Source organism: Eptesicus fuscus, chromosome 2 (assembly GCF_027574615.1).
Source record: "Eptesicus fuscus isolate TK198812 chromosome 2, DD_ASM_mEF_20220401, whole genome shotgun sequence".
NCBI classification, from domain to species: Eukaryota; Metazoa; Chordata; class Mammalia; order Chiroptera; family Vespertilionidae; genus Eptesicus; species Eptesicus fuscus.
The window spans coordinates 59,200,762-59,258,979 of record NC_072474.1 but is presented as its reverse complement, the minus strand read 5'-3'; the positions used below and the strand labels follow the sequence as shown (position 1 = coordinate 59,258,979).

Here is a 58,218-nt window from a genome sequence, read left to right as displayed (position 1 = left end):
GGGGGTGAATACGGGGCGGGGGGGGGGGAGGGGGAATGAGAGATATCTGTAATACTATCAACAACAAAAAATATTTTTTAAAAAGCATTATGCAACATGAAGGGGGGAAAAAAGGAAAACACAAAGCCTGCGTACGTTTTATTACATTTGTAAGGATTTCTAGAAAAGGCAAAAAACTAGATTGCCAGGAGCCGCGTCGTGACGGAAGGACTCCCCGGCACAGTTCTCCCTTTCCCTTTCATCCCCAAGTTTAGTTTTTTTATAACAACACAGTTTGGGAAACTGTGCAAGTCCGGCCGTGTCAAGGCTCCTCCTAGGGAAACCGCAGTGTTTCTCCGACGGCCGTTTGGTCCAGCCGCCTGGGGACACTTCCTCCGTCCGGCCCGCCACCCTCAACGCGGGCCATCGCCCCGTGAACTTCGGAGCGACAGTCCAGAATCGTTTCAGTTTCCCTTTCTTTTCCGTTTCGATTCTGCGCCCTTAGAAATACTTCCTTTCGCTTCTCGCCGGACCGTCGGGCCCCGCCCCCAAACAGAGCATTGGTTTCGGCGTCAGCGCTGGGGCGGGGGCGCGGCCGGGGATCCTCGACGCCGCCCAGCGGTCCGCTCGCCGGCTCCGCTCGCAGATCGCGCTCAGGCTCTGGTGGCTTCGCGGTCTCCTCTGACCTCTCCGCCGGCTGGATTTCCTTCTCCTCCGAAGGCCGGTCCGGGCAGCGGAGGCACGGGCTGTGGAGCCCGGGAAAGCGGCGATGGAACAGAGGCCCCCGAGGAGGTCGCGGGGCGGCGCGCGCCCGGCATCCCGGCCGCCCACCGAGTCCCGGCCGCCCGCACAGTCCCGGCCGCCCGCGAAGTCCCGGGCCCCGACGGAGCCGCAGGGCTCGGCGCTGTGGCTCTTCCCCGGCGCCCCTGACCTCCGCAGCGCGCTGTCCCGCAGGGCCGAGGCGACGCGCCAGGTGTGCTGCGCGCGGGGGCGCCTGGCGGTGCTGGAGCGCGGCGGGGCCGGCGTGCAGGTGCACCAGCTGCCGGCGGGGAGCGACGGCGCCAAGAAGCCGAGTGAGTGGGGCCGGGCCACGCCAGCTCGGCCCTCCGTCTCGGGCAGCGGGTGTGAGGGTGGGCAGCCCGGGGCCCGCGCCGGCGCTCAGGCTTTTCGCCGGAGCGGCCCGAGTTGTGGGCGCGCGTTCCTTCTCGAAACGGGGAGGAAGGCTCCCCAAGCGGACCCGGCGCCGCAGGGGTCCGCGGTGGCCGCAGAGGAACGCGCCGGGCCCCGGTGGGTTTTCGGGTTTCGCGCCTGCGGCGTCGCTCAGCTCCCCAAGATCCTGCGCCCAATTGGCGCCGAGTTTGCGGGGTGGGGAGCGAGCGCTGGGTCGTCCTCTCCGCAGGTTGGCGCGCGGCGCGAGGGCGCACACGGGCGGCATCTTCACTCTGGCCGGTCTGCCTTTACCGGCGGTTTCTGTTCAGAGTTCTCCCTTTGCCCCTTTTGGAACAGAGCCGCTCCGGGTCTGTGAGCCTTTGGAGAACGCAGCTGTCTTGTTCTTGAGGGTAACTGTAAGCAGTATCTCCCCACGGAAGCCGTTTAAAGAGTGCTGTTCCGTGGCACGCCTCCGCGGGGGTGGTCTCCGTGGAGATTAGGCCCGGCACCCCGACTCCGACTGTGCAGGTCGGGGGTTAAAGCAAATGGCCACACGCCTCCTCTTAACATCTTGGCTCCTTTGTTGACTGAAGAAAACGGTCTTCTGGTGTTCGTTTTGCTTTGAACTTGAGCGAGGTGGAACATCATTTTGCATTCCTTGTTGGTGACCTTCCTGCTCTTGTACTTGCCCGGCTTTTTAAAAAATCGAGCTTTTTCTTACTAGTTTGAAAGAGTTGTCCGAGTGGATGTTAAGTAAGAATAGCCCTTTGTCGGTCACCTAGGCGGTAACGTTTTTCTCCACTTGCATTTAGTTGGGGTTATTTTAGAGTCTGCGTCATCATCCTTACAGAAATGTTAAGCTTTCATATTTAAAATGACACTTTTTTGATAGGCTTGGCTATCATTCTGATTTAAGAAGTGAAGTGAGGGATATAGATTTGTTTGTTTGTTTTCCGCCGAAAGCCCCAGTACAGTTTTTGGTTTTCTTAAATAACCTTTCTTTTTTTTTTTTCAACCGATTTGAAATGCTGAGTCTCTCAAAATCGTTAAGTCTGTTAGGCCATTTCTTCTTTATTACCAAACTGTTGTCATTTGTAATGTAAAGTGATATGTGCTTTGATATTTTACATGAGTAGGTACTATTTTCCCAAATCTGTATCCTACTTTTAATTTTTGTGATAAAAACTAAGTAAGATAAGAGTAAATGGTAACTAGTGAACAATTTCAAATCTCTTTTAGAAAGGGAAAAATATACACTAATACTAATTAAAAATTTTTAAGAGCATCCTCTTTTAAAATAGTTCCTCAAACAATTTCAAGAATATAGGCCTTAGCTTATCTGTGAAGCAGTCAAGGAGGGTTATTATTGTTATTTCAGAATACAAAATATATTTGCTTCTACAATGAGTTTTGTTGTCCAAAAATTATTATATTTTCTTATAGACTTTTTCATTGCTGTCACTTCAAATTTAGTTTCTCTATCGATTTATTAAGCAGGAATCGATTATCAAATTTTAATTCACTGTTTTAAAGATATATTCAACATAAAACAACGTACGAATCAGTGCTTTCCCAAATTTAAAAAATTCATTGTCAAGACAACAGTCATTGCTAATTTGTCGTCTTTCTGCACTTGAATTTTCTTTAAAAACTAGTTTATGTTAAGTCAAAGGTTGTCTAGTTGAAATCTTTTTCCAGGTGTTTTAAGTGTATTATAATAAAGTCAGCAATAAAAGTGGGTACTAACCAGAGTGATGATAGTTCCTGGTTGGATTTGCTCTGCAGAGTGCATTAAGTTAGGAAAAAAAATGAAGATACATTCCGTGGACCAAGGAGCAGAGCACATGCTGATTCTATCCTCAGATGGAAAACCATTTGAGTACAACTATAGCATAGAACATGAAAGGTAGGGAACTTTTTTTAATTAAAAATTATTTCAATTTTACTTAAAAGGCAATTATAATTTTTATAGCAAAATATTACTTTATGTGATCCTTGTCCCCTGCTTTATATAGTGGCATTTTAAGTAAACAATGAATTCTGAACTGACCAGTGAATTCCATGAGTAAATTACAAACCAATTTATGTCAACTAGGGCACTTACCATGTGTTGCTTTGACAGTTAAAGACAATGATCGGTTAGTCTGCCTAGTCCCAAATTGGACTTTCACATTCACTAATTCGTAATAATCTTATAAATGAGATTTCTAGAATAAAATCTAATAAACCTAGAATAAAAGTATTCAATCAAGAAAAAATACTTTATCATGGAATGATTTGTGACACTCTTAATAGGTCATAAGAATTAGAACTTATTTTCGTCTTGTATTACTCCTGCATCATAAAATTATTTTGTAAAAGTCTTAGAATCATCTTATTACAATTATATAATGCATATTATTTTCCTTTTACTAGTAAACCACTCGTTAAAATATTTTTGTAATTGCATTTTTATAATTTAGATGTACTGAATTTGAAGCAGTAAATTATAAATTTTTTTCTTAAGCTTCACTACTAATTAAATACAGTTAATAATTCTAACATTGATGTTGTGACTTCCATTTATACAGTGATTGGTATAAAATATATTTTCTTTCATCAGGCTTCAATGCATTTTACAAGAAAAAACTATAATTCAGATCACATGTGGAGATTATCATTCCCTTGCACTCTCAAAAGGTACTTTTTTGAAATGTTAATTGTTTTTTTTTTAGAGGGAGCAAATATGTGTATATGTAGAACTAATAGAATGTGTATGCTTTACCTTGTAACAGGACAAAAATAGGGTTTTTAATTTTATATGGTTCAGAACACTATTCTTAAAGGAGAGATATAAAAGGAGAGAATTCTTGGACCTATAAAATCTTCAGATTTCCATAATTACAATTCCTATATTTTATTCTGTCAGAAGACAAAATTAAAACAATTTAGTAATGAGTTTGATGTCCTTTATTCAAGAGGAAAGTGATCCATGAATTGGGGAGTGAAGTGCCTCACAAGCACAACGGAGCCTTCTTCCAGTGGATTTTGGGCCGGAGCAAGTTTTATAGAGCGTTAGAAGATCAAACTTGGAAACGGTGTGATTGCCTGGGGTTGCAAATCTCACATTATTTAGAACGATCGCTGTGCACGAGCGCTGGGCTGGGCTGGGGAGGAACAGGGCCATAGCCGGGTCGGCTTTATGTTTGGGGATTGGCTGAGTGGATACACTGTGTTTCTGGTCAAGTGGAGCATTTAGAGAAACACAAAAATTTGATTGACATGGCATGCCAGGCAGGGGTGACTCCATCTTGGTCCTAGAGATTTATTTCAACAGCTTCATGTTTTTATTTTTCAAATATGAAACAATGAAAATATTCTGAATAGTCAAAATCATTCTCTCTGGAATCAGGACCATCATGGGCCACCCTTTTCTAGAACCTTCTTCCCTTTTCTTAGTGCTCTTCCAGCGCCCATGGTAGGAACTTAGAATCTTTGGCTCTGCTTCTGTGGCCAATTTGCAGCCCCTGATGTGTTTTAACATTACCTTTTGAATTAGGGATTCTCTCTAAGCTCGTTATTTCCTATTTCTTATCAGACACCGAAATGAATTCTTTCCTAAAGAAACTTGACCATGGAGAAATAATTAAGACAGGAGAGTGATAGGAATTCAGAATCGAACATTTTTATTAATGTATAGGATAGACATAAACTGAATGGAAGCTGGGAATCAAGGGAAGTAAATAATCAAGACTTTGACCTGTCCTGAAGGCCCTATGAAAGTTTGAGGGTATGAACTTGTATTGGGAAAAAAAGGCCTGATTGTTTTACTTCATCCATTCATGAAGAAACACGTGATTTTTAGTATCCATCATGTTTAGGTTATTAAGACAAGCAGACACACTGCACCTTCGAGAACCCCAGGGTCTAGTGGTGTGCGGGGAAAGAGATGTTCAGGATTTATGACCGGTAAATCACATGTAGGAAAAAGGAAAGTTGAGGAAACAAGAAATGGAATTACATGCTCATCATTATATTCCTGGAGGCGGAAAGGCCCACGATAATTAAGTTTGAAGGAAAGTCTTTGCCTCCAGATCTTGCACAGTATATTGCAGAAGGTTTCAGTAAGTGTTAATTCTCTGATATATTTTTTCAGACTCCATTAGATATTGTCAACTCCATTAGATAGCATCTAATAACTTTTCTTGAAAAATACAATTAATGGAAGAAGATGCTAGTTCTTTAAAGATATTATGCTGCAATTGCCAATGTATTTTTTTAAAGTTGTTTATTTAAGACTAGAGGCCCGGTGCATGAAATTTGTGCACTTGGGAGGTGTGTGGGGATCCCTCAGCCAGGCATGTGCCCTCTCGCAGTCCGGAAGCCCTTGGGGATGTCCAACTGATGGCTTAGGCCCACTCCCCTGGCAATCCCCCTGGGCCTAAGCCAGGGGTCCTCAAACTATGGCCCGTGGGCCACATGCGGCCCGCCGAGGACATTTATCCGCCCCGCCGGGTGTTTTTGCCCCTGCTGCCTGTCCTGCTTAGCAGCCGACTCGTCCCGGGCCCGCAGTGCGCATGTGTGGGATGTGCGCCGCACTCTCCGACTCCCCTCCTTCTCTCTGAGGGACAGTGAACTGGCCCCCTGTTTAAAAAGTTTGAGGACCCCTGGCCTAAGCCATCAGTTGGACATCCTTAGTGCTGCTGTGGAGGCAGGAGAGGCTCCCACCACCGCCACGGCACTCGCCAGCCATGAGCCTGGCTTCTGGCTGAACAGTGCTCCCCCTGTGGGAGTGCACTGACCACCAGGGGGCAGCTCCTGCATTGAGCGGGATCAGGCTGAAACAGGCTCTCTGACATCCCCGGATGGATCCCTGATTGTTAGAGGGCGCAGGCCAGACAGAAGGACCTCACCAGTGCACAGTCGCTGTGCACGAGCGCTGGGCTGGGGAGGGACGGGGGAGGTTGGCCAGCCAGGGAGGGAACGCAGGAAGGCTTCAGGGCATGTCCAACTGGTCTCACTCAGTCCCAATTGGCCAGACCCCAGCAGCAAACTAACCTACCAGTCGGAGTGTCTGCCTCCTGGTGGTCAGTGCACATCATAGCAAGTGGTTGAGCGGCCTTAGCATATCATTAGCATATTTCACTTTGATTGGTTGAATGGATGACCAGACACTTAGCATATTAGGCTTTTATTATATAGGATCTGTAGGCACATTAAGGGGGGGGGGGGAACGCAGAAAGAAAAGAATGGTTTTTATCCAGATGTACAATGTTTTTGTTTTTCATGGATTTATCCTGTGGGTTTTTAAAAATATTTTTTAACTTAATTATAGTATGTTCAGAAAACTTCATTCTACTTGTTTTTGTCTGTTTGGGCTTCTGTAACAAAAATACCACAAATTGGGTGGCTTCAACAACAAAAACGTCTCACAGTTCTTGAGGCTGGAAGTCCAGTTCAGGATGCCAACAGATTTGGTGTCTGGTGAGGAAAGGGTAAGAGAGCTCTCTGGGGCTCTTTTATAAGGGCACTAATCCCATTCCTGAGGGCTCCACCCTCATGATCTCATCTAATTCCAATAATTTTCCAAAGGCCCCACCCCCTAATATCATCACATGGAAGATTAGGATTTCAATATATGAATTAGGGGAAGGATACAGTCAGCCCATAACACTACCAACTGTTCCTGCTAAAAAGAAGATTTCTTCTAGTTTTCTGATTCAGACATATGGGATCTGAGAAGTCCTGTCAGTTTAAATGAAAAAGAGACTGTGATAATATAATATGGATTGCATAGATAATGCCGTAGGGTAATGTCTCCTGCATTTTAAACTCAATAAGACAGCATTTTCTTTGTTTATGTCCAGGTGGCGAGCTTTTTGCTTGGGGACAGAACTTATATGGCCAACTTGGACTCGGGAGAATACTTGACTCAACCCCCACACCTCAGCTTGTGGAGCACCTCTCAGGAATCCCCTTGGCTCAGATTTCTGCAGGAAAAGCCCACAGCATGGCTTTATCCATGTCTGGAAACATTTACTCATGGGGAAGAAATGATTTTGGACAACTAGGCCTGGGCCACACTGACAGTATGGAAACACATTTGGAAGTTCATATTATCAGCAGATCTATTTGTTAGATGCGTGATGAAATTAACACAGATCTCCCTCACTTTTCTTGCCACTGTTCTTCCTGGTTATCTCTTCGTCTTCAGGACAGAATCGGTTTAAAAGTCATGCATAGGGTGGAAGTCCTCCCTATAATTGAGACACATGTCAGGGGCATGTGGAAAACGGGTAGGAGTATCAGACTGGGGATTGGAACACCTGGATTATGATTCCCACCTCACAGTTAACTGCAGGGCCTTAGCCAGTCCCTTAGCAAGCTTTTCTCTAGGCCTTATTTTCACTTCCTGTGAAGTGATGAGCTTGGATGAAATGATCTTCAAACTCCATGTGCTCTTAAGTGTCTATTAACATAATTATATTATGACAAAAGGATACTAAAACTCGTAGTAACTGATCCTAATCATATTCTAAAAGCTATTAATTACATCTATACATACACACATGCGTGTGTGCACTATAAAACACGTACAGTAATTTCCATTATTGAACTACCGCCACAAAGCAGATGGCAGAATTTCTTATTGACCCAAACACCTTGTTAGAGTTTTCAGGTGTAGCAGAATCCATTGTTTTATCAGCTCTGGTAATATTCACGTTATCTCCTGAGTTACTGGTCAAACACTGCATTTCTTCTTGACATGGTCCCATGCTAATTCCTCAGGAGAACCCATAAGTCAAAGTTAGAAAAATATTTAGAAAAGAGGCAAAGAAATAAAGGGCAGTTAAACTATTTTTGCTGAATCTCTAAGTCAGTGGTCGGCAAACTCATTAGTCAACAGAGCCAAATATCAACAGTACAATGATTGGAATTTCTTTTGAGAGCCAAATTTTTTAAACTAAACTATATAGGTAGGTACATTGTTATTAACTTAATTAGGGTACTCCTAAGCTGGCCTTTGCTAAAAACTCCAGGGGCCAAAGAGCCGCATGTGGCTCGCGAGCCGCAGTTTGCCGACCACTGCTCTAAGTGACAAGAAAATAATCGTGAAATAAAGGAGAGATAGAGTGAGGCAAGGACACTATAGTAGAGAACTGAAAAGAAAATGTTTATTAAAAAGTATAATTCTCAATGGGAATTGGAAATATCAGATATCCTGCAATTAATCAGGCCAGGTTAAAAAGAGAATAGGCCTGGGAAGTGGCTTGATACTTTCACAGGTGAGTCCTTGGACCATTGCCCCAGGCCCACCTTTAAGCCTAAATACACCAACATAGAGCCTTTCTGGTCGGAATGTGTTGGGAATTGTAGTCTGAGAGGAAGTAGTCCAGGAATTTTACCAGTAGCACAGAACTCTAGTGTGAAATTCAGCCTTTCCTTTTGGTCACTTAACTATTCTTTGCCTTGTATAGATGAAGATTTTCCTTCCCTTATTGAAGCACCGGACAATCAGAAAGTTGAATTCCTTGCTTGTGGTGGCTCTCACACTGCCCTGCTCACAAAGGTGTGTGTCCTTTGTCTCCTTGACTGTCATTGCGGAAGAACACTTTGCAGTGGGGGAACAGGAGAACACCCAGGTGTGGGCAGTTAGTATTTCCCAGGGGAGAAAGGTCATCATCTCCCACAAGCAGGATGGCTTCCTGATAATTGTGGGTTTTGCTTTGACTGCTTTTCTTTGTTTTGTTTTGTTAATACTCCCTCGATATTTTTCCCATTGATTTTTAGAGAGAGTGGGAGGGAGGGAGAGAGGGAGAAGGAGAGAGAGAAACATCATCGATGTGAGGGAGACACGTTGATTGGTTGCCTCCCGCACATGCCCCAATCAGGGTGGGGATTGATCCAGGTACATGCCCTTGATCAGGAGTCAAACTCAAGACCTTTCAGTGGGCGAGCTGAGACTCTAACCATTTAGCACACTGGCCAGGCCTGACAGTACTTTTTCATTATTCACTGATGTTGCCTTTGCATCAGTGAATACAACTTCTGTGTCGCATTTCTCTGAAATCTGATAAGAAGTTCCCTTTTCTTAGGATGGGCTCCTGTTTACTTTTGGTGCTGGAAAACATGGGCAGCTTGGTCACAATTCAACACAGAACGAGTTAAAACCCTGTTTGGTGACTGAGCTCGTTGGGAAGAGAGTAACCCAGATAGCATGTGGAAGGTAAGATAAAGTGTTAATGGAAGTTGATAAAATCAATACAGTAAGTTCAAGTAGGTAGTTAAATTTCTGTCGGTTTCATTGATTGAGATAAAAGTATTAAACATTTTCAAATGGAGATGCTTAATTTACACTATTAGATAATCCTAATTTTTCTTTAGTATACATGTTTGTTTTCATTGGTTGTTTTTTAAAATATATTTTTATTGATTTCAGAGAGAAAAGGAAAGGGAGAGATAGAAACATCAATAATGAGAGAGAATCACTGATTGGCTGCCTCCTTCACGTCCCCTACTGGGGATTGAGCCCTGAAACCTGGGCATGTGCCCCAGACCAGAATCGTACCTCGGACCCTTCAGTCTGTAGACCGATGATGCTCTATCCACTGAGCCAAACTGGCTAGGACTGATTTTTTTTTTTTTTTTTTAATGAACAAATACATTCACCTTCCAAAACCCCCTCAGTGAAATACCTTTGTAACTGTTCAAATGCACTTTGTCTTTACGAAAAATGTCATCATTTATTTGGGAAAAATAGAAACAGACTCATAGATAGAGAACAGACTAATAGCTGTCAGAGGGGAGGGGGCTTGCCAGGCTAGGTGAAAAAGGTGAAGGAATTAAGCAAAACACAAACAAAACCAAAAAACCTCATAGAGACACAACAGTATGGTGATTACCAGAGGGAAAGGGGTTTGGGGGGCGGTTATAGGGGGATAAATGGTGATGGAAGGAGACTTGACTTGGGGTGGCAAACATACAGTACAATAAACAGTATCAGTACAAAGATGATATATTATGGAATTGTACACCTGAAAACGACATAATTTTATTAGCCAGTGTCACCCCATAAATTCAATAGAAAAATTAGATAAGCAAACATGAATCACAAGAGATTATTCATTGATAATCACTCAGGGGCCATCATACTTAATTACCATAATTCTTTCAGAGTGATCACAGTCAAGTAGAAGACAAAGTCATTTGAAGCTATCACCACGTTGAGTAAAATATTCTTGAGAAATTTGATTTTCACAGCTTTATTTTTAAACAAAAGTAGAAAAACTTTCTCAAACTCCTTGGTTTACTTAATTATTTTCTCCCTTGAACCTCAATCAATCCACTTCTCATTAGTGAGATGTTGAGTCTTGGGGGTTAAGAAATATTTTCACCCAGATACTTGTATTCTTTTCCTCACTAAACACAAGGAAACTCAGACTGTACCGAATATTGGGTTCCTTTGTTTGTGTACTGAGCCTTTGCTATTAAAAGAAATTGGTGTATGTACTTTTAGAAATAGACTCTATGATCTTGGAGTAAAATTACATAAATGAATATTATGAAGGTAGACCAGATTATTGGGGTGGCATAATTCTCTGCATTCACTAACGTCTGCATTATCCAAAGAAGCTATCACCACGTTGGAATTTTCATAACACACATGCCTTAGGGTAGCATGTGTTACCAGAGGAGTCGTCATGTTAGAGATGTCATAATGCAAACAGGGCAGTACCCCTATTAACATAGAAGAACTCACTGGAAAGGCTCACAGAACTCACTGAAAGCTATTATACTCATGGTCACATTTATTACAAGAGGAAGACACAAATTATAACCAAAGGACAGGATGCATAGGACAGCGTCTAAGAGGGGTCCAAGTGAGGAGCTTCAGGCATCTGCTCCCCTGGACAGGGTTACCTCCTCCCTGCCTGATACATGACCACGTGTAGAGTATTGCCAACCGGGGAAGCTCACCAGAGTTGTTATTGTGGTTTCATTGCTTAGTCGTGATTGATTGAATCATTGTCTAGGTCCCTGGTTCCCAGTGTGGGGCCCCACAGGGGGCAGTTTGATTTTTAAGGGGGGCAATTTGAGAATGAGTTATTAACAGTGGATTTTTTTCCCCATTTATTATGGTTCTAGGGGCCTCGTATATAGTATATAAATATATATTGTGACATACTTATGCATTTCCGTTCTCTGTTATATGTTTTGAAACTTTATTTGCTATTTTTTCATATCACTTCATGTTGTTATTATTTTTTAACAATTTCTTAGTGATTTCTTCCTCAGTACTTAAACTGTCCTTTCGTTCTTTTATTTTTCTCCTTCATGGATGATGCTATGTTCTTTAGAAGCTTGTTTAGACCAAGGTAATGGCCTTTTAGGCTTCCTCCATGTGAATAGGAGTTCGCTTTTTGAATAATAAGAATTATATGTCGCGGGGGCGGGGGGGACGAGATCACGATTTTAAAGATGCTTTGGGGGGCATGGCCAAAAAAAAAGGTTGGGAACCACTGATCTAGGTTGTTGAATTCAAACTCCAGTGTCTCCCTCCCTGTCGGTTTGCCTTACTTGTGGCCAGAGGGGCCCTCCATGAGCCACCTGGGTAAACTATCAAGTCAGGGGCCTGCCATGAATAATAAAGACACACCTATTGTTTGGGGAATTTTAAGAATTTAGAAGTTACCTCCCAGGCACTGAGGTCAAAGGTCAGGCCTCTATTTGAGCAAGGCCAAATTCTATACAGTGGGAGAGACCATTGAACAAAGTTGTAAGAAAATCAGGGTGATAAAGGTCTTTGGGAAATGGAGTGGGAACGCAGAGGATCGCCTGATTCCATTTTCTAGCATGCGGGGAGGAAGGGCTTAGAGGTGGCCTCCACGAGGTGGTGACCCTCAAGCCAAGGCTTACAAAGGAGCAGAAGGCGAAGGGAGAGGCTTGTTCCTGGTGCAGGGAACACCACTTGCCAGGGTACAGCATCACGGCCTTGGGTCCTCTCAACCACACATGAATGATTTCGTGTCCAGGCGGCTAATTTCATGCAATGGCCATTGGTTAGCTAGTTTCACTCCCTAGTGGCCTAATTTTGACAGTTTACTGCATTGCTGTGAACGCTCCCTGTGGATAATTGAGAACTGACCATGTGTGTGTTTTTATTTAATAGGCGGCACACACTTGCCTATGTGTCTGATTTGGGGAAGGTCTTTTCTTTTGGTTCTGGGAAAGAAGGACAACTGGGAAACGGTGGAACACATGATCAGCTGATACCACTTCCCATGAAATGGCCATCAAATGAAGAACTCAGATTTGGTAAATTCTGTAGGAGCACAGGATTTGGTGTAAATACTTTTGTCGGGAAACTGTATTGTGGCAAGAAAAGAAATGTATGACTGCGGGGCGTTTCTCTAAACATTGGTTTCATTGTTTACTTACAAACAATTTAAAGGGTCCAGTCTAATTTATCAAGTCAGGTTAATCATTCGTTTTCTCTTACCTCTTCAGATTAAGATAAATGTGGACTTAAAATGATACAACATAAAATAGACTCTATGGATTCAGAAGCATATGCAGCCTCTGATTCCAGTTTGCGGGGGGCCTATTAATTTCATGGTGTTTGGTTTTCTTACCTGGTTACGTAATCATGTAAAACCCTCAGAACGTGAGCAGCTGACATATGCGAGGTGACTGTGCTGTTACCTAATCTATCCTTAAACAGTTCAGGGAGATGGGTACTCTCAGTTGCATTTTACTGGAGGTGCAGAGACAGGGAGTGAAGGGCTAGCCAGGGCTCATGGCCAGTAAGTGGTTCGGCTGGATTTGAACTGTGTCCCGTGCAACCTCAGAGCCTGAGCTCTGAAACCCTCTACTCTAGAAGTACCTCGGAGCACTTCAGTTACTGTTCTGAAAGTTTAGTGGTGACCTAAAGTACTAGAATTCTCTCAATTCTCCTGGGAAAATGGACAGTAGGGTTATTTCCTTAAGCAGTTCATATACTTGATTTCTTCTAACCACTTACATAGACTTTGGAAATACTTATTTACATTCCTCACAGCCAATAGTCATTGGTCAAATCTTGAGTTGTATAGTTTTTAGTAATAGGAGCCAAATTACACCAAGGAACAGTTAAGTAATCAAATATTTGACTGTGAAATATACACTGAGTGGCCAGATTATTATGATCTCTGAACGCATAATAATCTGGCCACTCAAGTGTGTGTGTGTGTATATAGTAGAGGCCCGGTGCATGAATTCATGCATGGGTGGGGTCCGGCCAGCCTGACCAGGGGGAGGGGACATGGGCAGTTGGCCGGACTGCCTGCTGGTCGAACACCTGGTCGAGGGGACAATTTGCATATTAGCCTTTTATTATATACACTGAGGATATACACTGAGTGGCCAGATTATTATGCGTTCAGAGATCATAATAATCTGGCCACTCATGTGCACTCACATTAATTCTGTACATTAAACTGATGCCACATATCAACCTTGTGAATCACCTGTTTGCCAACTAGACTTTACCCTGAAGTAGATATATATTTCTGCTTTATGGGTGGGAAATGTGCTGAGTCTTTGTCTATCAGAAAGCTAAAAGGACTAAGTTTTAAGAGAATCTGAAATTAAAATGAGTGTGCATGTTTGTACCAAATTTTAAACTCTTACTTTCTGTATATCCCTTTCAGAAAGCCATACCTCAGAAAATGAGTTAATAATAATTGCTGGAGGAAATCAAAGCATTTTGCTCTGGATGAAAAAAGAGGTAAAACTAGATCTCTAGATGTTCTATAACTTGGTATTTTAAGCAAAACAGACAGTTCCAGAATCCAAGTTTGGTGCATTCCAAAATCATCGGGTGACGAGGCTGACTTTTGGGGATTTGGTCAGACATTGATGCTTTATTGTCTAAACTACATAAATATGTACCCACAAAGATCAGATTTGTCCCTGGTGAATACTGAATCAGAGAGATTTCCTTAGATTCTTCTTATCTTTTGGGAGGCCCCTGCCAATGGCATTTGGTCAGTGTCCTAGAGAGACAGTGGTTGACTTTCTAATATAGTTCTGCCGGCCAGATCTGAGGTTCATAGGCTTATGATTAAGTCCTCGCCCTACTTCACCGAGGCAAATCAAGTTCCTCCCACTTCTACACAGCCCTTTTAGGATTTTGCCTTCCCCTCACAGCTGTGTGATGTTGTTCATTTTAATCCAATCACACCTGTGTAAAGTGCTAAGTGTTAGGGCACCCAGAAATTTACTTTTGGGTCTAAACTTGTATTGAAATTGGCAATCAGGAAATGATTAATTCTTGGTAGAATCTCGCTTTATCATTGCCCAGAGCTCTATTATTTGTATTTAAAAAATCTGTTTTACCCTCCATCCTTAGCATATGCCTAAAAGTTGGATACCTGTTTCTGTTGTGTCTAAATTGTTATATTTCTTTTTTTGTTTGTTTGTTTACAGAATTCATACGTTAATCTGAAAAGGAAAATTCCTACATTGAATGAAGGGACTGTGAAGAGATGGATTGCTGATGTGGGGACTAAGCAGTGGCAAAATACAAAAAGGTACACTCCATGTGTCTGACTGTCTGCTTAGGCAAGGCTCCAAAGCTATGTCCCCCCCATTAGTTCTGCACAGTACAGAAATATAAGATTTTGTGGTCTACTATGGGGTCCACTGGCCAGAGATTCCCGGAGCACATGTGTTTAAGAGGGATGATAAGTACAAAATTCATAAGGCAGGCCAGCAGGGAGACCGAGGGAAGAGTTGATATTGCAGCTTGAGTCCCAAGGAAGTCTGGGGGCAGAATTTTCTGTTAAGGCCTTAAATTAACCCTTTTCTCTTAAGGCCTTCAACTGATTAGACAAGGCCCACCCATATTATGGAGAATAATCTGCTTTACTCAAAGTCTGCTGACTTAAGTGTACTCTATTCTAATACTTTTACAGCAACATCTAGGTTGGTGTTTGACCAGAAATCTGGATACTGTTGCCTAGTCAATTATTATTATTATTATTATTATTTTTATTGTACTATTACTGAAATATACAATAATCATCACAGCTAGCATGGAATTTCCATGAAGGCAGCTTTCTTTTTTTTCTTCTGTTTTTTAAAATATATTTTATTGATTTTTTACAGAGAGGAAGGGAGAGAGATAGAGAGTTAGAAACATCGATGAGAAACAACATCTATTCAGCTGCCTCCTGCACACTCCCCACTGGGGATGTGCCCGCAACCAAGGTACATGCCTTTGACCGGAATCGAACCTGGGACCCTTCAGTCCGCAGGCCGACGCTCTATCCACTGAGCCAAACCGGTCAGGGCCAAAGCAGCTTTCTTTACTGCAGAACTTCTCTGGGCCTTTGACATGTTTGTGTCTATTTTGACTCTCGGAGCAGGAAATACAGTCCACAGATTCCCGACCCTATTTGACCTTAGAACCATTTGTTTGTGGACCTCCTCATCACAGCTGAACAACTTCTACCGTCTCTAAGTCTGTTTAGTGAATGTTTAGGTATGGCTTTCTAATTCTAGAAAGTAGTTGTTTAAAAAGTTACAAAAAGATGGAACTGAGCATACTCCCCTGACCTCAATTAATTTCTGGTAATTTTTTGGATTACACTTCAGTGGAACAGAAATAAATAGGGCTGAGAAAAGTTGGGTGGGATCAGAGTGTTTTATTTGACAGAGAAAATACTGACCCTACGTCGAGCCTTTTCCGCTTTCCCCGTGGCTTCTCTGCGTACATATCCTTTGATTGCCCATGTTTGCCACTGAAAATTTGAGGTTTAGCAAATGGAATAAACTTTTAGATACCCAAGGCAATAGCAAACGCGTTGGAGACAGAGGGAGAGGTTTGAAGGGCAATTATGAGATGTTTTATTTATCATGTCTCATGCTATAAGAAGGCGTATTCATGATTTGTTTTAACCACCGTCTTATTCCTAATATAGGGAAATCAGAGAGATATTTTCATCTCCTGCTTGTCTGACTGGAAGTTTTGTAAGGGAAAGGTAATATATATAATAAATTTATAAAGTTCTGTTAAAAATACTGTGTACAGATCGTGACTATAGTTAATACTGTATTTTATGTTTGAAAGTTGCTAAGAGAGATCTTAAAAATTATGACAAAAAATTGTAACTGTGTGATGATGGATGTTAACTAGACTTATTGTGGTGATAATTTTGTAATATATACCTATACTGACTCATTATGTCATACACCTGAAACTAATATGATGTTATATGTTAATTATATCTCAATTTTAAAAATACTTTGAAAGATTATAAAGTACTGGTTTGAGTACTTTAATTAGCTATGTGTTTATCTCTTTAGAAATTATTTTTTTACAAAAACAAATATATGATTGCTATAGAAAATGTCAAAAATACAGATATACAACAACAACAAAATGAAAATCATCCATAAGAGTAACAGTTAGTAGCAGTTGTGTATATTTTTTCTATGTAAATATATTCTTTTACCAAAAAATGGGATTATATGTTGCTTTAGTATACGTTACTTTACACTTAATATATTTGTCCATTTTTCACTTTGTTCAGTTTCCATATTCATATTTTTTATAACCTCATTTTAATGGCTGCTTGGTATTCCTTGGGAAGGACATACCCTAACTTATTTAAAAACTTCCTTGTAAGATATTAAAATTTCTTGGAATTTTTAAATTGTATGAAGGAAAAACTTTATACTTTTTTTTCTAAATATTTGTATAATTTTTATTTGAAAGAATCTATTTTCAGACACTAAATATATGTATTGTTTTACAAAGAATGTGTCTATTTTTAGACAATGACTATATTCAGTTCTTCAACTGCAATTCATAGCTTAAATACACATTATTATAGTTTATTAGATTACTAGCAATTTACTGCTCTGAACCCTCTTTTTTTTTTTTTTGGTCCTCACTTTCATGTAACTCAGAGAAATTGCCCTTTTTTTGGCTATTTTTTTTTTAATCCTCACCTGAGGATATTTTCCCCATTGGTTTCTAGAGAAAGTGGAAGAAAGGGAGGAGGGGGAGAGAGAGAGAAAGAGAAACATCAACATGAGAGAGAGACATCAGTTGGTTGCTTTCCACACACACACCCCTACTGGGTGGGGCTGGGGAACCTGCAACCCAGGTACATGCCCTTGACTGGGGCCAGTGCTCTAACCACTGAGTCAGACTGGCTAGGGCTCTGGCTGTTTTTTTAATGGAAAATATTTATTGATTATCCATTTGAGATAAGACAATATCTGCGTTAAAGTTAGACTGCATATATTGTTAATTCAGCCTTGATATTTTTGACATTTTAGAAATCATATGTTGTCAGATACATATATATATTTGTTGTTAGTCCTTACCTGAGGATATTTTTTTTTCTTTTCTTTTTAAAATATATTTTATTGATTTTTTTACAGAGAGGAAGGGAGAGGGAGAGAAAGTTAGAAACATCGATGAGAGAGAAACATCAATCAGCTGCCTCCTACACACCCCCCTACTGGGGATGTGCCCGCAACCAAGGTACATGCCCTTGACTGGAATCGAACCTGGGACCCTTGAGTCCACAGGCCGATGCTCTATCCACTGAGCCAAACCGGTTAGGGCCTGAGGATATTTTTTCCATTTATTTTTTTAAAGTAGAAGGGAGCGGGAGAGACAGAAAGAAACATCGATGTGAAAGAGACACATCGATTAGTTGCCTCCTGCATGTGCTCCAACTGGGTGGGGAATGAGCCTGCAACCCAGGAATGTGCCTTTGACCAGAATTAAACCTATGACCCTTCTGTCCTCAGCCGACATTCTAACCACTGAGCAAACCAGTTAGGGCATCAGCTATGTTTTTAATTGTATTCAGCCAAATTATTATAGTTATTGTAACATTGAAGAAAATATAAAATTTTATTGAAATGAAAGCAAGCTTTAGAAAAAAGCCTTTCATCTGAATAATCTAAAAAAATATTTAATTTTGAATTGAACTTTTTCATTTACTCATCTCTTTTTAAAATTTATCTTTCTTCCACAGAGTAGCTGCAGACACCGTGTTTACTTGTTTGGACTTAACTAAAGCAAGAAACACCTTTAAGGAGTTAACCCAGAAAGACTGGATTACTAACATGGTGGTATTCTTCACATTGTTTGGAAAAGGGGAATCGCTAAAATATTTTTTATAAGAACTCAGAATTTCCGAAGAAATATTTTGTTCTGGGAGATTCTCTGAGACCCTGTTGTATATCCAGATTAAACTCAGATAGCATTCAAGGTGTTTGCCCACATAGGACAAATCGTAGTCACACAGGTTAAAAATAGTCTAAATAGTTCATGCTCTCGGGGCTTTAGGAAGGTGATTAAAGGAATTGTTGGGATTGGCACACGAGGATATTTTAAACATAAGTATAGAAATGAGCATACTTTTTCTGGCATGAACATCACCTTCACCGAGGACTTTCAGGATTCTTCCTGTTTTGTTCCATGCACTTCCTTTTCTGTAGGTTCTGTAGTATTTTTGTTCTTTTTGAGATTCTTGCTTCTTTGTTGTTTCAGCGCAGTCATTACTATCTTTAGGTTTCCCACTTGCAGATCATGCAAACATACGTGCGTTATTGAATTAGCCTTTATTAATTAATTAGAGGCCCGGTGCACGAAATTCGTGCACATGTAGGGTCCCTAGGCTTGGCCAGTGATCAGGGCTGATCTGTGGGGTGACCAGTGGGGCAATTTGGGAGCCCCACTGGCACCGCCTTGGCTGGTCTGATGCCACCTGCTCCCTAGCCCCACCCCCCACTGTTGCTGCTGATTGCCTCCCTCTGGGGGCAATTGGGGGGGCCCCCTACTGGCATCCGCCTTGGTTGATCTGGGGCCTGTGGGCTGGAGGCAGCTCCTGCATTGAGCATCTGCCCCCTGGTGGTCAGTGTGCATCATAGCGACCAGTCGTTCTGCCGTTCAGTCAATTTGCATATCAGGCTTTTATTATATACTATTTCCCTATACCGTTGTACTGGTTGATGTAGGGGTGGTGCTTGCTATGTTCTCTCAATGTGTTTCTTTCTGGGTCTCACTCTGGTTCCTCTTTCTTCCTCCTTCACTTCTTTTCTTTTTGCCTTCCTCTTCCTCTCCCCCCTTACCTTCTCAGTCCACCTCCCCCCTTTCCCCTCCCCCCTCCACCCACCCTTTCATCTTTCTTCTGTTTCTGTATCTCTCATTCTCTTTCCCTCTCAATCTTGCTCTCATCTCCCTCCCTCCCTCTCAGCTCCCTCACCTGCTCTGTTGCTCTGTCTGCAACAAACAGCATTCTGTATCTTAGCTGCAAGTTCTCTCACACACACATTCCTGTATCTCAAGGGAAGGTGAAAGTTCAATTCTGTTAACTTTGACAGAACCATGGCCCAATTAGGGATCTGAGTTAAAATGGGCCCCTCATGATGCACCTTTATCAGGATTCTGCAGCACTTAATGAAAAGATCACACACACACACACACACACACACACACACACACACACACACACACAAAAAATAGAAGGCCATTTCTGCATCTGCGAAGGGAAGGCTAATTAGATCTTGGTTGTGCCAGAACAGTATCAATAAAATGTAAGTGGCATAATCAGAGAGCAATCTTCCAATACTTCAAATGGGATAATTGGGTCAGAAGACCTGTAGTGTTTCTGTTTTGAGATTCCTGCGGTAAGGATTCGCAGACTTGGCATGCGTGTACCGTATTTAGCGAACATTTGAATATTTGTTTTGTGTAGGTCAGTGGTCGGCAAACCGAGGCTCTCGAGCCACATGCGGCTCTTTGGCCCCTTGAGTGTGGCTCGGCGTTAGAACCACTTCTTCAAAGTAGACTTGCCCAGGCCGAAAACCGACTTCTGCGCATGGGCCACGAAGTTTCAATCGCACTGTACGTGCGCGCCCGCACGTGGTATTTTGTGGAAGAGCTACACTCAAGGGACCAAAGAGCCGCACGTGGCTCGCGAGCCGCCGTTTGCCGACTACTGGTGTAGGGCATTGCAATGAGGATCCTGATAAACAATGGAAGAGCTACGCTATGCCCTTAGAAGGTCATGGCTTAATTTGGCACATAGACACGTTCATGGAGCTATTAATGGGAAGACTGGGTGTGTTTCACACGCCACTCTCTTCCGTAATGCCTAGCTCAGAACATAGTGGGTATATGATACATATTTCGAATGAATTGAGTCATTCCTAAGGCCGTGGATAGTCAGGTCTCTTTACAGCACTCAAACAAAACAGGGTGCCCAGGGGAAGTAGGTGCCTGCATGGGGAAGGGCATTCCCGGAAGTGAGGGAAGTGTACACTGAGGCCTGGGGTATGAAACATGCAACTGGCTTGAGAATATTGCAATAGTTCTGAGTGGGGATGTGGCTAGCAATGAGCAAAGAGGTAGGAAGGATATATATGCTGTTGAAACGTCATTAGAGTTGTCAGGTATATGTAACTCCAGAGACTGAACCACATGGTAGGAGCCCAGTATGTTTTGATGTAAAAAGAACATTTTTAAAATGTGTACATTTAGAGATACTAGGGCTTTGGAATATGAAAGATTTAGGAGAGATTCCCATTTAGCTGTGTGACCTTGAGCAAGTTAATTTCTCTGAAGTACAGATTTCTCATCTATAAAATGGGGTTAATAATATCTATGTTATAGAAAAACTATAAGGATTAAATGACCTATTTAATCTATGCAAATCATATAGCACCTGACAAATAGATACTCCATCAATACCAGCTTATCTTTTTAGTGGATTTTGAAACAAATTATTTTTATTATCTGAGCACACATGACCAATAAAAATTCAGAATTGCATTTGAATTTTTCCTGAACACTTGCATTCTGGTTGGGAAAACTAAGGAGGTCGGAAGGACTAGGAACTAGAGTTTGTGGTGGGGAGAGTTGGTGATGAGGTCCTGTAGGAAGATAATAGGAAACAGTTTTTGTTGTGGCACTTGTTACTTTTTTTGTTGGTTTGGGGTTTTATTTTTGTTTTACTGTTTTTTAACACATTCTCCTCCTCTAAAAAAAAAAATGAGGTGTGATAGTGGAACCAGAGGGTGCAATGTAGCCTTTATTACTGATAGGCTGCCTGTTAGTTCTGAATCTGCTTCCTCCAGTATAACTCTTTTTTTTAAATATATTTTTTAATTGATTTTTTACAGAGAGGAAGGGAGAGAGATAGAGAGAAACACCGATGAGAGAGAAGCATGGATCAGCTGCCTCCTGCATACCCCCCACTGGGGATGTGCCCACAACCAAGGTACCTGCCCTTGACCGGAATCAAACCTGGGACCCTTCAGTCCGCAGGCCGACGCTCTATCCACTGAGCCAAACCAGCTAGGGCTCCAGTATAACTCTTATACATGTGATTTCTTTTTTGTCTCCTTCATGCACCCTCAATAATTGAATGGAGACAATGCTTGTCACATATCCATACCTCAGGCACTGGGAGCCTCGGTAAGATGGGATATAAGCATAGGTGTTAGAAAAACTAAATTATTACTCCAATTTCATGGTGCAATGAAACTTCAGGTTCTACACTTTATTTACAATAAGTTGCACCCAGTTCCTCCTGGGTTTTATTTTTTTCCTGCTGTGTTTTGAGTGCCTTCTCCCTGTTCACTTTTTACTGCAGATAACCACATGTCTCAGGGATAATCTGCTCAAAAATCTTCCATTTTCTTCTCCCCACCGAGAAGCTTTAGAAGTATTCTTCCTTCTCCCAGAATGTCCCATGATGCATGATTTCAACAACTGGGAGAGCCTGGTGGTTCCGTTTGCAGAGGCTATTTGTAAAATGAATGATAAATCTTCGGAGGCTCTGGGTAAGATTGATGATTTACATGTGAAAATACTTCACCATTCTCTCAAGGAAAGATGTGCCTCATGAAGTTATGGCAACACTTAGGTAGAGAAATGGAAACACATTCATGTTTTTTATCTCATGTTCTTAGTGTATTCTAAAGATGCTATAGTAATTACTCTGGACATCCAAAATAGAGTGTTCCAGTACCTAGTTAAAATTCTTATCATGACCTATGTGTGGCTTGGTCATGAGGTTTTTTGTTCCCAACTTTTCATTATGAAAAATTTCATACACAGAAGTTAAAGGAATAGTACAGGGAGTACCCATATGCCCTCTACCTGAGAGTCAGCAACAATTAACATGTTGTGCTTCCTCTCTATTTAAGTAGAGATTACATTTTATTTTTGCTGGATTATTTGAAAGTAAGTTGGGGATATTATGACACTTCACCTATAATATTTAATCATGCATCACATAACAATAAGGACATCTACATTATGACATCATTATCACCTAATAAAATTAGTCATCCTATATAATAAAACCCTAATATGCAAATCAACCAAATGTGGAACAACTGGTCGCTATGATGTGCACTGACCACCAGGGGGCAGACACTCAATGCTGGAGCTGCCCCCTGGTGGTCAGTGCACTCCCACAGGGGGAACGTCGCTCAGCCAGAAGCTGGTGAGCGGGGGAGCCTCCCACCTCCACTGCAGGTGATGGTAAGGAACAAGGGATCCCAGAATGCGAGAGGGCACAGGCCAGGCTGAGGGGCCCCTCCCTCACCCGCAGTGCATGAATCTTGTGCACCAGGCCTCTAGTAATTTCATAATTGTCTAATATCCTGGTCATATTCAAATTTTGCAAAAGTTTACAGACTGCTTTTTTAAAAAAATCTAGGTCACTTGTCCTGGAGTATGTCCCAGATCTAGAGTTGTCTGATTGTTTCCTCCTTCCCTGTGTCTCCAGTATACTGGAAGTTAGTTCCAGGGGCTTAATCAGATTTAATGGGGTTTCTTTCTTTTTTACATAATCAGCCCAAGAAAGTCCATTCTTTCTTACATTTTATTAAATCTAGATAACATTGTAAGTGATGAAAAGCTATTTAAACATTTTGTTTGTTTGTTTGTTTGTTTGTTTGTTTTTTACAATGCTGAAAGGTATTATTTAAGAGTTAAAAATGCGCCCTAACCAGTTTGGCTCAGTGGATAGAGCGTCGGCCTGCAGACTCAAGGGCCCTGGATTCGATTTCGGTCAAGGGCATGGACCTTGGTTGTGGGCACATCCCCAGTAGGGGGTGTGCAGGAGGCAGCTGAATCGATGTTTCTAACTCTCTATCCTTCTCCCTTCCTCTCTGTAAAAGATCAATAAAATATATATATATTTTTTTAAAGTTAAAAACTCGTGCTGGAAGCACAAAAAGAAGAGTCGTGCAGTCATGAGTAGTTCTTAATCTAGTTTTTCATACAGTATGCTCCTCAATCTGGAATAAAATGTAACTAATTTAATGTTTGTTTTTTTCCACATGTTAATATCAAGATTGAGGTCTTATTACTGTCAAGGAATTTTTTTTAGGTCATTAAATTCTGAACGTTTTTTCTTTTTTAAGTTTGAGCATAGACTTTTAAAAAATATATTTTTATTGATTTCAAGGAGGAAGGGAGAGGGAGAGAGAGATAGAAACATCAATGATGAGAACCATTGAGTGGCTGCCGCCTACACGCCCCCTACTGGGGATCGAGCCCACAACCTGGACATGTGCCCTAGACCGGAACCAAACCCGGGACCCTTCAGTCCATAGGCTGACACTCTCATCCACTGAGCCAGACAAACTAGGGCAAATTCTGAACTTTTAATCGCCATCGTATTTTCTGAAAATTTTATTACAAATGTGTTTCTGTAACTATGACATATATATAGAAAATATTGTATCAGGTTTTTTTAATTCTTTATTGTTTAAAGTATTACATATAGTATTACATATGTCTCCTTTTTCCCCCATTGACCTCTTCCCGGCCACCCCAACCCTATTCTATCAGTTTTGGAAAATATGGACCACTTTTATACCTTTAAGAATCTAAGAGAAATCACGTTAACATTTATTTACCTTTGTATCCCTCAGAGGAATATTGGGCATCTCTGCACGAATCCGCTTTCATGGAACTGGTCCAGATGTTTAAAAGAGCCATCACTGCTCAACTGCATTACTGGGCCGAAAATGCTGAGAGCAACTGTCACATTAAAGCTCTCCTCGAAATGTTGAAAAAACTACACAGGGTAAGGGTTTCTCCTGGCCTGAATCTTAAGCAGACTCTTGAAACATGAAGTTTATATTGCTATTTTTTAAATTCTGTTTTTTTGTGAATTAAGCCATGCATATAAAAGAGTATATATAGATCTATGAAAAATTTGAAGAAAACTAATCAATCAGTGTAACTACTGCCCATGTTGGAAAAGAAAGTATTTCCAGTACTTTTGAAATGCCTGTGTATTTTTCTCTACTATTGCATCCCCTCACCTCTTGGAGGTAGCCATGATCCTGGGTTTTGGGTTCATCGTTCCCTTACTCTTCTTTATTGTTTTACGACGACAGATAGATTAGGTAGGTAGGTAGGTAGGTAGGTAGGTAGGTAGATAGATAGATAGATAGATAGATAGATAGATAGATGGATGGATGGATGGATGGATGATAGATGATAGATAGATGTTACGCTGTTTAATTTTGCTGTTTTTGAAATTTACATGAGTGGAATACATGTGTCTTATACATTTGTTTTACAAATTCTTCCAGATTAGTACTCGTGGCTGTATTCATTTTCACTTTTACATCATAATCTATTCTGTGAATGTACCATGATTATCCATTCCAGTACTGATGGATATATGTGCTGTTTGCAGTTCTTTTTGAGGGGGAAGGGTTCTCTATGAGAAAACCTGCTGCTATAAACATTCCTGTACGTGTGTCTTGGTGTTCACGTATCAAGAGTTGTTTTTTAGCCCTAACCAGTTTGGCTCAGTGGATAGAGCATCAGCCTGCGGACTCAAGGGTCCCGGGTTCGATTCCAGTCAAGGGCATGTATCTTGGTTGTGGGCACATCCCCATTAGGGGGGTGTGCAGGAGGCAGCTGATTGGTGTTTCTCTCTCATCGATGTTTCTAACTCTTTCCCTCTCCCTTCCTCTCCGTAAAAAATCAGTGAAATATATTTTTAAAAAAAGATTTGTTTTTTAGTTTCCATACCTGATTCTGGAAGTGATATGTTGTAGGATATGTGTGTTCTTCTTTACACAGCCAAAGACCTCCTCAGCATTGGTCATTTGGAAGACCTCTTCAGCATTGGTCGTTGAGTCCAGGACTATGCGCATCCAGATCAAATACTAGTGGCCACTCATGTCCAAAGCATCTAATGTCGTTATCAGTGTCTTCACTGACTGATGTTAGCACTGAGCCATGGTGTTCTTAGGTACTTCATAATGTCCCATGGTCACGTTGGGTTAGAAAACTGAAAATTCTCCCACAAATTAGGAGGAAATGTTCTATATATGCCTTGCCAGAGGGGAACATCTATAAATGGTATATTGTTAATCTCTGAAGAACATGACATGCAATATTGGGCCCCAGAGTACTTCGGATTTATATTACACTGTATTTTTCTTTGGACTTAAAGTTCCTTAAAACTTTTTTTTCCTATGAATTAAAAATAGCTAGAAGTTTCCAGGCTGGCATGGCTCAGTTGAGCATCGACCAGGAGGTCACAGTCGAGTCCCAGTCAGGGCACATGCCCAGGTTGCGGGCTCAGTCCCTAGTGGGGGGCATGCAGGAGGCAGCCAATCAATGATTCTCTCACACCGTTGATGTTTCTATCTCTCCCTCTCCTTTCTGAAATCAAGAAGAATATATTTTAAAAATAAATAAAAGTAACTAGAAATTTATCATCTTAATTATCAATTTCTACTATTAAATGTTAGACATTCTTTTTTTTTAATCTTTATTGTTCAGATTATTACAGATATCCCTCTTTTTTCCCCCCATAGCTCCCCTCCACCCAGTTCCCACCCCACCCCAGGCCCTTGCCACCCCATTATCTGTGTCTATAGGTACTGCATACATGCCTATAAGATTTTTGTCCAATCTCTTCCTGCACCCCACACACCCCCTTCACCCTGAGAATTGTCAGTCTACTCCCTTTCTATGCCCCTGATTCTATTACATTCACCAGTTTATTCTGTTCATCAGATTTTTTATTCATTTGATATTTAGATTTACTTGTTGATAGATATGTATTTGTTGTTCATAATTTTTTATCTTTACCTTTTTCTTCTTCCTCTTAAAGAATACCTTTCAGCATTTCATATAATACTGGTTTGGTGGTGATAAACTCCTTTAGCTTTTTCTTATCTGTGAAGCTCTTTATCTGACCTTCAATTCTAAATGATAGCTTTGCTGGGTAGAGTAATCTTGGTTGTAGGTTCTTGCTATTCATCACTTTGAATATTTCTTGCCACTCCCTTCTGGCCTGCATAGTTTCTGTTGAGAAATCAGCTTGACATTCGTATGGGTACTCCATTGTAGGTAACTAACTGTTTTTTTATCTTGCTGCTTTTAAGATTCTCTCTTTGTCTTTTGCCCTTGGCATTTTAATTATGATGTGTCTTGGTGTGGTCCTCTTTGGATTCCTTTTGTTTGGGGTTCTGTGTGCTTCCTGGACTTGTAAGTCTGTTTCTTTCACCACGTAGGGGAAGTTTCTGTTATTATTTCTTCAAATAGGTTTTCAGTGTCTTGCTCTCTCTCTTCTTCTGGCACCTCCATAATTCGGATGTTGGTATGCTTGAAGTTGTCCCAGAGGCTTCTTACACTACCTTCATATTTTTTAATTCTTTTTTCTTTTTGCCCTTCCGGTTGGGTGTTTTTTGCTTCCTCATATTTCAAATCTTTGACTTGATTCTTGGGATCCTCTGGTCTATTGTTGAATCTCTGTATATTGTTCTTTTTTAAAAGTATATTTTATTGATTTTTTTATAGAGAGGAAGGGAGAAGGAGAGAGAGTTAGAAACATTGATGAGAGAGAAACATCAATCAGCTGCCTCCTGCACACACACACACACACACACACACACACACACACACGCAACCAAGGTACATGCCCTTGACCAGAATCGAACATGGGACCCTTGAGTCCACAGGCCAACACTCTATCCACTGAGCCAAACCGGTTAGGGCTCTGTATATTATTCTTTATTTCTGTCAGTGTGTGCTTAATTTCTGACTGGTCCTTTTCCATTTTTTTGGCATTCTCACTAAGATCCTTGAAGGTCTCACTAAGTTCCTCAGAGGTTTCTAGAAAATTCTTGAGTAACCTTATAACTGTGGTTGTGAACTCTATATCCAGTAGTTTGCTTTCCTCCATTTCTTTCATTTGTGACATGTTTCTTTGTCTCGCATTTTGGCTGCTTCCCTGTGTTTGTTCCTATGTATCGGGTAGCTGCTAAGTCTCCTTAAGTTGATAGAGTGGCCTTGTGTGGTAGGTGTCCTATAAGGCCCCGTGGCTCAGCCTCCCCAATCACCTGAGGTGGACACTCTTGGTGCACCCGTTTGTGGGCTGTGTGCACAGTCTTACAGTTGAGCTTTGATTGCTGTTGGTATCACTGGGAGGAATTAACCTCAAGGCCAATTGACTGTGAGGACCAGCTGTGTCTACAATGGAAGAGCTGCTGTGCAGGAGACACCCTTATGGGGCAGGACTTGCTTCAGTGGGGCTTTGGTGCTCACTGAGTCTGCCCCTTGAGTGTGTCACTTATGGATGTGTAGAGTTGTAATCTGGTATGGTCTGACACTGACCACTGGGCACACTGGCTCTTGGTTCTCCAAGGAGGTGCAAAGTCAGCCACTGCCTGAGGCCACCCAGCACGAGCTACAGAGAGATCTGCAGATTCCTCCTCATGGTATCAGGTTTCAAAGTGCCCAAACGAGGCCCAGCTGTGAAGCAAGGCAGGCTGCTGGTGCTGGTGCAGCCTTGGGCCTTCTTTGGATAGATAGCTTTGGGGCTCCCTGACCCAGCTGCAGCTTTTTTGACAGGTTTTAGGCTGAGAAAGGACAGGCCATTTATATGCAAAAGCTGCTGTGCACAGCTTGGGTGGGGTTCGAAATTAGGTAGGGCGGGGTCTCAGGGAAGCTCCAGGGTGGAGCAAACAGCAATGGCTGCCTGTCAGCCCTGCACCGGGGAGGTCCCAGCACAGTGACCACTGTGAGCACCTGCATCTGGAAGAAAGCCATCCCTGTGTTCCTGCCCTGATGCCAGTTTCTCCCCGACAGTCACATTTCTCCCCGAATGTGTCTGCCTACCGCCCCCCCAAGTCTTGCCCGGCACTGGAGCTCAGAGCAAGGGGGAACTTGTATCTCCCTCCCGATTAAAAAAGCAGCACACCCAGGTGCCAGCCCGTTGCGTGCCTCCGCGCCGCCTACCAGTCTCAGTGCGCTTTCTTTCTCCTTTACCTCTCTAGTTGTAGTACTTCCACTCAGCCAGCTTTCCCGCGATTCTGGATGATAGTTGTTCTGTATTTTAGTTGTAATTTTGACGTGGTTGTGGGAGGCAGCCAGAACAGGTATTTACCTATGCCGCCATCTTGGTTCTCCCTCTATACATTCTTTATGTTCCTGGAAATGTGGGGTTTTGGCAGTGGAGGAATTGGTTAGAATTTTATTCTGGTCATGAAGAGTGTTTAATTTGCATTTATTCTGAGAACCTAATAGCCATTAAGCAAAATTTTCTTTATATGGAAAACTTTCTCATAGGTTGTATTTTATTTAAGGTAAACCAGACTAAATTTCAACTGCCTGAAGATATTTTCCAAGTAAATGAACTCACGCACTGCCTTGATTTTTATGAAGATGCACGTAAAAGGCACGCTTGGAAAATGAACTTAGTAAGTATGGCGTGTACAAAAGGAAATTTGATCATCAAGGAGTTAATATAGGCATTTGTGCTGTGACTTTCTACATGAGTTTCCAAAACCCTTGCACTCTGCAGAATTGCCCAATGGAAATAGCAGGGCTTATTGGGAAAAACAAAACAGACCCCACAAAACCTGTGCAGTTGTGGAACCAGAGTGCTAACAGAAGAGTGGCTGCTACCTGGGCAGAGAGCTTGGATCTGCCGGACAGGCATCATGTGGAGAGTGCCATGCAAATACGAAAAAGGCACCAAAACCGAAAGGGTGGGCCTCTCCCTGCACCCTCATTAGAGGACTGGTGGACTACTTACTACATACATCTGACCTCCTTTACATTTCAGAAGTGTGGTGGCAGTAGAACAGACTCTGGGAAAGTGCCCAGAGTTTACAACTAATTGGTAAATTAAATGAGCACTGAAAATACCAGGTCTATATAGACCTCTCATGGGTACATGTAAAACATTTTCTTAGAATTTTATGTATCTTAAGTACTACTGCCTAGCCCAGTGGTCGGCAAACGCATTAGTCAACAGAGCCAAATATCAGCAGTACAACGATTGAAATTTCTTTTGAGAGCCAAATTTTTAAACTTAAACTTCTTCTAACGCCACTTCTTCAAAATAAACTCGCCCAGGCCGTGGTATTTTGTGGAAGAGCCACACTCAAGGGGCCAAAGAGCCGCATGTGGCTCGCGAGCCGCAGTTTGCCGACCATGGGCCTAGCGGTTTGAATTGCCTTGGCCATAAGTACTGAAACCTTCACCCATCAGGGGTTTAAGGCTACGAGGTAAGGCATAAGATAGCTCTGTCCTGTCATTTATCAGAATTGTTCTCCTTTTCATTTTTAGGACACTTCGGTAGACATGCAGCATCCTGTCATATTCAGTCATTTTCCATTTGTCTTCAATACTCTGTCAAAAATCAAACTACTACGTGCAGACTCGCGTTTAAAAATAAAGGTATGCATGCCGATTTCTTTGTCTTTATTAACAAATCAAATGGTAAGTGCCTTTGTAAGTGTACAGTATTTTTTGGGGGTGATAAGGGAGCCACCCACTGGTGAAACTAATGGCTGTAGCGTTCAAGTTACTGATGCTCTAATGAAGAAGGCAAACAGGAGTGTCATAATTTGGGTTGGCTTGGCCTTGGGGCCTATTCGGGCCTTAGTAGCAAAGGATCGAGCTTGGGCAGCTGGCCTAGTTGTAGAGCTTTGACCTTGAGTTTGGTGCCTGTAGTTTTCTGATTGGCATTCAAAGAGGTGTAGCAAACTTGGACTTGATTGAAATTAGCACTATATTTTAAGGACTAACCGAGTGAGGAAAACGTTAACAGTGGGAATAGAGGTGACAGAGGATTCTTGAAATTTGGACCCAAATAAAGTGCCTGAGATAGTGCCATAACAAAGGTTTGTAAAACGTATCCTTTTTTCAATGAACGAACATCAGCTAAATCGGTTCTGTTTGTGAACATATCCAGCAATGTGCTTTTGAAGTTAAAATTGGACAATTTAAAATGCCTTGGAAAATATACTTCATTACCGTTTTGTAAGGATTAAATTTGTTAATATAGCTTTTAGAACAGTGCCTCACACCAAGTAAATGCCCAAACGTGTTAGGTCTTATTATCACTCTTGCTCTCATGTATGCATCTGTATGTGTATGAGTAATATTCAAATATATGTCATAAAAGTAAATACTTTCACAAATGCAGTTACCATAGTAAAATAGGAAATAGATTTATGAGTTCTGGTATAACCATTAATGGAACACTTAACAAAGGAAAATAAAAATATACAAGAATTTTCTTTGCTTCATCTCTTAACTATTTTCTCCTGACTTTAAACAAGTTTCCAGTAATAATTTTATAGACCTGATTTCTCTCTGTTTTGCTAAGAGCCACAGACTTTTATGATCCCAAACTGCTATTTGGTTTTAGGTGGGCAATCTCAATATCTAGCTCCTCCTCCTCCCCCTCCTCCTCCTCCCCCTCCCTCTCCTCCCCCTCCTCCTCCCCCTCCCTCTCCTCCCCCACTCTCCTCTCTCTGCACCTAAAATCTCTTGTCTGGATTCTCTTCCTAGAATAGGATATCTTCAGCGAGGTCTCTCACACCTGAACTTTTCCTGCAGACTGCTTCTTTTCTAAACTTCTGAACTTTTTCAAATGAGAATATGTTTCAGTGTTTGCTAATCAGTGTCTTAGTCTCTTGATTAGAATGAGCTTTAGTAACTGAAATATTAATAACTGTGTTTATAGGAAGGGTAAAGTCGTCCAGTGGAGCCTGCGGTTGGTCACTTGCCTGCTCACCCAGGATGGCTTCCATTTCTTAGGCTCCATGTTTCTTGGGCTCACTGAGGGTGAACACTGAGTGTATAGCTTATCTCCAGTGGTGCATGTAAGGCTCTTTTCATAAATGCTTGTGGCATGCATTTATAACAAACTGAACCAGTTTATCCCACTTTATAAATTTCTACTCAGAGCAAATGGTAAAATGAAGTGAGACATTTCTGTTTTCCCAGGAGAGAAGAATCAGAGCTGTTCTGCAGTTGGCAGGAATTTTGGAAGACGAAGGGTCCAGTTTAGGGTTGCTGCCCACCTTTAATCTCATAGTCAGAAGGAGTCACTTGATTGAGGATGTTTTGAGCCAGTTAAGTCAATTTGAGAATGAAGACCTGAGGATGGAATTAATGGTAAAGTATAACTCTCAATAATTTGGTGCCGAGATAAGGAAAATATAAAATAATGTAACAACTAGCCTTTACAGAAGGGAAATTATCTCCCTTTGCCGTTGAGGTGGTCTGTCTCAGAGTTCCCCTAACTCCCCAGAGACCTGTGAGTTTCAGGTGATAGGTGTAGGCACTTCATCAGGACACGCGTGTTAAGGGGCAGTAGGGAGATGGTTGTCCTCCCCAAACCTAGCCAGGCAGAAAGTCCAGTTCTAACCCTGAGAGGTCCAGTCCCTCCTGAGGACTGACCTCGCCTGGCTAGTCACCACGTTTTAAGGGTTTCGGTGAGATGGTGTTAATACAGAGGAGAATTGAGGGTTGGTTTCCGCTCTCATGCAGGACCCAAAGTCCTCTGTGAAAGAGGGAACTTTCTGTTTATTGACTGCATCGTTTTTGAGGTATAATTGTAGATATTACCATGTTCTGAACATCTATAAATGATCTTTGGTTTAGTAACTATATAACTTGTCTTACTAGTGTGTGTGTGTGTGTGTGTGTGTGTGTGTGTGTGTGTGTGTATACACACACATACACTGAGTGGCCAGATTATGATCTCTGAACACATAATAATCTGGCAACTCTGTGTGTGTGTGTGTGTGTGTGTGTGTGTGTGTGTGTGTGTGTGTGTATTAGAGGCCCGGTGCATGGGTGGGGTCTGGCCAGTGGGAGGGGACATGAGCAGTTGAGCAGTTGGCTGGCCTGCCTGCTGGTTTTAAATATTTTACTGAGGTTTGAAACTTGTCCTATCTAATAATAGAGTAATATGCAAATTAACCGTACCTCCACGACAAAAATATGTGTGTGTGTATTAGAGGCCCGGTGCATGAATTCGTGCATGGGTGGGGTCCGGCCAGCGGGAGGGGACATGAGCGGTTGGCTGGCCTGCCTGCTGGTCGAACTCCTGGTCGAGGGAACAATTTGCATATTAGCCTTTTATTATATAGGATATACACTGAGTGGCCAGATTATTATGATCTCTGAGATCATAATAATCTGGCCACTCAGTGTATATTTTTAAAAAATGTATTTTTAATTGATTTTAGAGAGGAAGGGAAAGGGGGAGAGAGAGATAGAAACACCACTATTGAGAGAGAAACATTGATTAGCTGCATCCTGCATGCCCTGTACTGGGGATCGAGCCTGCAACCTGGTCATGTTCCCTTGACCGGAATCGAACCTGGGACCCTTTAGGCCACAGGCCGATGCTCTATCCACTGAGCCAAACCTGCTAGGGCCGCTCATCCATTTTAAAATATAGGTAACATTCAATGAGCAGTTACCATTTTCCAGACTCTGTGAGGCATTTAACGTGTGTTATTTAATCTTTCAGATAATCTGTGGGAAAACTGAGGCTTTGTAAGATTAAGGAACTTGCCCATAACGAGGAGCCAATTTAACACCTGGCCTTATAAAGATTTTAAATATTTTACTGAGGTTTGAAACTTGTCCTATCTAATAATAGAGTAATATGCAAATTAACTGTACCTCCACGACAAAAATGGCGGCCCCCATAGCCACAAGATGGCGGCGACCAGTATGCTCAGCCCCGCCGGAGTCCCCCAGTCCCAGGGAGGGCAGCCGTTGAGAGCCGGGCAGCCTGGGTGTCCGGCTGGGAGGTGCCGGGGACCCCATGCTACCATCCCCTCCCAGAGGCAGCCCGGGGTGTCCGGCTGGGAGGTGCCCACAACCCCAAGCTGCCAACCCCTCCAAGAGGCAGTCCCGGGTGTCTGTATGGGAGGCGCCCGCGACCCCACTCCGCCATCCCCTCCCAGAGGCAGCACAGTGTGTCCGGCTGGGAGGTCCCCTCAACCCCACACTGCCATCCCCTCCTGGAGGCAGCCCGGGGTGTCCGGCTGGGAGGTCCCCTCGACCCCACACTGCCATCCCCTCCTGGAGGCAGCCCAGGGTGTCTGGATGGGAGGCGCCCACGACCCCACACTGCCATCCCCTCCCAGAGGCAGCCCTGGGTGTCCGGCTGGGAGGTGCCCCCAGGCCGCCATCCCCTCCCAGAGGCAGCCCTCGGTGTCTGGCTGGGAAGCACCCTCGCCCCCAGGGAGCGAGTCAAGTACTGATGATTCTACCAAAGGAAAAGTTTAGAGAAAGAGAGGACAGAAAAGGAATACAAGGAGAAAAGTAAGAAAGGACAAAAGATGAAACATCAAGAAAAAGAAAGAAGAAAAAAAGGAAGAAACAACCACAGGATATCACCTTTCCAAGTCTCATGAAATTCCTGTTTAAGGAGTTTATTTTATGACACTTTTAGTTTGGGTTTACATTTTTACTGTTTTGTCAAGACCACAGCAGGTACACTGTCCAATATGTTTTTTTTAAATACATTTTATTGATTTTTTACAGAGAGGAAGGGAAAATTATAGAGGGTAGAAACATCTATGAGAGAAACATCAATCAGCTGCCTCCTGCAGTATGTGCCCCCAACCAAGGTACATGCCCTTGACCGGAATCGAACCCAGGACCCTTGAGTCTGCAGGCCGACACTCCATCCACTGAGCCAAACCAGTTAGAGCTGTCCAATATGTTAAAGAAAAAACCCTATCTAATAAAGAGGGAATATGCAGGGGAGGGCATTTGGGGGTGACCAGGCTGTCAGGGGAGAACAGTTGGAGATGATCTGGCTGGCAGGGGAGCAGTTAGGCATCGATCAGGCTGGCAGGGGAGTGGTTAGGGCAGTGATGGCGAACCTATGACACGCATGTCAGCACTGACACGCGTAGCCATTTCTGATGACACGCGGCCGCATGCTGAGGATGAAATATTTGCTGCTCCTGAGGATGAAACTTTTGTGACTAGAGTCTTGGAGTAAGTTTTTTCCTCAAAGTGACACACTACCCGAGTTATGCTCAGTTTTTTGGCGAAGTTTGACACACCAAGCTCAAAAGGTTGCCCATCACTAGGTTAGGGGTGATCAGGCTGGCAGGCAGAAGTGGTTAGGGGCAATCGGGCAGGCAGGCGAGCAGTTGGGAGCCAGCAGTCCCGGATTGTGAAAGGGATGTCTGACTGCCTCTTTAGGCCCGATCCCTGTCGGGCCTAAAGAGGCAGTCAGACATCCCCCGAGGGATCCCAGAGTGGAGACGGTGCAGGTTGGGCTGAGGGACACCCTCCCCCAGTGCACAAATTTCGTGCACCGGGCCTCTAGTATCTCTCTAAAATGGTAGAGGCATTCATCCAAATAAACCAGTAAAAGGAGCTTTTAAGGAGAAAAATTAGGATTTGGGGAAAGAGCAGAGAGAAAGGAATTTTGGTATTAAAGCAGCAGGAAAAAGAAGAGAGAATTACAAACCTAAATAGTGCTGCATAAGAGAAAGCAAGCGAGAAAAGAATGAAGAAAGAGGAGGTGGTCAGAGGTATAAAATGGGTTAGGAAACCAAGGAGATGAGACATCAGAGGAAGTCCTGGGAACTGAGGGTTCCATGTTCTTGGTCCTGTTGGAGAAAAGCATTTAAGAAGAGAAATGGGTTTGGAAGTCGGGGACAGTATTCTCCGAAATTTGGCAACCTAGAGTAGGAAGGGCCACTATTGTCTCTTTTGGAAACAGTGGCCTGGAGGTGTGTGTTTCCTTCAAGGATAAGGGAGAACGTAACACATTGGTAAACTGAAGTGAAGGATCCTAAAAAAGAAGGGAAAGAATGGAACGGCTGAAGGAGCAAGGACGGGTTACGATAGAATCCTCTTGCGCAGGGATTGGTGCCCCTCCTTAAAGGAGCGAACAGCCAAACCAATAAATACTTCATGTGTGCTCTGGCTTTCTTGTTTTTTTTTTTTTTTTTAATCCTAATATATCTGATTTCTTTCTGTTTTATTTTTATTATACTTAGCCTACTTTATAACTGTTACAATGATGCCAATTGAGGTCAATTTAGTATTAAAGACTTGAGGCTCTGAGGTGTCACAGACATAGGATTAAACCTAGGCTGCACTATTGAGTATTTTATAACCTTGGGAAAGTTATTTAAATTCTTGAAGCCTCATAGAATTAATAGGATATTAAATATGATAATGTGAGTATGATGCTTACCACAGTGGCTGCCAAATACTTGGGCCCACAGTAATGCTAGCTCTCACTACTAAACAGAATTTCATGCATAGCAATACACAGCCTAGAAGTGATGCGTTATTTGCTCTGCTTCCTCAGGTTTCATTTAGTGAAGAAATTGGATATGAACCTGGAGGCGTCAGGACAGAGTTTTTCCACTGTCTGTTTGAAGAGATGACTCGGCCAGAATATGGGATGTTCATGTATCCTAAAGAGGCTACCTACATGTGGTTTCCTGTTAAGGTAAGTCCCCTTTTCTTTGCTTATGGTATTTCTTGACAGACACATACCATTAAAAATTATATTGCCTAATTAGTTTTTATACTAGGAGAAGAATTAATGATATAATTGTAGAGATAAATTTTAATTTTAAAAAGGTGATTATTGCCCTGGCCAGGTGGCTGAGTTGATTAGAGCATCATCCTGTACACCAAAAGGTGGCAGTGACAATCCCCGTTCAGGGCACATCCCTAGGTGCAGGTTCGATCCCTGGTCAGGCACATATGGGAGGCAACCAATTGATGTTTCTCTTGTGCACCTGCTCTCTCTCTCCCCCTCCATTTCTCTCTCCCTAAAATCAATAAAAACATATCTTCTGGTGAGGATAAAAATAAATGAGTACATACATGTGTAAGTGATTATTTTCTCTAAAACAGAGTCTACTTTCCCTGGATTCTCATGTCCACACAGAAGAAATTAAGCAATATATGTTTTTGACCATTTATGGAATGTATGGATAAAATCAAATGCTTCTTTCTTAGGCATTCAGTCTGTCACAGTTCTATTTTTCCTGATGAACTTGAAGACAAAAGCTGTGAAAGTAAATTGTGAAAACTTTATTTTATAAGGATTACTGAGCCTAATGTGCTGCTATGCTTATTCATGCTTTCATTTATTTCTTTTTTATGGAAATAAGTGGTATATAACATTGTGTAAATTAAACATTGTACACATGTTGATTTGATATTTATATGCTATAAAGTGATTGCCATTGAGGCAATAATTAGCACCTCTGTCATATCACATAATTACTGTTCTTTTCAGTGGTTGGAATAATTAAGATCTAGTCTCATAGCACATTTGATTATTTTAATCCAATATTGTTGTCTATATTTACTACTGTGCGTTAGATCTCTAGGACTTATTTACTACTTGGTGCAGTCTTTTCCTCCCTAAACAACATCTCTCCTATCCCCTCAACTCCCATTCTGTTAATGCTTTTAGTGACCAAAACTGTGACAGGGATTTAAATTGACTTAATGATTAAGTATAAATCCTGAATATTCTTATCTCAAGATTTTTGGTTTTGTGATTTGATTTTGTGAAAGGGGTGGCATATATATATATATATACATATATATATATAGCCGTATTATGCAAACTAGCTGAGATGCCGTAACAGTCACGACCAGCCATGAGGAGGCTGCGCGTGCAGGTGAGGCCTGGAGTGGAGACGGGAGCCTGCCCGAGCTGCTGCACCATGCCAGCTCGGCCAGCCCTGGAGTGGACACAGGCGAGGGGCAGGGGGGCCTGGGACTGGCCAAGCTGCCGCGCCTGCTCGGCCAGCCTCGGAGCAGACACAGGCAGGAGGCTGCTCCAGCTACGGCGCACCAACAATCCCGCCTCTGCGCATGAGCTGCAGAGGAAACACCTTTTCTGACCGCTCATTGGCTAAGCTCCCAGTACGCCACTCGCGGCCTACTTGGTAACTTGGATAATAAGAATCCAAGAAGGTGATCTAGGGTTTTTCCACCTCACTCTTGGAGGAAAAAACGAAGGTCCGCTGTTGGAGGGGCTGAGAAATGTCATATCCTGCCCTAGCCAGTTTGACTCAGTGGCTAGAGCCTCGGCCTATGGACCGCAGGGTCCAGGTTCGATTCTGATCAAGGGCATGTACCTAGGTTACAGGCTCCTCCCTGGCTGGGGGCCAGGTCAGGGCTCATGCAGGAGGCAACCAATCGAAATGTCCCTTTCACATTGATGTTTCTCTCTGTCTTTCTCTCTCTCTTCCACGCTCTCTAAAAATCAATGGAAAAATATCCTGAGGTGAGGATAAAAAAAAAGAAAGAAATGTCATATCCTATGAAAGACACATCTTAAAAATGCCTAAAGAAAATTGTCATTTTTTGTGGTGAAGGGACTGGAGTCCGTGTTGATGAAAACACCTTGGCAGCTGCGGTGGCTGTGGCAGCAGCAGTGGGGTGATGGGGGTGGCGCCTTCCCCTGATCACCCGGGCGCCTCCCACAGAGGGAAGCCAGACTGCGGCTTAGGCAGGGATTGGGCCTAAGCTGTCAGAAGGATATCCCCTGACTGTGAGACGGGGCAGGCTGGGCTGAGGGACCCCCCCCTCCAGTGCACGAATTTTGTGCACCGGGCCTCTAGTCTAACCTAAAGATAACATTGTACTGGCAAAAATTCATGATACGTTAAGATGTTTTTTTCTCCTTTCAGCCTAAATTTGAGGAAAAGAGATATTTCTTCTTTGGGATTCTGTGTGGACTTACTCTGTTCAACTGCAATGTTGCAAACATCCCTTTCCCACTGGCTCTGTTTAAGAAACTTTTGGACCAAACACCATCATTGGAAGACTTGAAAGAGCTCAGCCCTGTGTTAGGAAGGTAAGTAAACATAATGCTTCTTCAGAGTCCTACCTAACATACATTTAGACAAATATTTAAACACACCCTCTCAGTAATATTTTCATGTCCAATAGTAGCATTCTAAGTACTTGAAACCAATTTTAACTTTGGTAAGAATTGTTGGATTAATAATTTAACTTTATAAAATTAAGAAAAGTTTATTTTTTTATATTAGTCCTCAGTGTTTGCATTAATCTTTGAACTTTATTTGCATAGAAACAGTCATAGACAGAGCACAGGTTACAGTGATGTTTATTTTAAATATTGTTTCCGTATTACCACCTTTAAAATGAAAACTTATATGTAAGTTAAAAGACAACCACCATCTTGCAAAAAGTATTGGCAACATATAATAGGAAGGGTGACTATCCCTACCATATAAAGTGCTCTTACACATAAGAAAAATTGATAAAGTGTACAAGAAGGCAACTCACAAAAGAAGGAATAGAAATAGTACATAAATAAAAACATGATCAATTTCACTAGTGATCGTGGAATGCAGATTAAAATGAGAGACTATTATGTGCTTCAAAATGACAGTGGATGGAAATACTGATGCTGTATGGTGTTAGCAAGGGTTTGGTAAAAGATTCACTCCAATCTAAGGTATTGTTAGTGGATGTGCAGATTGGTAACTCCTTTTTCAGATAACAATGTGGCATTGTTTATCTGAATCGAAAATGCGTTTGACACCTTGACCCAACAGTTCTGCCTCTAGACATTTTACCCAGAAATACATAACCATGCAAGGATGTCTGTATACCAGTGTACACTGTATTATATATAGTTCATAATACATGGACTACCTAACTGTTCTTCAAGAAGGGAATTGTATATTTTTGGTATATTTATGCAATGGACTGTAGAGATTTTTTTTTTTAATTAGAACAGTAGTATGATCCTATCTTACTTAATAAAAGAGAAACATGCAAATTAACCATCACTCTGCTACGCCCACAGCCAATCAGAGCGAGTATGCAAATTAACCAAACAAAGATGGAGGTTAATTTGCATATGCAGGCGGGACTGGCCGGGAGGGGGCGTGACTCCTGCTATGAGGGAAAGGGGGTCGGAGGGAGCTACTGGAGCGGTGCTCCGGACAGAAGCGAGGACTTGCGGGCTCCCGGGCGGCCAGGGAGCGGGGACGTGCCAGCTCCTGGGCAGCTGGGAGTGAAGCCAGGGGAAGGAAGGCCTATTCTTGCACGAATATCGTGCAACAGGCCTCTAGTTATTAATAGGATTCATTTTACAGATAAGGAAACTAAAACACACCCAGGTCCCAAAGTGACATAACCATGGCTCCAGAGTCCAATTGTTAAATCATCCTAATAAGAAGAGGAAAATATTGAAAACAGAAGATTTGGAAAGAAGGAGAGATACATTTTTTAAATGAAAATTACCTAATTAATGCTTATGCCTAAGAAGACTTAATAAGCTTAATAATAATACACAAAAACTTAGTAAATCTAAAGAAGATTAAATCTGTATCAGTGTTTCTCAAACTTTTAGGTCTTAAGATGTTCAAAAAGTATTGAGGACTTAACGAGCTTTTATTTATGTTTGTTACATTTGCCAGTGTTTGCAATATTAGAAATTAAAAGTGTTAAATTAAAAAATACACAAATATTGGGTATCATAGAGCCTCTGGGAAACTGTTCTATACTCATGACAGAATGTGAAAGAGAAAAGTAACATCTTAGTATTATTATGAAAACTAGAGGTCCAGTGCATGAAATTTGTGCACGGGGGGGGCGGGGAGGCGGCAGTGGGGATCCCTCAGCCCAGCCTGCACCCTCTCCAATCCAGGACCCCTCAGGGGATGTCCGACTGCAGGTTTAGAACCGGCAGTCAGACATCCCTCTCACAATCTGGGAATGCTGGCTCCTAACTGCTCACCTGCCTCCCTGCCTGATCACCCCTCACTACCCCACTCTGCTGGCCTGGTTGCCCCTCACTGCCCCCTCCCACAGGCCTGGTCGCCCCTCACTGCCCCCCCTGCTGGCCTGGTCGCCCCTCACCCCCCTGCCGACCTGGTCGCCCCACGCAGCCTGCTGTTCGGTTGTTACTGAGGGCGTCCTGACCATTTTGCATATTACCCTTTTATTAGTATAGATAGTTTAGAGCCCATGGACCCCTGTAAAGTCCTCAAGGATTCCCAGAAGTTGTGGGTCTGGGCAGTGCTTTGAGAAGCACTGATCTCTACATTCAGTAAAACTTAATTTCACTCCCAGCAGGCTCAATATAAAACTTTACAAGGTGATTCTAAAATTTAGATGGATGAACAAAGGGCCAAGAATAGCCAGGAATAACTCATAAGGTAAAGTAGGGTGGGGAACTTGGCCTCTCAGATATCAAGAATAATTTGAAAGCCGCATTAATTAGGACAGTGTGTTGTTGTGCAGGTTTTCCAGTGGAAGAGAAGAGAGAGCTCAGAAACTGACCATGCACACATGGAACTTGAACCAACTGGCACATTAGGTCAATGGGAATAGGAGTACCATTCAGTTAATGCATCTGGGGAACAATTAGAGCAGATACCTTATGTCATATGCAAAAATAAACTCCACATGGATGCAGGACTTAAATAGTAAATGTTAAAATGATGGAAATATGGATAAATACCTTTCCCACCCTTGGGATTTTTTAAGTAAGACATAAGAATTACCAACAGTGAAGGAAAGATTGGTAAGTTTAACTGCAACAAGATTAAAGAAGTTCTCTGTTCGTCAAGAGATACCTTAATGAAAGACAGAAGACACTCTTCAAACTGGTAGATATTTGTAACTTGCTTTGGGGGTGGTAGAAAATGGGATAAGGAAGGTACCTCCTATAGGTAGGTATAAGATACTAGAGGCCAGGTGCACAGATTTGTGCACTGGTGGGGTCTGGCCTGCAGGGATCAGGCCGAAACCGGCTCGCTTGACATCCCCCGAGGGGTCCTGGATTGCAAGAGGGTGCAGGCCAGCCCGAGGGACCTCACTGGTGCACAATCAGGGCCGGGGAGGTACTGCGGGAGGGTTCCAGGGCATGTCCGACCCATCTCGACCAGTCCTGATTGGCAGGACCCCAGCAGCAAGCTAACCTACGGGTCAGAGCATCTAACCCCCCTGGTGGTCAGTGCGCATCATAGTGACTGGAAGAACGGTCAGACACTTAGCATATTAGGCTTTTATTATATAGGATTAGCAATGTTTTAGTTCTTGTTTTGGGAGGCAGGTTTATAGGTGTTATTCATAAACATACTCATAAATAAGCCATATATGAACATACAATGAGAAGATAGTGAACCAAATTTTGTGATGAATCCAGTTGTGTTAGCTGAGTTCCCTGACCTCACAAAAATACATGAATAAAAGGTGGTCTGTTTTATATCACAATACCATAATAAAAAATCCAGTAGGGAAAAGAATCAGCTTCGTTGCCACCATCTCCCAGATGACATGTTTCCCTTCAGAAAGAGTTAACCAAGTTCTTCCAAGTCATACCTATTTACATAGTTCCCCGCTGCACACATCTCTCAGTGCTGTAGGTAAGGCTCTCGTCAGCATCATTCTACTGGTCTCAGGGTTTATTGGCAGGAAAGGAATTGGTCTCCACTTTACATCTCCTTTGCCTACCATATTAAGTACTTAATAAATGTTTGTTGAATGAATAGAGAGGTAAAGGAGTAAATAATATGTAATATGAGACATATTACATTAGACGTATTTATAAAGTACAGAGGATGGAAATATGAAACAACTGGCAGCTCCCATTCTGATATACCCTCTGTTCTCGCAAATGCCTGGAAAGAATTAAGGTAGTCAAATGTCAGGTCTGCCTGGAGCTTGATGATCCTGGGACAGCAGGTACAGAGAAGGTCCTTTGACCTATCTATCCACTCCACAGATTTCCTGAGCGATGCCTGATATTTAAAAGGCGATCTATTATTTGCTCTGTAAGTAAAGTCCCAAAGCTTAAATAAAGGCAACATCAATTTGACTGAGTTTCAGTGTCAGTAAATACATTACCAGTCCTTTTCTAAATGGAAATCTACGATGATGAGGTAAAGGAAGTTAGCGGGTGGTAGAAGGAGAGTAGGAATCAGGTGGGGAGCCTGCAGAATTGTAGATAAACTTCTAACCTCACATTTAAAGATAGCCTGAGGTCTCAAGTCACAGAGGAGTGGTGCTGTGAACTGTACCTGACTTCCCTCCTTAGGAATAGTCACGCACTCTGTTTATTTACAAGATGTATCTAGTGATCATTATTTTTTTAAATGAAATTATTTGTTCTTTAGGAGTTTGCAAACACTTCTGGATGATGAAAGTGCTGACTTTGAAGAAGTATTTAATATCTATTTTAATGTGAGTAACAATGAAAACCGGATTACAGATCAGATTTAATCTGATTAACCCTTCACATACTTGCCTGAACTTGCACCCTTGAATGACAAAACAAACTTCTGGATTAAGTTAATGTAAAAGGTTATTCCCTTCATTTTTTATGAGCTGGATGTGTCAGTTGGATTTTACTGTGTAACAGACAACACCTAAACTCAGTGACAGAAAACAACAGATAATTCTGTGGTTTCTGGGCTGGGCCAGTGTGGCTGAGCTGGACGGCCTGCCGTGGCCTCGCACCTTACCTGGCCCTCGGCAGGCTGGTCGTTGGCCGGTGTCAGCTGGGACAGCTTGTCTCTGTTCTGTCTGTTACCACCCAGGAGGCCAGCTGAGGCTTCTTCACTGGATGGGCTCAGGGCCCAAAGAGATGGCAAGCCCCGGCACACAAGCTTCTTTTCATGCTTTTGCTTCTCTCAGATCCCATTGGCCAGACTGTTTCACAAGCTTACCTCCGGATTCAAGGGCTAAAGAAAGAGACTCCCCGTCGTTGTTGTTGTTATTATTATTGTTATTATTATTATTATTGGTGTGTTTTTTTAAATGTATTTTTATTCATTTCAGAGAGGGAGGAAGGGAGGGAGAGAAACATCAGTGATGAGAGAGAATCATTGATTGGCTGCCTCCTGCACACCCCACACTGGCGATCAAGCCCGCAATCCAGGCTTGTGCCCTGACTGGGAATCGAACCATAACCTCCTGGTTCATAGGTCGGCGCTCAACCACTGAGCCACGCCAGTTGGGCCAGACTCCCCCCTCTTGATGGGAGGTGTTGTGGAGTCATATTGCAAAGGGGCAGGAAAACCAGGATAGGAGGAATTTATGGCTCATTTTCCAAATCCACCACACCAAGTCTGTCCTTTAGAAGGGGATACTGAAATATGGCAATTTCCCTATTTATTTTTTCAGTATGATCAGTTAAAATAGATAATTCGAGTTTTTTACATTTATTTTTCATTCTGCATGAAAAGCTGTTCATTTTTATTTGTTCATTCCTCGCTTGTTTTGTGACGGAAATGTACAATTCCACCTATTCTTGAGGAAAAAAGATATGCTTCAAAGTGTATTTGTTGATGATAGACTGTTCACGATTATTTTGGAGATGCTATCTGAGTTTATTTGTGGTTACAGGTGAATTGGGACAAAACTGATGTAGACTTAATTCCTAATGGAAGTTCCGTAATTGTCAACCAGACTAACAAGTAGGTACAAAAAAGTGAAATGTTTGTTTTGTTTATACACTGTTTATTTCACTGGGCTCTAAAAATTTACTGTAGCTATATAACTTTTCATTCCCAGTGAATTTTTAATAAGGTGGAGAGTTGCTGTGTGTGGTGTGTCCGTGTGGAGTGTATATTCTGGTAGGGAAGAAAATGGCTTTCTCATAGAGGCCTTCCCTTATCCTCCTATCTAGCACCATACCACCAACCTCTCTCTATCCCCTTACCCTGCTTTACCTTTTCTTTTCATGTCACACTTTACCTACCTTTAGACTTCATTTGCTTATTTCCTTACCAGTGTTTCCCCCACTATGGTGAGCTACATGATGGCAAGGACTCAGTCTTTCTTGCTCACCACTATACACCCAGTACCTCGACTAGTCTACACTAGTTCCTGTTCCATAGCAAGCACAGAGTATTTGTTAATATTATTAGACTAGTGGCCCAGTGCACGCGCACAGGGCCAGGTCTCGGCCCATCCTCCGCGCCCCCGCCCGGCCCCTCCCGCCGCAGCCACCAGTCTCCTGTCTGCCAGCAGCTCTGCTCTCACTGACACTGCTCCCACGCGCTGACAGTGCAGAGCAGTTGGGGCCAGCGCCAGCAGCAGGTGCAAGCGGCGGTGGCTGCCCTGATCACCCCTCAGGAGCAGGGGGAGGTGGAGAAGCCCTGAGGGGCAATCAGGGCCAGTAGCTGCTGACATCCCCTGGTGGTCAGCGCACGTCATAGCAACTGGTTGTTCGGTTGTGCCACTGTTCGGTCTATTTGCATATTAGGGTTTTATATATACAGATAGATAGATGCCACTGTGGTATCTTCACTTCCCAACACCTTATGGGATTTAAAGGAACACAGTGTGGGATTATAGAATGTTCCCTTGATAGTTGGTCCTAGTGAGCATTCTGCCCTAAGGCAAATATTTTTCTTTAATTTTTAATCTTTGTTTAAAAAATCTTCTATTGCAGTATAACATACAGAAAATTGCACACACTATCAGAGCACGGATCAAGAAATAGAACATATCTAGCTCTATAGTATATTTTATGAATATATCCCCATTTACCCATAGGATTGTTGATGGATAGATATAATAAGGTATTCTGCCTTTTAACAACTACTTTTTGCTCAGCCCTTTAGCCCGACAGAATTGGCACATGTGCCAGAGGGAGGGAAAAACTACAAGTAAAATGCTGGGCTCTCCTCAGCGAGCTTCCCTTCTCTCTTAGTCCGGAGGTCTCCAGTCTTGTCTCCGATTTGGAAGCCTGGAGCTACATGTGTTTTTTTTTATATTGCTTGCCTTTTTTGTAGTTCTTATTGCAAGCATTTGCTTATAAGCTACTCCGTTATAGCTAGAAGTATAAATCCCTTATTTGTGTTAAGCTCAAATAATTACTCCTATGACAAATTCAGATAATACAGAAAAGTGTAAAACAAAATAGATTTCCCCCATTTCCCAAGCCCATTTCCCAGACATGACTGTGAGCAGGTCAGGTTTAATTCTTCCAAACTCATTCTATTCTCATCTATGTCAATTCTCTTACCTGTGTGACCCCGAAAAATGACGTGACTTCACTGTATCTCAGTTTCCTCTTCGCTAAAATGTTATAAAAATGTGCCTCAGAATTTTGTGATTAAATTAGATAATATATGAAAAAATGCCTGTAACACTCCATCCACTCAGTTGCTGAGCGGTCTAGCTCTTATCTGTAGCCGCCTCCTTCCCGCCCCTCCTCCCATTTTTTTCAGAGGATTGCAGTAAGCTGAAATCATTTTTGTTTCATTAAAGGGCAGACTATGTTTCTAAGTATGTCGATTACATCTTCAACGTCTCTGTAAAGGCAGTTTATGAAGAATTCCAAAGAGGATTTTACAAAGTGTGTGACAAGGACATTATTGAATTTTTCCATCCTGAAGAACTAAAGGATATGATTATTGGAAATACAGATTACGACTGGGAAACATTTGAAAAGGTATATCGTAAAGGCCAAGTGGCTTGAATTTAAATGTCTTTCCTATTCCTGAATACTGTTTTTCTTTGCATTTTTCTCCAGAATGCACGTTATGAACAAGGATATGACGATTCACATCCCACCATAGTGATGTTTTGGAAGGCTTTACACAAATTGACTTTGGAGGAAAAGAAGAAGTTCCTTGGTAAGTGTTGGATCAGGAACACATTTATAATCCTACGTTCTTTTTTTATGGAATAAGAACATTTTGTTTGTCTTGGGCACCATTTGCAACTAGGAGTGGAAGAGCCACTCCGAGTCCAGTTGAATGTCCTCTATGTCACGTTGTCACAACATCAAAAAATTAATGTTAATAGAGATCTTTTTTCCTGTGTTTTCAACCCCACCTGTTGTGTAGTGATCCCTTCACGTCCTGCGTGGTTCAGGGTTCGGGCTCTGGGGGAGGCTGCACACAAATGAAAGAGACTAGAAAATATTAATTTGGAAATATTGGGGGCCAGGCGGGAGCCCAGCTCAAGGGGAAGGACTCCACCCCGCTCTGGCCTTGCTATCCCTTTTATTAAGACTATGGGATACACCCATAGCCTTTAGGCAGGCAATTCCAATAATAGCCCATCAGCAAGGATTTACATAAAACTAAAAGGTGGAAGTTGCTTTAGCTACCATTGTCTCAACTAAACAGTGGGTGGTTGGCTCTGACCTTTCAGAGCTTCAAGGTTGACCAGCCTTCTGGGTTCCTTGTCCACATCTCTCTGCTAGTGAGGACAATGGGTGGCTTCCAACACTGTTGCTTTAAAATTTTTTTCCTTCAAGCTAAATAGTGAGCCTCTTCCTGCAGTTGTGTCATCACTCACTTACCCAGGCCCTGCAGTTCGTTGCACCCTCTCACTTCCAGGCTTTCTCTGAAACTCCGTGCCCTGCCTTGAACCGTCACCCACCTCCTTTGCCTCTCTAAACCTTTCCCTCCTCAAAGGTCCAGCGTAATTCCAAACATTCAGAAGTCTTCCCTAGTCACCCCAGTCTGGTTCTCTCTTCCTGCTCTGAACCCCATAGCGTTTACCCTGAGCAGCCCTTATTTCTGTGACACCCTGTTTGGCTGTCTTACACCCTTTTATTTCTTGTTTTTGTCTTTTTTTGCACAAGAATCTAATATTCCCACCAGTCACTGAGGGTAGTGACTGTGTGTCAGACTTAGTTCTAATATGACCCCCAGTGCTGTCTAATGTAGGACTTCGCACATGGGCCCTCAGTAAATCTATCTAATAATAAGGTAATATGCAAATTAGTCGAGACATCATCATGTAATGACCAAACAGCAGGGACCTGAGGCTGCACGGCGCCTGGCCTGGGTGAGGGACCTCAGGCTGCGCCCCTCACCCGGCAGGGCTTGACGGGGGACCTCAGGCTGCGCCCCTCACCCGGCAGGGCTTGACGGGGGACCTCAGGCTGTGCCCCCCCCGCCCTGGCACCAGGCCGGGGGACCTCAGATCACACCCCCTGCCCCAGCACCAGGCTGGAGGACCTGAGGCTGTGCCCCCCACCCGGAGTGGCTTGACGGGGGTGGGCTGGCCGGGTCTGGGTCTCCTGCTATTGCAAGGCTTGTGTGGGTGAGCAGGGACTTGACTCTAGGTCCTGTGGTGCGCCCCAGACTCTGACAGGAGGGAGATTTTCATATACATTTTGCTAATTTTCTTTCATCCCTGACACTTCTATTATAAAGAAAGGGCAAATAGTAATATTAAAAAATTTTTCTAATTAATTCCCTTTTAATGTGCATGAATTTCGTGCACCGGGCCACTAGTGTTTAAAATAAAAGTATTTTTCTCTTGATAAATGTTGATTTGTGAAGCAGATCGCTCAATTTCATTCTGCATTTTAGTGTTTCTTACAGGAACTGACAGAATGCAAGTAAAAGGTTTAAAGAGCATGAAAATAACATTTTGCTGTCCTGAAAATGTGGATGAAAAAGATCCCATAAGAGCACTTACCTGTCTTAGTCTCCTCTACCTCCCTAAGTACTCTACAATGGAAAGAGTGGAAGAAGCGCTTCAAGTAGCCATCAACAGCAACAGAGGGTTTGGCTGACCCTACCTCATACTGTTTACTCCTTTTTGGAAACATTTTCAAAAATAAAATGAACTCAAAAATTTACTAACATAAAAGCCTTGCTGATTATTCAACATGTTTACCTATTTATTTTATAATCTATTTTTGCATGTAAGATCTGTTAGTTACTAGAGGCCTGGTGCAAAGAAAATTCGTGCTCTCAGGGGTCCCTCAGCCTAGCCTGCACCCTCTTGCAGTCCGGGAGCCCTCGGGGGGTGTCCAACTGACCGGCGAGTGGCCAGCCCCACCCCACATCTCCCCGTCACCGCAGCCAGTGGCCTCCCTCTGCAGGAGGTAACTGTCAGGCCAATTGGGAGACAGCACCAGCTAGCAAACGGCTGGCCCCGCCCCGGATTGCCCCTCCGCCACTGCCCCCTGGTCTCTGTGCCCTTCCTCTGCCCACTGGCACCCGCCTTGGCTGGCCTGGCACCACCTGCTCGCCAGCCCCGCCCCTGCCCCCCGCCAAACCAGTAGTTCCACCGTTCAATTTGCATATTAGGCTTTATTATATAAGATGATATAGATTAGGCTGTTAAAACAAGGCAACCCCAAAACAACGTGCATTAAGGAAGGCAGACGTTTATTTTTCTCTCATAAACATCGGGGTGGGTTGTCCAGGGCTGAAGTTGTGCCTCTCCCATGCGAACTGCTGTAATAAATCACAGATGATTTCCCCATTGGCAAGTTTTGGTGGAAACTTGCCCATTTCCATCTTGTATCTATTGCATTTGAAACTGTTGTCTACTTTCTCCTCAAGACTGTCATGAACTGCTAGACTGTGGCTTTCTTCTTCTCAGCTTCTTTCCCATCACCTTTACCTCTTTCTCTTACACTCCCCTGACCTAAAATGATGGTGCAGTCCTGTTCTCTCACTCTCCATGTACTGCTGATCCTCTTCATGGCTTCTGTTAAGATTTCCATGCTGATGCTATTCACCTGTCTCTCTGACCTACAGGAACTGATGATCTATTCCAGGACCACAGCCATTTTTCTGTGTAGTCTGTGTCTCTACCTGCATGCCCCTTGCCTCCTTCATCTCAGCATCTTCAAGGAGGAAATTACCGTTTTTCCTGTATTCCAGTTTGTGGTGCCGCCAACATCTCCAGGTAGAAGTCTGCAGTCATCTTCCCTCCCCGCCGTTTTTCATCCCCCACATTCAATCATCGGTCTTGTCCTGACAAGTCTTGTTCTGAATCTCTCTAACCCCACTGTCAGTGCTGTAGTTCAGGCTTGCATCATCTCCTGTCCCATCACTGCAACAGTCGCCTCCCAACTGGTCTTGTATCTAGACCAATACACTACAATAGAACACTCTGTGAGGCTAGAGATCTCCCGTATGTGCACTGTGCAATAAGGTAGGCCCTTGCTGTAGATAAGGTTGGTTGGTGGTAGTGGGAAAAACAGTTTAGAGCTCTTCTCTTCAGTATGTGGTTATTTAACTAAAACTAAAATTTTAAATTCAGTTCTTCAGTCACACTAGCCATGTGAGTGCCTAACAACTACCTGTGACTGGTAGCTACTGTACTGGGAAGCACATGTGAACACTTGCTACCACAAGGAGTCCATAACATGCAAACCCTCTGTCATTTTGAATGTGGGGTTTTTTTTGTGTGTTTTTTTTTCCTGGAAAGAAGAGCCATAATGTTTATCAACTGCACAAATTAAAAAGTTGGTCAATAAAGCCCAGCTCCCAGATCCTTCCTGTAAGCTCCAGCCCTGCCTCCCACCACAGCCTTGTATACATAGCCTACTCCATTCTACTTATTTGTAACTCCTTTGCCTGAATGGGCCAAGCTCCTGTGTTTTCACACACGCTTTTTCTTCTGGCTGGGACCCTGTCCTCATCCCACCTCTGTCTTTCAACTGCTGTCTTCAATTCCATCTCCACCTCTGACCGAGTTATCTCCACTTGTTCCTTGGGATTCACTTCAGCTATCATTGCTATCTAGTAGATGCCTTGAAAATGAAGGATGGATGGTGGAATATGGCCACTTAGCATTTCCCAGGTGCTTAGTTGTCAGTGGTTCCATCAGTTAGCCAAAAGTGCCACCTAGTGGCAAATGTGGGAAATATCAATTCCAATGTCATCTCACTAAAAGGGACAATACTTGTAAAGAGGACAGGCCTTTCTCCCCACAACTAGTAGTACACACAGTAGTGAGAAACTACTGTTTCTTGGCCAAGTACTTTCATATTCTCTACCTCATTTAAAACTTCTGCCAGGTCTGGAAGTGGGTACCATCCTTTTCATCTTACAGATGCAGAGTCTGAAGTTCAGAGAGACTTCCTTAAAAGCCCATCTTGCAGGATTGGGAGAAAATGAAGAGGGAGAGGAGGTCCTGACAGGTCCTTTTTTGAGCCCTCAGAGTGGGAATTTGTCACTTAGAAAGCTGATAGGGCCCTAGCTGGTTTGGCTAAGTGGATAGAGTGTCAGCCTGCAGACTGAAGGGTCCTGGGTTTGATTCTATTCAAGGGCACATGCTCTGGTTGCGGGCTTGATCCACAGTAGGGGGCGTGCAGGAGGCAGCAGGTCAATGATTCTCTCTCATCAGTGATGTTTCTGTCTCTCTTCCTCTCTGAAATCAAGTAAATAAATAAATTTTAAAAAGCAAGTATTTTTTAAAAAGCTGATATAATCTTATTTTTGAGGTGATTAAAGATGATCCCTGTCAGTGATGGCAAATAGGAACACTAAGGAAAATAATCTTGTTAAAAGACTTCAAGGAGTCAAGAGGTCTATCATTTTGAAGCCAGTTAATTATTGGGGACGAGTCACAATCAATGAAATAAGACAGTATTTCTCATGGTGGGTTTACAGTGCGGTAAGTGGAGGTGGTGAGGTCAATGTGTGTGTGGCATGAGCTATGTAATGGGAAGCTACTGAAGAAGTCCCATTAATGGTTGGAAGCCAGGATGATTTGCTAGTGAAGAACTTGGGAGATCCCTGAAAAAGCTGGATTTTCAACATTGGGTGTTGTGTCTGAGAGGGTCAGAAGTCGCACATCGTGGTGGACAAAATTTAGAAGCCTTAAGACCTACATTCCACTTTTGGCCATGCCTCTAATCAGCATTTGACCTCCAGCAAGTAACTTGGAAACGCTGTGCTGTGCCTTATACTGGACATACTATCTACTAGTAGATAGTGCTTTTTTGGCGGGGGTGGGGAGGGGGGTGGGAGGATAACAGCTTTATTGATATGTAATTCACATCACATGTAATTCAGCTAAATGCAGTTTACAACTCAGTGTATTTAGTATATTCACAGAATTGCCACAATTTTAGAACATTTCATCTCCCCAAAGAGAGACCCTGTACTCTACACCCCCAGCCCTATGCAACCACTAACCTACTTTGTTTTCTGTAGGTTTACCTATCATCACATTTCATGTAAATGAAGTTAATGTGATTTTTCTATAACTGACTTAGCATGTTTTAAGGTTCATCCATGTTGTAGCATGCATCAATACGTCATTCCTGGTTTTTGCCAAATATTTGTATTCATGCACCATTTTATCCATCACATGGACATTTTGCTTGTTTTGGGCTCTTACGAACAATGCTGCTGTGAACATTTGTGCACAAGTTTTCGTGTAGACACATTTTCAATTTACCTTGAGTATGTATATACCTAGGAGAGGAATTCTAGGCCATATCATAGCTGTTTAACTTTTTGAGGTACTATCAACTGTTTTCCAAAGAAACGGTAGCACTTTATATTCTCACCAGCAGTGTATGAGCCTGAGAAATTTTTAAAACTTCAGATCTATTAAGAGTGCCAGTGAAATAACAGAAACATTATAGTTCTTCCCCCCTTTTGTGCTATCATGCATAGTTCATCTACATGTTATAGCCCAACAGTACTTTATGACTTTCATTAATGTCTCAAACTGAGAAAAGAACAAGTACATATTGGCATCATTTTTATATCAATCCCCTTATGTACCTTTTCTGGTTCTCCATTTGTTCTGTGAATTCAAATTAACCATCTGGTGTCATTTTCTTACTCCAGTACAGCTTTGCTCCCATCCATTTCCTTTGTGCTAATGGCAATATAATAGACCCCAATTGTATACATATTGTTTCATATAGTTGCTCTATAATCACACTTTTATAATCACACTAGAGGCCCGATGCACGAAGATTCGTGCAAGAATGGGCCTTCCTTCCTCTGGATGCCAGCACCGCCTTTGCTCCAGCCAGAGCCACCTTTCCGCCTTCCCATGCTGCCCGGAGAGGCCAGGGGTGGGGCGGAATGCCTGTGGCCCGTCCCGCCCCCAGCCGCTCAGCGCCTACGTATGCAAATTAACCCGCCATCTTTGTTGGGTTAATTTGCACACTCACTCCTGATTGGCTGGTGGGCGTTGTGAAGGTACAATTTGCATCTTACTCTTTTATTAGTGTACATACTTCCTTTACTCTGCTGGTGGCCTGCTGCTCCTGAGAAGATACATAACCCTCAACAAGGAAATGGAAGAGGGAGCCCTGCGTCCTTGGCTGCACCTTCCTGGAGTGTCCATCACTCCGAGCTGAGAGGAGGCGGAAGATGTGAGTGGTGGTTCAAATGCCACAAACTCTGCTGTAGAATTTTAGATTTTCTTGGTTCTCATTTGGCTGTATGCCCTTAGAACAATTTCCAGAGACTTTACATGGTTGTTTTAAATTTTCCCAGGTAGGTTGTTTCACTGGGGAATTGGTTTGCAGAGTTCCTTGTGCTGCCATTCCAGTAGTCAGTATTGCTTGGCTCTTTACAAAGTGCTTTCACAGGTAATTTAATTTGTTCCTCACAAATGTTTAAAAGCAGAAGGATTTCTAGTCCTAAAAATGAAGTTCAGAGATGTTAATTTGCCTAAAATTATAAGGCTTGTCAGAGCCATGTGTTCACTCTTTCAGGCTTACTGTCTAGACAGGAGACAGAAAATGGCAATTACAGTACAAAGGTAAGTGCTACAAGTGGTAAAATAGAAGCTACTTTAGGAAAATAATAAAAGGGCATCAGCTTTGAATAAGAATTTGAATCCAAGAATTTAGATTCCTGTTTTTCTTATAAATAGGAAGGACGAGTTTGCACAAAATAAACACTGTAGAGTGTTTAACAAGCTAGACTGAAGGCACACTGCCAGATGGTTTCAATTTCAGCCCAATTATTGCTGTTACCCTAGTCAGTGGTCGGCAAACTGCGGCTCTTTGGCCCTTGAGTTTTTAGCAAAGGCCAGCTTAGGAGTACCCTAATTAAGTTAATAACAATGTACCTACCTATATAGTTTAAGTTTAAAAAATTTGGCTCTCAAAAGAAATTTCAATCGTTGTACTGTTGATATTTGGCTCTGTTGACTAATGAGTTTACCAACCACTGCCTTAGGTTATAAGATTAAAGATTATCTGTAATTTGCTTAAAACTATCTAATGTACAGTTTATTGCTCAAGAATTCTATTAGTGAGAAGATGGTGTTAATACTGAACTTCCCCAGGGGTATACTCGTCAATTTCCTCTAAAATGATAAAATGCTGAACTTGTAAAAGCTGAAACAGACTGCAGGACAGTGCTTATTTTGTCAACAAAACTGTTTCATTTACACTGACCATAGGGAGATTTAGGGTAAACTAAAAACTTCAGGAAATGATGGGAACCTCTGTAGTTTTCTAGGTTATTTGTGGGTTGCCGTAAGTTTTTAAAATGTGCTTTGTTCTGAATTTAATATAAAATACATATAACCTCATTTTAATTTTCTCTCCATAAAAAATAATGTCTAGCCGAAACCGGTTTGGCTCAGTGGATAGAGCGTTGGCCTGCGGACTGAAGGGTCCCAGGTTCGATTCCGGTCAAGGGCATGTGCCTTGGTTGCAGGCACATCCCCAGTAGGGGGTGTGCAAGAGGCAGCTGATCGATGTTTCTCGCTCATCGATGTTTCTGGCTCTCTATCCCTCTCTCTTCCTCTCTGTAAAAAAATCAATAAAATATATATTTAAAAAAAAATAATGTCTAAAGCTTCTGTTAAAGTACTTTAAGATTCTAGTAAAAATAAATTAAGATTAGTATATTTAATTCTTAGGTTTCTTTATGGAAACTAGTAAAATATTAACCTCCATCAGTCTTGTCAAAAGTTTTGGAAAATCAGGAACTATTATGCCAAATGCTCATGCCCTTACTCATGCTAAATGTCTCCTAAGGCAGGAAAATAAACTGAAATGTGGCTCAAAACATAGTTCTCAGCTCAATAGGACACAATCAGCTATTTGCAAGGCTTCTAACACCCCCTTCTACCCCTAAAAGTAAATACTTTCCTGGGAAACTATTCTATTTGGGTATTAACTACTTCTCTAAAAATAGCCTACACTTTAAAATGTAGATTTTTAGATGTTCCCTCCCTTAGAACTACTCTCTTATGACCAAAAACAAAACTGTGTAAATGTTTCATGGAAAAGTGTCATTTTATTATTTACTAATGTAACTATTTGATGCCAAAGAAATGAAGGTAATTTTACTAACTCAAAATTTTTGCAAGTATATGAAGTTTTAATTTTATTAGTTTTATATCACACTAGTTCAAATGCATTTCTCTATAACACTCCAACATAGCTCCTTTGGAATTATTTCAGTTATCTGTAGAACCTGTGACTTTATCAAAGACTTTGAATCTCAAACAAACAAAGTTTCAAATTATTAATATTTAGATGAAGGGATAAGAAATAAGTCATTAGGTGATGGTTGGGATTGTTAATTTCCAATAAGACACTGTGTCGAAATGTTTCTTCTGACACAGCAGTTATCAATTAGAACCTTCAAAAAACAAGGGCAGAACCACAGTATAATCAAAGAAGCTTCTGCAGTGTAAGCCTCCCGTAGTCCTCGGCCTCCGACAGAAGCAAGGTAAAGCCTCTTTCCTGAAAAGTAAGTGGGTTCCCCGTATTTTCATGCAGTTGAGCTGGACACTCAAGACTTATCATTAACACACACACCATCTTGGCTCTGGGTGCACTAGTTATGCCTGAAGAGCTTAATGCCCATCCAAGTCCACAGGTGGAAGAACACATACACGGGTATGGTAACGGGCAGGAGCAGGCTGTAAAAGCACAGGCTGGCGGTGCTGGTGCAGCCCTGTGGGAAGTTTTCGTCCACGGAGGCCGAGTAGAACAGTCCTGCTAAGGAGATCAATGGAATGAGGACAGTCAACGTAGGAAGAGACAGAAACATTCTCCTCTTCCACTTATTACCTGCCACCCTGACTTTTAAAGGGCAGATGTGTTAAAAAATCTGGTTGTATGTGTTGTTTGTAATTGTGATCTAGTGCTGCTCCACATCTTCTTGCTTCTTATTTCGAGGTGTCATCATCCTAGCTGCCTGTGGTATCATATTAGGGATCCCATCAATAATTGGATAGGCTATTCCCAACTCTTCATTAATCAATTCATTTGTCGATGCGTCATATCTGAGGGGGAAAAGAAAAAATGAATTGTGAAAAACAAAATACTGGGAAGAGCTTGAAGTTCAAGAAATAACACCATTTATCCAATTCTTGACACAGAGCTAATCCCAGAAAAGCAGAATTAAACTCTTTTTAATTCTAAAAGCAGTAATAGCCAACCGAATCATTTCCTTTAGAAAATTAATCTCTAATTGTTCCTACTTTAGTCAGTTTCTCAAATATTTTTTTTCACTTTATTTTCAATGTCTGCATTATAAGAAAAACAAAATACCAGTCAGAAAAGCTCTCCCCTTTCCATTCAACTATTCCTTCATCACTCTGGTCACCCCCAAAACCATCCCAGTTCCTTTACTACTGGAAGGACACCAGAGGAAAATTCAACTTCCTCGTTTTAGAATCCATGAGAGCAAACTAACTGATCCATTAAAAGGAAACCACTGAAAAATCAAACACATTAAAAGTTTGTGAAAGATAAAAGGGCAGAAATGAGAAAACTGGAAAACAGCCCATCTGTAGTGAGCTAGTCCCACAATTAGCAAGAAGGTAGATCAAGTGATAATTTCAATGGTTAAGAAAATTTAATATGTTCCTTTATGGGGGGAAAAAAAAATCTAGAAAGGAAAATGCAAAAAGGAGAAAATTAAAATTACTATCAATCTACCACCCAAGCGTGGTACCACTCATAACACTGTGGTGGTTAGTAGATTCAATCTGCAGTACTCGTGTTGTCAATGTTGTGATGTAACCCCCATCTTACAAAGGACGCCTCAAAAAAAGTCGAATTATGGAGTCGTTTATTAAAGGCCGGCGGCAAACGAGGGAGCAAAAGTGCTCTAGACCCCGCAGCCCCGAACAGCTTACCACGCGGGGCTTATATTGGCAGAATATCACAAAGGTATCGATTACATCTTTGGGTCTGGAATGCAGAACCTGTTTCGCGATTTTACCGGAAGTGAAACTGAGCACGTTAGTTATCTAAAGTATCTAGGAATCACTGAATCAACAGAGACACATTATCTGGGACGGACCACCTGGACAATTTAGAATAATTGTGCTGTCCAGATTCTGGGATCATCGAGTCAACAGCAATGCACTCTCTGTAGCTACTGAGGCAATTTAGGATAATTGATCTGTCTTGGGTCCCAGAAGAATGTGCTTCGATGACCAGGGAGATCACAATCAATGGGATAGTCAAACCATCATCAATGGAGTATTGGGATAGCATACATAAGTTCAGAAAATCAAAATAACTTTTAAATGAGTACAGAACCCAAAACAGCAAGGTTAAAAATATTAAACAGCAATTTTTACCCAAGTATGGTTGCTACCATACTTCATTTTTTTTATATATATTTTATTGATTTTTTACAGAGAGGAAGAGAGAGGGACAGAGAGTTAGAAACATCGATGAGAGAGAAACATCGATCAGCTGCCTCCTGCACACTCCCCCACTGGGGATGTGCCCGCAACCAAGGTACATGCCCTTGACCGGAATCGAACCCTGGGACCCTTGAGTCCGCAGGCCGAGGCTCTATCCACTGAGCCAAACCGGTTTCGGCGCTACCATACTTCATTAATATTTCGTTCTAAGCAGCCTGGACCTGGAGAGCGGTTTACCCCGAGGAAGTCCTCAGTTAAAGGCTGAGGCGGCCTCTACAAACGTCAGGTGACCCCGAACTAAAGGCCAAAGGGCAGCACACGCAGCCGGCATCCTTTGGACCCGGAGGCCACTGCCGCATTCTGCATCATCTGGGCTGGGAAACCACCGCAGGGCCTCGGCCGCGTCCTGAACCCACAACTTCACAGCCCTGGCTGGGCGTTAGGGTCACTCGGGGTCCCCGGCCCAGACCTTCCGCTCCCCGACGTGCGGTGCAGCCCGGGCGTCGGCATTGGTGAAAACGCACCGCCCCAGGCGAACCCACACACGCTTCGATGCGGGTGGGCGGTGGGGTTTGGGAGGCCTGGGGCTCGGCTCCCCTACGGCCTCCTCCTCCCGCCGCAGGGGGAGGAGCGTGGGAGCTGGCGGGGCGCCCCAACATGGCAGCGGTGAGTACCCGGACTGACCGCGGCCGCGCGGCCCACCTGCCCTCTCCCCGCCGCGGGAGGCCGCGGGGGGAAACGCGCCGCGGGCGAACCTCACCGGAGCGGCTTCTTGGAGAGCGGGCACACCAGGAACGCCAGCAGCGCCGGGTCGAAGGCGTGGGGCGGCCCTCCGGGCCTCTCGCTCTCGTCGGCCGCCGGCCGCGACCCCGACACGCGCAGGCACCTACGGGCGACCGTGGACCACGACGGCGGCGGCGGCGGCGGCGCGCGCGTCCCCCGCAGCACCGAGCCGAGCCTGCCTGCGCTCAGCATGGTCCGGCGGCCCGCCACGGCCCCTCGCCGCCCGCCGCCCGGCCTCGCCGCTCACGCTGACCCCGCGCGTCCGGCCGGCCGGCCAGGCCCCGCCCCTGGGTGCGCTGGGAACGCAGCCCGACCGGCGGGGCGAGCGCTTTGGTTCCGAGCGCGTTCCTGACCCGGCCGCTGTGCCCGGGGCGCCGCTCCGTGGCTGAGGGCGCGGGCTGCAGCGGAGCCCCCTGGTGGCTGTTCTGTGGCGTTTGCAAACGACGCCGGAAACGGAGCTTAGACCGCAGGGCGCCGGGAGGACTGTGTTAGGCTGGGACCTGCGTGGTTACCGGCCAAATGACGTTCCAAACCCTCCTATCGTGCCGGGTATGTTAAAAGCATTCATTTGTTTTATGTGAATCTTGACCACAGTTCCTGTAACCTGGTTTGGCATTTTCTTTATCTTCTTTCACTAAAAAAACAAAACAAAA

The 58,218-nt window shown here is 43.0% G+C and overlaps 3 protein-coding genes across 3 annotated transcripts; 1 reads left to right on the top strand and 2 right to left on the bottom strand.

The window, feature by feature from the left end:
* Window positions 1-733: 733 nt before the first annotated feature.
* Window positions 734-48,013, top strand: HERC5 (HECT and RLD domain containing E3 ubiquitin protein ligase 5). Its single transcript, XM_054727507.1, has 23 exons — window positions 734-1,052; window positions 2,914-3,034; window positions 3,731-3,807; window positions 6,975-7,196; window positions 8,586-8,677; window positions 9,204-9,334; window positions 12,278-12,423; window positions 13,797-13,873; window positions 14,575-14,678; window positions 16,071-16,130; window positions 18,147-18,240; window positions 21,771-21,960; window positions 24,067-24,221; window positions 28,753-28,866; window positions 29,741-29,851; window positions 31,409-31,579; window positions 35,766-35,909; window positions 38,119-38,285; window positions 42,586-42,652; window positions 43,817-43,887; window positions 45,689-45,872; window positions 45,954-46,056; window positions 47,752-48,013. The coding sequence occupies exons 1-23, from the start codon at window positions 749-751 to the stop codon at window positions 47,955-47,957; spliced, it is 3,111 nt and encodes a 1,036-aa protein (XP_054583482.1). The 5' UTR covers window positions 734-748; the 3' UTR covers window positions 47,958-48,013.
* A 6,458-nt stretch (window positions 48,014-54,471) lies between these two features.
* PIGY (phosphatidylinositol glycan anchor biosynthesis class Y) lies at window positions 54,472-55,186 on the bottom strand. The gene has a single exon (XM_028148263.2). The coding sequence runs from the start codon at window positions 55,168-55,170 to the stop codon at window positions 54,955-54,957; it is 216 nt and encodes a 71-aa protein (XP_028004064.2). The 5' UTR covers window positions 55,171-55,186; the 3' UTR covers window positions 54,472-54,954.
* A 57-nt stretch (window positions 55,187-55,243) lies between these two features.
* Window positions 55,244-57,925, bottom strand: PYURF (PIGY upstream open reading frame). Its single transcript, XM_054727482.1, has 2 exons — window positions 57,543-57,925; window positions 55,244-55,405 (listed from the first exon to the last, which is right to left on the bottom strand). The coding sequence occupies exons 1-2, from the start codon at window positions 57,755-57,757 to the stop codon at window positions 55,261-55,263; spliced, it is 360 nt and encodes a 119-aa protein (XP_054583457.1). The 5' UTR covers window positions 57,758-57,925; the 3' UTR covers window positions 55,244-55,260.
* Between the last annotated feature and the right edge of the window lie 293 nt (window positions 57,926-58,218).

Coding starts and splice junctions, on each gene's coding strand:
- HERC5 (XM_054727507.1), top strand. CDS start 749: ATGGAACAGAGGCCCCCGAGGAGGTCGCGGGGCGGCGCGCGCCCGGCA. Junction 13,874..14,574: donor TGCTCTGGATGAAAAAAGAG/GTAAAACTAGAT, acceptor GTTTGTTTACAG/AATTCATACGTTAATCTGAA. Junction 43,888..45,688: donor ATTGTCAACCAGACTAACAA/GTAGGTACAAAA, acceptor GTTTCATTAAAG/GGCAGACTATGTTTCTAAGT.
- PIGY (XM_028148263.2), bottom strand. CDS start 55,170: ATGTTTCTGTCTCTTCCTACGTTGACTGTCCTCATTCCATTGATCTCC.
- PYURF (XM_054727482.1), bottom strand. CDS start 57,757: ATGCTGAGCGCAGGCAGGCTCGGCTCGGTGCTGCGGGGGACGCGCGCG. Junction 55,406..57,542: donor CTCTCCAAGAAGCCGCTCCG/GTGAGGTTCGCC, acceptor TTTCCCCCTCAG/ATATGACGCATCGACAAATG.